This window comes from Spinacia oleracea, chromosome 3 (genome assembly GCF_020520425.1).
Source record: "Spinacia oleracea cultivar Varoflay chromosome 3, BTI_SOV_V1, whole genome shotgun sequence".
NCBI classification, from domain to species: Eukaryota; Viridiplantae; Streptophyta; class Magnoliopsida; order Caryophyllales; family Amaranthaceae; genus Spinacia; species Spinacia oleracea.
The window spans coordinates 24,906,619-24,978,707 of record NC_079489.1 but is presented as its reverse complement, the minus strand read 5'-3'; the positions used below and the strand labels follow the sequence as shown (position 1 = coordinate 24,978,707).

At 35.3% G+C, this 72,089-nt stretch overlaps 4 protein-coding genes and 1 pseudogene across 10 annotated transcripts; 4 read left to right on the top strand and 1 right to left on the bottom strand.

Annotated features, from left to right (window-relative positions):
• The first annotated feature begins 3,038 nt into the window (after positions 1-3,038).
• LOC110800080 (microtubule-associated protein 70-1-like) lies at positions 3,039-7,187 on the top strand (annotated as a pseudogene).
• A 25,146-nt stretch (positions 7,188-32,333) lies between these two features.
• LOC110800315 (uncharacterized) lies at positions 32,334-40,500 on the top strand. 3 transcript variants are annotated; one of them, XR_008930239.1, is made up of 6 exons: positions 32,334-32,660; positions 33,810-34,298; positions 37,027-37,134; positions 37,270-37,712; positions 38,149-39,583; positions 39,692-40,500. XR_008930239.1 is itself a non-coding variant. In XM_022005628.2 (5 exons), the coding sequence occupies exons 1-5, from the start codon at positions 32,531-32,533 to the stop codon at positions 39,007-39,009; spliced, it is 2,031 nt and encodes a 676-aa protein (XP_021861320.2). In that variant the 5' UTR covers positions 32,334-32,530; the 3' UTR covers positions 39,010-40,500. The 3 variants fall into 3 exon arrangements, 1 of the variants encoding a protein (XP_021861320.2); XR_008930238.1 differs by having other exon boundaries at positions 38,149-39,848; positions 40,171-40,500; XM_022005628.2 differs by having other exon boundaries at positions 38,149-40,500.
• A 2,747-nt stretch (positions 40,501-43,247) lies between these two features.
• LOC110800512 (style cell-cycle inhibitor 1-A) lies at positions 43,248-48,643 on the top strand. 3 transcript variants are annotated; one of them, XM_022005828.2, is made up of 5 exons: positions 43,248-43,432; positions 43,569-43,676; positions 47,686-47,741; positions 47,861-48,124; positions 48,315-48,643. In XM_022005828.2, the coding sequence occupies exons 1-4, from the start codon at positions 43,369-43,371 to the stop codon at positions 48,092-48,094; spliced, it is 462 nt and encodes a 153-aa protein (XP_021861520.2). In that variant the 5' UTR covers positions 43,248-43,368; the 3' UTR covers positions 48,095-48,124; positions 48,315-48,643. The 3 variants fall into 3 exon arrangements, with proteins under 3 accessions (XP_021861520.2, XP_021861528.2, XP_021861513.2); XM_022005836.2 differs by having other exon boundaries at positions 48,251-48,643; XM_022005821.2 differs by having other exon boundaries at positions 47,861-48,643.
• Positions 48,644-48,790: 147 nt separating this feature from the next.
• LOC110800504 (uncharacterized) lies at positions 48,791-52,804 on the top strand. Of its 3 annotated transcripts, none has more exons than XM_056839978.1 (6): positions 48,791-49,720; positions 49,861-50,346; positions 50,460-50,606; positions 50,704-51,143; positions 51,227-51,616; positions 52,668-52,804. In XM_056839978.1, exons 1-6 carry the CDS (start codon positions 49,606-49,608, stop codon positions 52,710-52,712), a joined length of 1,623 nt encoding a protein of 540 aa, XP_056695956.1. In that variant the 5' UTR covers positions 48,791-49,605; the 3' UTR covers positions 52,713-52,804. The 3 variants fall into 3 exon arrangements, with proteins under 3 accessions (XP_056695956.1, XP_056695957.1, XP_021861504.2); XM_056839979.1 differs by lacking the exon at positions 52,668-52,804 and adding an exon at positions 51,738-51,898; XM_022005812.2 differs by lacking the exon at positions 52,668-52,804 and having other exon boundaries at positions 51,227-52,098.
• Positions 52,805-54,911: 2,107 nt separating this feature from the next.
• LOC110800305 (probable F-box protein At2g36090) lies at positions 54,912-59,030 on the bottom strand. The gene is made up of 3 exons (XM_022005617.2): positions 58,888-59,030; positions 57,422-58,773; positions 54,912-56,115 (listed from the first exon to the last, which is right to left on the bottom strand). Exon 3 carries the CDS (start codon positions 56,094-56,096, stop codon positions 54,996-54,998), a length of 1,101 nt encoding a protein of 366 aa, XP_021861309.1. The 5' UTR covers positions 56,097-56,115; positions 57,422-58,773; positions 58,888-59,030; the 3' UTR covers positions 54,912-54,995.
• Positions 59,031-72,089: the final 13,059 nt, after the last annotated feature.

The window sequence follows — 72,089 nt, the reverse complement described above, 5'->3', positions numbered from 1 at the left end:
ATAAACTAATCCAGAAAGCAATAACACACCAAAAACTATCTAAAACGTAACGCATCAAAACTAAAAATAGAATGTAGGTAGAGAAGAAGAGAAAACATACCATATGTACATCGAAGAGTGAACACCTCTAAGCTAAATCGAACAATGTCCTCATTGGCTTAAAGGGGCACGGAACCACACTAGTATTGGCGGCCTCTGCCGCCATCCTCCCCCTCATCTTCATGATCATATTCAACAAACATCGAAGCCACCACCACCATGGCGATTAGTCACGGCACGACTTCCTCCAGCACCACTGCCTCATGCACCACCAAGCCTCCAAAGCCACCTGACCACCCGAGTATCTAGTAGGAACGAATTGAAGGTGCCATGGGTTCCAGGAAAACCATACCCGTCATATGGATACTGAAACCATAAAGGGTGTGGGCTAGACTCACCAATAACGCCCTGACCCGCGAAGTAATCGTATATGAGGAACATGTCTCTCTGGTGATCACTCTCAAAGAGATCAAATCTGGTGTTAAGAGCCTCTTAGTACGTTGAGATCTAGCTAGAGATGGCCAGTGGGTCGGGTTTGACCCTGCCCTCCTTGACACAGCACGTACTGGGCCACGTGGGTCAGACCCACTTATGACCCATTACATAACCCCCCAACCCAGATATTTTTCTTGATGTGTCGTAGGTTGAGTTTTTTCAACACAACTCATTTCGACCCACCCCATCGGATCCGACACAAACCACCATGGCACACCCGACCCATCCAACCAAACACAAGAACCCAACCCACCCACACATGTACCCAGCCCACTTAACCATGTGACCCACCAAAGCCTCCATCCTAATTTAAACTATTTTTTGTATGTTTAAAATGATAATAAATATTAATTTGATTGTTTAAATATAATGTATATTATAACTTAAAAATTAATTAATTTAAGTGTATATAAATTTACTTTTTAACACGACCCATCGTCTATTGTGTCCATTTTTTCCGACACAACCCACGCCTCGACCCACCCTAAATTAACTGAGGCAGGTCGTGTGTCAATTATCCCCGACCCATGATCCAACAAACCTACCCATGACCCACCCAACCCGCCACATTGGCCATCTCTAGCTCTAACCATATCATTTGAGCCTTTGATGCATCACGAAAGAAGGTTTGTTGTTGCATAGGTGGTGGAGTTTCGTTGGGAATTTCTCATTAGGGATCTCATAAAGGCAGCTTGCTTGATTGGGCAGGAAGGCAGTGAGATTCTTAGGCATGTTAAAGAGAGCTTGGTGCTTGAATACCCATAAAATCTCACCGAGCACCAAATCGTTACGTGCCGGGAAAATCCAATCCTGGAGGTTCAAATAGACCTTTGTAATCTCAATTGGCCTAGGCACATGGTAGATATTTGTCTTTACAAACCCCACCAACCACATGGCTATATGATGTAGATAGGTCATGCGTAGTTGGACCTAGCCACCGACCAAAAATAAAGGGTCATATAATAAGCCACCTTGATCTTGTATGGCATGGAGCCATGATGCACAAAACTCCAGAACATCATCAGCTCCTCACTCCTTACATTTTGAGGCTCATGCCTCCCAAAAATAGTAAATCCTACAAACCTTTACCATAAATTGGGAAGGGGTGATGGATTTCAGAAGCATGTAAATGTTACATCGAGTTAGTCTTTACGCCTGTCAAAGAATTCCATAAAGTCAAAGGGTTGTAACCAGCAGGGGGTTTGTAACACCCTAATAATTCCATGCTTTTTATAAAACATTTTCCGACTTAAAACATAGGAATTACCAAGATATTACCGCCACCGTGATAACGGCTAAGGCTATTTACCAGAATTACGCAGCGGAATTAACTAACTTTCAAAGCATATTAAATAAATAGTTAAAGGTCATTAAAAAAAGTTGGAACCGTTGAGGCCCAAATCCAAAGTATTAAACCATTTAAAAATCCATTAACTATAGATAGTATTAGTCATGACTATAAATAAAAAAATAGAGTTTATAAAATACGGAAGAATTAAACTCTCAACTCGAATCCCATGATAACTTCTCCCGCAAGTTATCTCTACAAACCTGCTTTATTAAAATCTACTTCCCATCAACGCAAATGCAATTGATGGATCATCATAGGGTCATTAAGGCAAAGGCCATGACCAAAAGACATGAAACACGAAGTCAGCAAAAGCTGAGTACGAACAAGCTAGAATAACATTCTATCCTAACATGCTTCACTCGAAAAATTAAATGATCCACATGCAAAAGCCATATAATAAACAGATAAGCATGGAGACAAGACTTGACACTTGACACGACTCTTGACTCACAGATTAATAAAAAGTAGCATCGAACGGGTAAAGTAAAGTATCCTCAAAAGGAAAGAAAAGGGTGATGGGAGCCAACCATACACCAAAATAAGTCGGGCTACTACCGACAGTCGGGCCATACCGACAGGAATTCCAATGCACAACGGCATAAAAGAGAATGAAACAACGTCTTGTATCATTCTAGGAGTACAAGTTTTCCGGCAAGACTCCCCCCACACTACTACAAAAATGGCCAAAGAGACCCTTAAGAAAAGACCCATTGGTTGAGATAACGGGTCTCTTTAATATAAGAAACCCAATATTAGAGATAACGGGTCTCTAATTACAGAAATTACCCACAATTTATCTGCGAAAAATAAGATGGAAAAAACGAGAGACCCCTTATTTTAAATAACAGGTCTCTAATTTATCAAAGGGCCCACATTTTTTGGACAGAAAATCAAAAGGGGGAAATGTGAGACCCGTTAGTTTAGATAAAAGGTCTCCTGTGTACCCTGGGCCCACAAAGCCAATTTACGAGAAAATCATGAGAGCCCTTATTTGATACCGGGTCTCTTTCGTTTCCTTCTTTCGCATCTTCCAACAACCTTGTTCCATTAGAAAACATTAGAAAAAAATGAAACCCAGAGCTTTTCCTTCCATCTCTTCCTCTGCACTTCCCCTCTAGATCTGGAAACCCGATTGAGAAAATAATCTGCGGTAATGGCGCCTCATTACTTGAAAGAACCTGGAAGCGAGCATCTAGAGTTCAGCAAGCTACACTCTCTCAGATCCAAACCGGAAGAACCTTTTCCAGGTCTGTAATTTTTTAGTTTCAATATCCGATTTTGTGATGTTTTGTTGATTTCATTTGAATTAAGTTCATGTTGATTTAGTTGCTATTGTGTTGCGTTTTTTTCTTATTTGTTCTGGATTTCACGGAATTTAAGGTTTTTTTACTTGCACGGTTATGTTTTGTGAGATTAGGGTTTTTAGGGATCGTTCTTCGGGAGGATTTGAGGGGAATTAGGATTTCAGATTGGTTAAAAGCTTCGTGGGTGTAAAGGCAATCTAGGTAATAATCGGAAAATGAAGAATTGCGGCTAAGGTTGTGTGTTCTGCGAAATTAGTAATTGTTATTTTCATGTGGGATTTTCGATTTTAATTTGTAATTGTTGTTACAAAGTTAGGTTTTTCTTTCTTTCTGAATTTTTCAAATTCAATTTCAACTACAAAGTTAGGTTTTTTCTTTTATGAGTTTCTACGAATTTCTAATTGACTGTGTGAAATTGTGGCTTTAGTCGAATTTGAATTCTTCATGCTTGTCAACTGTCAATTGGATGTTTTAGATTCATTTGAAGTATTCATGCCAGAATTCTAATCTTTATGTCGACTCTACCACAAAAAAGTTAGTAGGAAAATCAGATTTCGTCTGATGACTTGTAGTTTCTAAATGGTGTGGATGTCATGCTTAATGGTGTTGGTGTCATGCTAAATTTGTTTAGAGGGATTAATTTTTCTTGTGGTGTGTGATGCCCAACCTGGCTTCTTTCATGAACATAATTAAGATTCAGTATAGTTTTTCTGGTTTGGAAACATCAGGTTACTTGCTGCGCCTCATAATTTATAGTGTAGTAACCGTACCACATGACTGAGAGCTGAAACATTAAATGTTCTGAACCCTAAGGCAGTCAAATAATATGAATTAAGCCATAGATGTTTGGTTATATGCCTCATCATATGTCCTTAAACTGAGTGTAGTAGCTTAGAGTTCCACAACTTTAGCATTGTTTAAAATTTAGCTCTCGAAAAATCATATAATTAAGAACTTATTCTATCCTTCCTTTAAGACAATGGATTTGGTATACTATGTCTGATTTCCAACAATTTATTTTGGGTTTTAAACATGGCTTCAGAGAAGATAATGAGATAGGTGGTGCACGAATGAGATTGAGGCCTTACGAGCAACTCAAGTGCTGAAGGAAAAGCTTTAGATGAGGTATATATTCCGAGATACTTTGTCATATTTTTTTATTTAACCTCATTTGTTACTTTTCCATGATCTTCAGCTAAGTCTATATGCATTGTGTATTACTTTATGTATTCTCCCCCCTTGTACAACTCAAAATGAACTACGAAAAGTTAGATGAGAAACTTACAGTCACTGAAAACTTCCTGTAACTAAGGTATTTATGCCGATTTTCAGATGTTAACCAAGGTTTCATGCAAGTAAAAGGAACCAAAGAAAGTGACAGTGGTTGTGTTTGGGAACTGATCAAAATGCATAATCTAGAAATGAAGAAAGGAGCTGACGAGAAGAAGGATGCTTTGGCTGCACAGTTTGTAGCTGAAGCAGCCCTTAGGAGGCTACACACAAACAACAAGGAGGAGGATCTTCTACCAATTGATTCGATCATCGATCCTCTTGAAGCTGACATCAAAATTTACAAGAATGAGGTACTTACTACAAGTAGAAATAATTTTAGTATCAACTGATGGCCTGCTAGATACTTATATTGAATTCTAAGATCTGTCTTCTTTGGCAGATTGCAACTTTGCTAGAGGATAAGAAAGCTATGGAACGTCATACAAAGTCAAAAGAAGCAGTTGTCCTTGAGACAAGGAAAATCTTGAGGAGTTGAGGATATATAAAACCAAAACCTCGAGTTAAGGAGACAGATCGAAATCTACCTGGAAGAGAACAAAATACTCGAAAAGACCAACCATCATAAAGTCATAGAGGTTGAAAAGCTTAGCCAGGCGATTCAGGAACTTGAGGAGGTCGTTTTGGCTGGTGGGGGCTACTGCTAATGTTGTTATAGAAACGCAAAATCTCTGAGCTCAATGTAAGATATAATACTTTGACTAACAGAAGGTTATAAATTGCATCCAGTTTCTCACTTTTGTTTGATGTTCTCAATTTTCATAATATATGATTTGCTGGAATATTTATTGGTGGTGAGTGTGTTACGATTTAATTTCTCTTTTATACTCTTTACTGTAAAGAATAATAAACTAGTTCAATGTCTCAAGATAGAGTAGTTTTTCTAATGTCTGATCATAAATTATCTTTGGTGATATTTAGGAGGAGAAGATAATTCGTGAGGGGGAGCTTGCACGAGCTAAGGTGTCAGCAAACAGAGTGGCAACTGTAGTTGGCTAATGAATGGAAAGACGGGGTTGATAAGGTAATTCCAGTGAAGCAATGGGTTGAAGAACATAGGGTTTTGCAAGTATACAACTCCCTGTACATGGAATTCCTCTTATCGACCATATAATCTCAGTCAAACAAATGACACATGTATGCCAATTTTCAAGCAGAGATGAAGCGTTTAAAGGACAAACTAGCAGTGACTGAAAAAACTGCAAAGGCAGAATCATAGATGAAGGTAAATAAATTAGCTAACTCTAACTTACTGATATTTTTATTGGTTAGATCAAGTTGGAGAAGGAAAGGAGATCCCCTAGTTCACCAAAATGGTCATCAATGAGTATGTATTAAACTGGAGTTTTTTCATTTTCCTTAGCTTTTGACATCAATTTTTGCATTACTTGTTTATATTCCGATTTTCTGAAATGATATAGAGAGTATAGAGTATGTTTTAAACCGGAGTTCTTTCATTTTCCTTAGCTTCTGATATCATTTTTTGCATTAATTGTTTATATGCATATTTCTGAATTGATACAGAATATAGAGATATGTACCTGTGATCTTTGCAATATTAGTATGCCACAACTTTCTTCTTCCTAGAACTGGTTATGATCCTACTGCATTCTTCTTCCTAGTACTGCATTATCTTCACATGTTCTAAAACTACCAATCGTCTTGTCGTATGATTTTCATATTGGTGATTATGGATAATATGTACGCGTGTAACTGAATTCCTTACAATAATCAGTTTATATGAAATTCCACACTTTAGCTGCACTCTGTAAAAGAAAAATCGGGAGTACAATTTCTCCCTTTGTTTTGAAAAATATATCACCACATGCAATTCTTTACTAAGCTCATTTGTTCCTCCAAAAGACTCTCGGTTACTCAAAACTTCCCAGTTAATTTTATACACTATATTGAAAGGTTCCCTGGTAAGTGGGTCAGTTTTATCTATAAATTTTCCTTAGTTGGTTCAAGGGCTGGTAAATTGGCACTTACGTCAGTATTTCTACAACTTTTGTAATGGCGGTCCTCTCACATGTGTAGCTTTAATGATTAAAGGTGTGCGGCATAGCACCTTGATGTCCTGCCGTTAAGGAATTCACTGTTGTAGATGATAATCAAATGTTCTTAAATTCTTCTAGCATGCTTCTTTTGTCTGTTAATTTCTTGTCCTTATAGATCTTTCTCCATTGTGTCTTTCAGATAAAATGGTCTATGACAGGAGAGAAACAAACCAAGATTCTACGATTTAATATAATTTCGCATACAAGGGACATGAAAGGTTTGTTGCTAGCTGGTTATTATGTGGAATATATTTGTTATAAGTTCCTTTAACTTTTCTTATGTGACTTATATGACTTATGTGACATATCTTTTGTAACTTTTGATGCGTTTAAACAAATTGATGGAAGTAAATTTGAGGGAACTAAGGAGGGTTCTGATGGATGGTGGAGCGTGGAAGAACTTTTCATAACTGGCGGCCTCAAAGAATAGGTGGTGGACTAGGAATAAATGGAGTTGGAGGTGATATGCTTGTGCTCGCATTGCTAATGATGATTATTGTCAATTTGTTTAATATTGTCACAATTATGTAGACTTTTGAGCTTTATTATATTTTGGAGATTATAATTGATGTAAAGTAGAAAATAATTTTTTTTTGGTAATTGTAAGAATTATTTTGGAATTTATTAAATGGTTAAATGCTGATTTTTTTAGGCCGAAAAATGGTTTATTTATGCTGTTTTTTTTTTAATAAAAATTAATGAAAGAGACCCGTTAGGTATAAAATGGGGTCTCTCGAGTTCAATAATAAAAAATAGTAGAATATTCAAAGAGACCCTTTATCCTACTTATGGGGTCTGAATTGTTAAATATAAAAATATTAAAAAAATTCAAAGAGACCTCCTATCTTACATATGGGGTCTCAGTTTGTTGGATAAAGTAATATTAAGAAAATCGAAGAGACCCCATATGTTAAATATGGGATCTGAATTTTTTTACAAGCATACCCCATTTCTCTAATAACGGGTCTCTTCCCCTTATATATTATTTTTTGTATGGTTAACATAACAGACCCCTTTTCTTAAATAAAGGGTCTCTCGTTTTAACAAAGAGACCCCCTCTAGAAACCCCCTTAAATGGGGTCTCTTAGGCCATTTTGGACGGGTCTCTTTGCCCATTTTTGTAGTAGTGCCATTGTTCATACTCAAGGTATATACGTTCCAAGAGTTTTGAAGCTCTTTGGGTTACACTTTACGTTAATTAATATGTTATGTTCAAGGCGACTCAAGACTCTACTCAAGACACAACATACAACAATCGAACAATCAAACAATTCAACAATGACACTTCATTATTTTAACGGTTTTTTCATGAAATGCCCCTGAGGTTTGCAAAAACGCACCAAATACCCTCGCGTCTTTTGAATCACATAATATACCCCTATTTTTTTCGTACTGTTCATGAGATGCACTTGGAGTTAACGGACGTTAGTCCGCCGTTAGTTACGTTTTACCATTTTGCCCTTAATTTGGGTTTGGCAAGATTTACCTATAATTGTTTTACAGAAATTCAAAAAAAAAAATCTCAATCTTCTTTTCTTTCTCTCTCCTCTCCCCTGTTCTTCCTCCTCCTTGAATTCTACTGGAACCCTAAAAAATCTGGGTAGATCTGCAAGAACCGCAACTTTAGACATAAACTCACACTTTCTATCTCCTACTTTTTTTTTGCAAGGGTTATCTTTGCAGCCAAAAGTCGACATACACGCACGTTTTTCCGATGGCTACGCCGCCACCGGAGATTTCGCCGTTGATTTCGGCAGATGACGCAACAGTGGATGCGCCGCCAGCGCCTCCTTCGGGAACAACAGCCGCCATACCGCCTGGACCTCCAGCGGTTGTTTCACCGGTGGGCGTGAGTTCTGTTTTGTCGCTGCCGACTTCGGGGATGTCGAAGGATACATCGACGGCTTAATTCGGTGGTTGGAATTGGGCTTGGAGGGTTAATTGTTATGATTGCTGTGGGCATTTTTGTCTTTTTCTATAAGCGGAGGAAGCGGAAGCAGGCGGAGGAAGATCAGTTATTAATGGCTGCTCTGACTAAATAATTAGAATTATCTGATTAGGTATTTGTTTGTATTAATTATTCATTAATTGGTTGCTTGAACTTGTACGTTGAAGGAATTTGAATGTGGGCAAAGAAAGTAGTGTGATCCAGTTTGTTCATTTTTAGATCGATCATTAACTTTCTCTGGACTGATTAGTCATTTTCATGGTGAAAATTCAATCTCCAGTATTGTTTTTCTTTTTTTGGAGTAGCAAAAATAGTAATACGATTTCATTTTGTTCATTCTAGTACTAGCTAGTAGCTAGTCTGTTCCTTGGGTATGTCTTCTTAATTAACGAGTGCAATGTGATGTATGATAGCAACCAATTACTTACAAAGCTCTTTGATCTTGTGACGATATGTCATGAGCTATGTACGAGCAATATGATACAGATTGATCAAACTTGATTATACATCTTCTGATTCCTCTGCATTTTGCCTTATTGATGAAGTTAATTTGTCTAACCCAAACAATTAATGTCAATGATCTATGCTAAAACAAAATAGTTTTCATTTTTCTATCACTTGCATTGTCCTTCCCAGATGCTTCCTGTTGTTAGGGTCCAAGGGAAGTTAGTTTCTAACACATAGACAACAAAGGAGTGACCTTGATAACATATTTATGATGCCTACCAACATAGTGTTGCATCACATAGTTACCCAATCTTTCTTTGTTGTTCCAGGTTACCAACAAGGATCCTCATTTATCATACTAGGTCAATAAAAATTGTCTTACCAAGTGAGAAATATGCAAGTGAAGTGAACGACTATATTTTGATCCCTAGGTGTAATAAAACTAGCCGTTAGATTCAATTCCTGCAATTTGGGTATTTGGTGCAAATAAGTTTACAAATAGGTGTATATTGTGCAATAAGTTTATAAATAGGGGAATTTGGTGAATTATAAACATGACTTAACGGAGGACTAACGGAAGGTCGGTTTAGGGGTATTTAGTGCAAACTTGGAAAAAAATAGGGGCATATTGTGTGATTTAAAAGTCGCGAGGGTATTTGGTGCGTTTTTGCAAACCTCAGGGGCATTTCATGAAAAAACCGTTATTTGAATTCTTTAGGACTTGTGATCAAACAAGACTCAAGTGAAATTACTCCCATTGTTCCTTCTCAAAAACACTGTTTGAGATAACCCGACATTGCCTATTAACAAGCGAGGTGTGCCCTTAGCACAAATTGTCCTTAATTCAATTCACATACTCTCTAACATATTCTACCCCTTTGGTAGAATATATATTGCTCAATGGCAATATTCGACTGGCTCCATAATTATGCTAGACATCCTATACTATAGCATAACAATAATAACAACTTGCATGCGCACTACTCATACATGCAAACCAACTTGAATAACATGCTTGACATAATTCAATGATTATAAAAGTCCATAACATGAAAGTTCAATAGAATCTATAAAGAATAATTCAATTCATAACATGCTCGTTCACATAGATTCAATAATAATAATAATACATGCTCGTTCTCAAAATCAAACATGAATTCATAATAACATATTCATTCCCAATCATCAAACATGAATTCATAACAACATATGAGTTCACATGATTCGCATTCAATTCACTTCACAAAGTCCTCAAGGGATGGGTGGTCACCCTAGTCTTATAGGTACCTGGAATACCTAAGTACGGGGGCCACTGTGCGAATCACGACTCACTAGAAATCAACTCCTATAAACACAAAAGGAGAAACTAAATTATTATCCATGTTTACTAAATTTCCAGCAACTATTTAAGATTCTAAAACTCTTAGTTTAATTAGAAATCAATTGTTAATCGTTAATTTAATAGTCTCAAATAGTCAACTCAAGTCCTAACATAAAAACATTGACTTTTTTTAGCTTTAAAACCATTAGAAACCAACTTTTTAAAGCTTATAAACAATCTGAAAATTTAAGTTGATTCCCATAATTTAAATTGTCATTAAATTATGAGAATCAAACGCTTAATTAATTGAAATCAAAACCCTAACAATAGTTTATCCCAAAAACATGTTTTGACTTCAAAAACCAACACTTTATAAACTTTATTAAATCTGAAAATAATAATTTCAATCATCAAAACTAATCTCTTTAATTAAAACACAACACTAACCCAATACGGTGTTCATAACCGTTCTAATTAATTTAAACAACCCAAATATTTAAAATAATCACAACAATTAAATCAATTTAAAACTGAAAATTAATATTTTGAAAATAAATTTTGATTTAAACAATTGATCAACACACACACTCACAACAATTCCGTGTGTGTGTCTGTGCGCCGACCACGCAACACAACAAGCAACAACAACAGCGCCGCACGCACCGCACATCGCGCGCAAGGGAGCGACGAGGGGCGAGGCACGCGAGGTGCGCTGGGCAAGAGAGAGGGGCACGCGAGTGCGCACAGCAAGCAGCAGCAGCAGCAGCAGCGGCCTCGTACACGAGTGCTGGGCGCTGCGGGGCTGCGACGCGAATCGAGAGGGAGAGAGAGGTGCGCGTGAGGCGCGGCTAGGCACGAACACAAGGGAACGAGGCTCATGCCTTGTGGCTCAAGAAAGGGCCGGACGAAGTGGAGAGGAAAGAGAGGAGAGATGAGAGAAAATTCAGAAATTTTAGGTTAGGGGATGTTATGAAGGGGAGGGGTATTTATAGGTGCTCATCCCTTCATGGGATAGGGATTAGGGTTTAAGGTTGGGCTTGCTTTCGGGCTTAGTTGAATTTAATCCTTGCAAGCTTTTGTTGGGTTTGATCATGGCAAAACAACTGGGCTTTAATTAAATTAAATTCGCCGACCCAACAAATCCCAATTAAATAAATTCGTTGAATTTATTTAATAAAATTCGGTTTTCGTAATTAGTTAAAAATTAAATTACTTAAAAATAAAAGTGCATTTAATTCTCATTAAATGAAATTAATTTATAAAAATACTTTATAAATACGAAGAAATGCTTTATAAATATAATAAAATATATTTATAATTATAGAAAAATACGAGGTTTTACAGTCTACCCTCCTTAAAAGAAGTTTCGTCCCGAAACTTGGGCACGGAAATCACGATTTTAAAATTAGACTTGAGACTATTGTGAGACTTTAGTGCGTTTTCTTTGCAAATTTTTTTTAGTTGTTGTACTCTTTAAGTAATTCAACATGACAATAAACAGTGAAACTTCACTAGAGACAACGATTCAAGCATATCTTAAAGGATAAATTGGGTAAATAATGGTAAAAAGCGCGAAATTCTACTACACTCTACCCCCCTTAAAGAAAACGTGTTACGGCCCCGTAACTCAACTAACCTCGGGAAAAAGCTCGGGATATTTCTTTCTCATTTCCTCCTCCGCTTCCCAGGTAGCTTCCTTGGACTCTTGGTTAGACCACACCACTTTAACAATCTTAACATCCTTAGTTCATGTACTACGCACTTTACTATCAAGTATTTTGACAGGTCTTTCCTCAAATGTCAAACTTTGGTCTAACTCTATGGTCTCCGGTTGCTGTACATGAGATTTATCCGGGACATACTTTCTCAACTGAGATACATGAAACACATTGTGTACTCTATGCAAGTCCATGGGCAAGGCTAATCTATATGCTACCTTCCCTATCCGTTCTAGGATCTCATATGGGCCTATATACTTTGGGCTAAGCTTTCCTTTCTTCCCAAATCTCATCACACCTTTCATTGGTGAAACCTTAAGCAACACTTTTTCGCCTATTTGGAACTCTTCATCCCTACGCTTTAAATCTGCGTAGCTCTTTTGGCGATCTTGCGCGGCTTGGATTCTGGATTAAATAGTCCTAACCTAATTCATAGTGTCCTCTATCAATTGGGGACCTAATACGACAGTTTCACTAATGTCACTCCAACATAGTGGACTTCTGCATTTTCGTCCATACAGGGCTTCGAATGATGCCATTCCAATACTGGCATGATAGCTATTGTTGTATGAAAATTCAATTAGATCTAGGCTATCTTCCCATCCACCTTGAAAATCAATCACACAAGCTCTTAGCATATCCTCTAAGGTTTGAATAGTTCTTTCGGTTTGTCCATCTGTGGTTGGGTGGAACGTTGTACTCATTTACAACTTTGTACCAAAGTTCTTCTGCACACTCTTCTAGAAATTCGAAAGGAACCTAGAATCTCTATATGATACGATATCCTTAGGAACTACATGTAATCTCACTACATGTTTGATGTAAGCTTTGGCAAGTTGTTCCATTTTCCAGGTTTCTTTCATTGGTATGAACACTGCTGACTTAGTCTGTATCCCCCGTAAATTTATAAATTTTATTAATATATTTTAACGTATATTATTTATATTTAAATATAATTTATGAATTTTAGTAATAAATATATAATTAACGTATATTTATTTTATTTTAAGTACGTTCTAAATATTTAACGATTTTTGAAATTCATTATATTTATATATTTAATGCATATATAATTTTATTTAAATATATTCTAAATATTTTAACGTTTGTGCAATCAAGAATAATTTTAGAATTTTATGTTGAAAAGAATTTGAATTAGGAAAACTCGTTGAATTCGGAAAAACAATCCTATTCGGTTTGACTCAAACACTCAAATCCTAAAACTAAATCCTAATGCTAGCCCAATTGGGTAAAGCCCAAATAATATGACCCAAAACATGTTACTCCTTTCCTCTCTTCCAATATTACGTAAAAACAAAATCAACAAAACTTTTCTCCCTATTCACGTGAACCACAAAACCCTCTCAAGCCTCCTTGTTGCTACTGTTCAGCCGCCACCCTGAACCCTCGCCGGCGACCACCGCCGTCCGCCCGCGCCGCCAGTAAGCCAATCCCTCCTCCTTCTTCGTCGTCCTTCTTCTTCATCGTTCTTTCTTTCTTTTCCTTTCGTAGTTCTCACCATTGCTTCCATCCCCTTTGTTCGTTTCTGATTCGCGCAGCAACCCTCTCGTCGCCGCCGCAACAACCACCTCCGTCGCTGCAACCCTGACCGCCGGTAGTCTCTCTTTCCTTCTCTTTTGTCTTTCGCTCTCTTTCTTTTTCTATTTCGTTTGTGGCACTCATTCGTGCCCTGTTTATGCCGACAGCAACCGCCGCCCACCAGTCGCAACCACCAACCCAGCCGCTGCCGCGCCGCCGTGCCCCGGACCGTCGGCCGCCCACTCTCTTCTCTTTAGTTTGATTATTTTTCTTAAACCCTAAGTTATTTAAATGTTTTAATTAAGTTTATTAATTTAATTTATGTTTCTTGAATTAAATTTATGATTTTTATGATTAAGTTATGAAATTTTAGATTATATGTTATTGAAATTAATTTAATTATTTTCAGATTTATTAACTACGTTTAATTTAGGTCTTAATGAAGTTTTATTAATTTAATTCATACTCCTTGAATGTAAATTATAAGTTATCATGATTAAATTATATTTTCAGATTATATATTATGTTTAAATAATAAATTTAATTTTCAGATTATGTAATTGAATTGAAATAAGGAATTTAATTATTAAAGCATGGATTTTTAAGGTTTTAATATTCTAAAATCATAATAGAATGATTATATATTATTAAAGCTATTATTTTTATGATTTTAAGAATGTTGATTATGTTTTGTGGACGTTTGAAATTATTTTATATTGCTGGAAATTTTAAAAGGGATGTTTTATTGGAGTTTAGAACGTTTTGGGATCATTAGGTTAATAGTTATTATGCTTGGAGGTTATTTAGTTAAGTTTCGATATTGGGGATGGTTCAAAATGTGTTTAGAGTGTATTTAGAGTACTTTAGTATTGCTGTAAATTGTTGGATATTGATTGGGGAATTTTATTGGTTGTTTTTAGGCGGAGAATTCTTTGTAGGCGAATTTTGAATTCGTTAAAGTGGCCTATCAGTTTGTTTACACAAGGTACGTACATACCTGTGTGCTTGGATGTGTGTTGTATTGAGAATATGATGAATGTATTTATGAACTTGTTTATGTTGGAATTTCATGTTCAATGTCGTTGAATTAATGCGTTGAGCATAGAACTTTATTTATAAGAATTGAATCATGTTAGCATGGAATATTGATGCAAGCATGTTGGTTTTGGGGAACTTTATATTATTTAATATTGGTTTAGATCTTTATTGATCGTTGTTCCTCTTTAGATTTTCACTACTTTATAAGGGCCGAGGACCTTGTTTGGTAGTTGAACCTTATACCTAATAAAGGTTTTTAAAATATGGATAAAGGAAGGATTAAAATAGTTGGAATTGCTCTTGGTTGAATGTTGTGATCACTGGTTTAATTCAAAGATAAAAGAAGTTGTGTTTACTTGTTGAATATAATATTTATGTTTGATGAGTCATAACCAAGTATTAAAAGTTAAGTCATGTAAAGTGAAAATGAGTAGCAATAGCTTTAGACTGTGCACGTCTAAAGTGACGGACAATCAGGAGTTGGGGTCATGGGTAGCCTATGGCTTTTTCTGGGGCCGGATTGATCACCGGTTCTATTTTTATTTAAAATTCCCTCGATATCGCAGGTCATTGGGGTTTACGGAGTCGCGCCCGTACCTCGTCTTCCTTAGTGAAGAAGAAGAAGTTTCTAGTAGACAACTCAGTCCATTGACTATTTCAATTAAAATAATGTTAATGATACAAAGGTCTAGTTCAGTCAAATATAGTCTTCAAGTCAATATATTTTGATTATCCTTGCTTATGTTTTATTTAGTACCATGTTAGGATTGTTCGTTTAATAGAATCATGTTAGGATTTTTATTGATTTAGTATGTAGTACTCAGCTTTGCTGATTACGTGCTTTTGCTTGTGCATGTTGATCATGGCTATGCCTTATTGATCCTGTGATGACCCAATCTTTGGTGAGCAGTCTCTAAGGATCAATAAGCATTGTCCATCTGCAGGTTTGAAGATGTTGCATCATTGGGATCGGGAATAGAGAGCTTGTATTTAGTTTTGATTTGCTAAGTTGACTTGGGTTTGTTAATTGGGACTTTAAACTTGTCGTACTATTTATATTTCTTTATTTTCGTTGGATGATTTTTGGGATTAAATCTGTAATCGATTATTTATAAACCTAAAGTTAGTTTTATGTTTTCCGCTGCAAAATTCTGAATAAGCCGTTACGTTTTCACACGGGCGATAATGCCTTGATAATTCTCTACGTTTTATATAAAAAAGTTATTTTAGAAAAGAGAGAATTGTCAGGGTGTTACAAAGTGGTATCTAGAAGCTAAGGTTTTACTTTAATAAATTTTTAGGCGCCTAACTATCTAGTTATTTAAAATAAATTTCTTAAAAATCGAGATTCTACGTATTATAGTGTTCAAAAATTGGTACTTTTTTTGGGGGGCCGATTTCCTTTTATCTTGTTTGAAAGCATATAATACTCCTTATTTAAGTTCGAAATCAAATTATTATTCAAGTTAAAGTGATACTTTCGACATTTTATTTTTCTTATTATTTATTATTCAAAAAAAAAATAATGAGTACATTTTTTTTTTTTTTTTTTTTTAAAAAAAAGTTCAATTTTTTTTAAGTTGTTTCAAGAGTTAGAATTCGTTAATTAGGAAATATAAATCTTTTCGAATTAATAACTTTATTCTCGAATTTATTCGCTACGCATTTTCTTAACTTATTTCACTTTATTTATTTTATATTTTTATTTATGTTGTTATTCTATGTTATAATTTTATTATATTTTCGTTCTTTTATTTCGTTATATAAATGATTCTAATGCTTTAGTTTATGAGAGATGGGTAATATAAGAAGGGCATATAAGATAGAATTATATGTGCATTAGTAGCTAGTCAATGATAAGAAATTGATTGTTATGTATGTGCATGTGCTAATTGTTTAAGTGTTACATTTACATGTGCATAAAGAATTGTTTGATTCCACCAAACTTATTGATTATTGAACCTTGTTTATGTTTTGGCTCGAAAATCGTTAGTGAGACCTTGAATTGTTTATTTCAGGAATAAAATGTTTCTTTCCAAGTATACCAACATAGGATCCTTCGAGAAACTTGATATAGAAACCCCTGATATTTACGTGAAGAAAATTGTGTTTGGATGTGAATATTATGCTAAAGTTCAAGGGCAACCTATCCTAATGAGAAAGGATATCATAGCAGCCACTATCGTTAATTGCTTACCTAACAAATTTCCATACCTAGAACTCAAGGAAAAGTTTAAAAACATGCATTCTGATAATGGAACTCCAAACTTGGCTAAGTATGGAACTTGGGATGGTAGATGGAAATATGATTCAGAAATTCTGACCACCATTATTGAAGCGGCAGAAAGTGGGTTTAGAGACGGTAAAATCGTAGGGAGTCATGTTGGGGATTCAGTTACAGAAGAACCTATGGGAATTAGTGTAAATAATGACCTAGAGGAAAATGATGTAGCTGTGGAGAATGAGAATGTAGGTGTTGAGGCAGAGAATCCTAACCCAGCGGTTCATGAGCCAACCATTGAGATCTCTAGTGATTCGGATGCAGAGCTCGAAAGTGAACAGGAGATGGCAAGTGAGCCTAATCAAGATGAATACATGGGTGAAGATGCAAACCCTGAGGAAGACCCCGATGAAGACCCTGAAGAAGAGTTCGATAATCTTGAGATCTAAATTTCACTTCGCAAGTTTCAGGAGCAATGGATAGGCAAGAGGCCACAAATATTTTGAAGTCATAAATAGTTAATTAGCTCTTTTATGTTTTAAAGAATAAGTAGCAAAGCTACAACTGTTTAAGGTTTAAGGTTATTGAAGTTTGAAATATTCTTTATTATTTTCAAGGATGTAATAAACCTCTATGGAGTTAGCAATAAAAGTTAAAGTTTTCAAAGAATTGTTCTTTATTCTATTTTGAGGATTCTATAATACCCCAACCTCTAGGTAGTACGTCATGGATTAATCTTCCTATTGGTTGCATATTCAGTGTGAATTGTGGATCAATTTAATTGCCACAAAAATATTAAATGATTTGAGTATATAAAGGAAGTGAGGGCCAATCTAGACCCTCATGAACAATATGATTCAAAATGTCATGCCTTATGTGCAGTGTGTAAATGTCTTTCGTGAATTATTGAGGATAATTATTTTTCAATGATTATTGCATCTTGTAGATGATCGTTGCACCTTCGTAAACGATTGTCGTGCCTTCGTAAATGATGTGTATTAATGTGAACATTGTTGGTTGAGGCGATCTTTATGGTCAATTCAAGTATTAAATTGTATGGGATAACGTATAAGTGATGTTTCAAACCTAAAGTAAAATATACTAATTGCAGGTCGCGTTCTAGAATGGCCAACAACAATGATCTAGCTGCTGCGATTCGCCTCTTGGCGGAAAAGCTAACCCAGGAGAGAACTGAACGCCCTGATTCTGCAGGGGAAATGTTTGAAAGACTTTCTAAGGTTAAGCCACCGTATTTCAAGGGGCAAGCAGATCCAACCTTCCTGGAAAACTGGATTAGGGAATTTGAGAAACTATTTGAGGCTGTGGGTTGCCCTGGGAATATGAGAGTAAGTCAAGCTGTCCTTTACCTGAAAGATGAGGCCGACCTTTGGTGGAAGGAAAATGGAACTAGACTAAGTGCTGCTGAGGGATTCAATTGGGATTCGTTTATTGTTGCCTTGAGGGGGAAATTTTATCCTCCTTTTATGAGAAAGCAGAAAGCGCAGGAGTTCATCAACCTTAGGATGGGGAATATGACTATTGCTGAATACTATAGCAAGTTTATAGCTTTATCGAGGTTTGCACCTGAGGTTGTAGCTACGGAGGAGCTGAAAGCTCAAAGGTTCGAGCAAGGGCTGACTGATGAAATTCAACTGGGATTAGGTGGGGAAACCTTTACATCCTTAGACATAGTGTATGGGAGAGCTGCTCATATTTATGGTCTGCAGTCTAGAAGGGACAAGAAAACTGTGGTAATTGGGGAAAAGAGAAAAGATTTTAATGCTGGGGGTAACCAAGAAAACTTTAAAAGGAATAGGAACGGAAATGGGAATGGAAATGGAAATTTCCAAGGAGGAAACAAACAGGGGCACCACAACAACTCGAACCAATCTGAGAGAATGCATCATTGCAAGATGTGCAGTAACAATCACCCTGGTAAGAACTGCAAAGGAGAATTAGTGACCTGCAACTATTGTCAGAAAAAGGGGCATAGGGAGTATGAGTGCTTCACTAAGCACAGAAAGGAACAAAATAGTAATGGAAGTGGAAACCAAGTGGGGTTTAACCAATCTGGAGGTCAAAATTCAAAGCCTGGAGGGGCACAAAGCAATCAAGAGAACTATAATAAGCCTGCAAATGATAACAACAACCCGAATAAAACTCCAGGAAAGTTGTACATGATGAATCAGAATGAGGATGAACGATCTGCCGATATAGATTCTGGTACTTTTCTATTAACTCCGAGCAAGTTAAGCATTATTTAATTCGTGGTGACTTGTTCTTTTGTTTCGTCATCTGTTGTGAAAAGTCTAAAGTGAGTAGTTTTAGTGAAATAGGAATCTTGAGGATAGAATTCGTCGAAAGTGAATTTTGGTTAGCTATTCCCTGAGGTGAGTTACGAGGGCGTAACTCGTTTTCTTTAAGGGGGGTAGAATACGATAGAAATTCGCGCTTTTTACCCATTTTATGGAATTTTTATGCATTTTATTGCTTATTTTAGCAAATTTTACAAGTTGATGCAAAGCAAATAGATTCTCCGCATAAGAAAAGGTGTTCATGAGTAACACAAATAGCTTTGAGTTGGCAAAAGAGTGCACATCGGTGGCACAAGTACTTTTCTAGTAAGAATAAGTTAAAAGCTTTTGGGGAAAATGCGGGAAATTTCGTGTCAAGTTTCGGGACGAAACTTCTTTTAAGAGGGGTAGATTGTAATCCCCCGTAAATTTATAAATTTTATTAATATATTTTAACGTATATTATTTATATTTAAATATAATTTATGAATTTTAGTAATAAATATATAATTAACGTATATTTATTTTATTTTAAGTACGTTCTAAATATTTAACGATTTTTGAAATTCATAATATTTATATATTTAATGCATATTTAATTTTATTTAAATATATTCTAAATATTTTAACGTTTATGCAATCAAGAATAATTTTAGAATTTTATGTTGAAAAGAATTTGAATTAGGAAAACTCGTTGAATTCGGAAAAACAATCCTATTCGGTTTGACTCAAACACTCAAATCCTAAAACTAAATCCTAATGCTAGCCCAATTGGGTAAAGCCCAAATAATATGACCCAAAACATGTTACTCCTTTCCTCTCTTCCAATATTACGTAAAAACAAAATCAACAAAACTTTTCTCCCTATTCACGTGAACCACAAAACCCTCTCAAGCCTCCTTGTTGCTACTGTTCAGCCGCCACCCTGAACCCTCGCCGGCGACCACCGCCGTCCGCCCGCGCCGCCAGTAAGCCAATCCCTCCTCCTTCTTCGTCGTCCTTCTTCTTCATCGTTCTTTCTTTCTTTTCCTTTCGTAGTTCTCACCATTGCTTCCCTCCCCTTTTTTCGTTTCTGATTCGCGCAGCAACCCTCTCGTCGCCGCCGCAACAACCGCCTCCGTCGCTGCAACCCTGACCGCCGGTAGTCTCTCTTTCCTTCTCTTTTGTCTTTCGTTCTCTTTCTTTTTCTATTTCGTTTGTGGCACTCATTCGTGCCCTGTTTATGCCGACAGCAACCGCCGCCCAACAGTCGCAACCACCAACCCAGCCGCTGCCGCGCCGCCGTGCCCCGGACCGCCGGCCGCCCACTCTCTTCTCTTTAGTTTGGTTGTTTTTCTTAAACCCTAAGTTATTTAAATGTTTTAATTAAGTTTATTAATTTAATTTATGTTTCTTGAATTAAATTTATGATTTTTATGATTAAGTTATGAAATTTCAGATTATATGTTGTTGAAATTAATTTAATTATTTTCAGATTTATTAACTACGTTTAATTTAGGGTCTTAATGAAGTTTTATTAATTTAATTCATACTCCTTGAATGTAAATTATAAGTTATCATGATTAAATTATATTTTCAGATTATATATTATGTTTAAATAATAAATTTAATTTTCAGATTATGTAATTGAATTGAAATAAGGAATTTAATTATTAAAGCATGGATTTTTAAGGTTTTAATATTCTAAAATCATAATAGAATGATTATATATTATTAAAGCTATTATTTTTATGATTTTAAGAATGTTGATTATGTTTTGTGGACGTTTGAAATTATTTTATATTGCTGGAAATTTTAAAAGGGATGTTTTATTGGAGTTTAGAACGTTTTGGGATCATTAGGTTAATAGTTATTATGCTTGGAGGTTATTTAGTTAAGTTTCGATATTGGGGATGGTTCAAAATGTGTTTAGGGTGTATTTAGAGTACTTTAGTATTGCTGTAAATTGTTGGATATTGATTGGGGAATTTTATTGGTTGTTTTTAGGCGGAGAATTCTTTGTAGGCGACTTTTGAATTCGTTAAAGTGGCCTATCAGTTTGTTTACACAAGGTACGTACATACTTGTGTGCTTGGATGTGTGTTGTATTGAGAATATGATGAATGTATTTATGAACTTGTTTATGTTGGAATTTCATGTTCAATGTCGTTGAATTAATGCGTTAAGCATAGAACTTTATTTATAAGAATTGAATCATGTTAGCATGGAATATTGATGCAAGCATGTTGGTTTTGGGGAACTTTATATTATTTAATATTGGTTTAGATCTTTATTGATCGTTGTTCCTCTTTAGATTTTCACTACTTTATAAGGGCCGAGGACCTTGTTTGGTAGTTGAACCTTATACCTAATAAAGATTTTTAAAATATGGATAAAGGAATGATTAAAATAGTTGGAATTGACTCTTGGTTGAATGTTGTGATCACTGGTTTAATTCAAAGATAAAAGAAGTTGTGTTTACTTGTTGAATATAATATTTATGTTTGATGAGTCATAACCAAGTATTAAAAGTTAAGTCATGTAAAGTGAAAATGAGTAGCAATAGCTTTAGACTGTGCACGTCTAAAGTGACGGACAATCAGGAGTTGGGGTCATGGGTAGCCTATGGCTTTTTCTGGGGCCGGATTGATCACCGGTTCTATTTTTATTTAAAATTCCCTCGATATCGCAGGTCATTGGGGTTTACGGAGTCGCGCCCGTACCTCGTCTTCCTTAGTGAAGAAGAAGAAGTTTCTAGTAGACAACTCAGTCCATTGACTATTTCAATTAAAATAATGTTAATGATACAAAGGTCTAGTTCAGTCAAATATAGTCTTCAAGTCAATATATTTTGATTATCCTTGCTTATGTTTTATTTAGTACCATGTTAGGATTGTTCGTTTAATAGAATCATGTTAGGATTTTTATTGATTTAGTATGTAGTACTCAGCTTTGCTGATTACTCGTTTTTGCTTGTGCATGTTGATCATGGCTATGCCTTATTGATCCTGTGATGACCCAATCTTTGGTGAGCAGTCTCTAAGGATCAATAAGCATTGTCCATCTGCAGGTTTGAAGATGTTGCATCATTGGGATCGGGAATAGAGAGCTTGTATTTAGTTTTGATTTGCTAAGTTGACTTGGGTTTGTTAATTGGGACTTTAAACTTGTCGTACTATTTATATTTCTTTATTTTCGTTGGATGATTTTTGGGATTAAATCTGTAATCGATTATTTATAAACCTAAAGTTAGTTTTATGTTTTCCGCTGCAAAATTCTGAATAAGCCGTTACGTTTTCACACGGGCGATAATGCCTTGATAATTCTCTACGTTTTATATCAAAAGGTTATTTTAGAAAAGAGAGAATTGTCGGGGTGTTACATAGTCAACCTATCCACCACTACCCAAATGGTGTCATTTCCACTTTTCGACTTGGGTAAACAAGTGACAAAGTCCATTGAGATACAGTCCCACTTCCAACTCGGAATCTCTAAAGGTTGGACCTTCCCTTGAGGTCTCCTATGCTCAATCTTAACTTTTTGACAAGTCAAACACCTTGCCACGAATTCAGCCACTTCATTTTTCATCCTTGGCCATCAATAGACCTTCTTCAGATCCTTATACAGCTTGTCACCTCCCGGGTGAACAGAATATGGTGTATTGTGACCTTCTCTCATTAACTTTTCCTTTAGTTCACCACACTTTTGAGGTACGCACCAGCGTCCTTTATACCTCAAACTTCCATCCTCGTGGATCTTAAAATCAATCTCCTTTCCTTGCGAAATCTTTTCCTTTATCCGCTCTAACTTAACATCACCGGTCTGATTCTCCCTGATTTCATCAAACACCGACGATTGGATGGTTAAGACATTCATCATACCCTCGGGGCATTCTCCACTCATTATCTCTAAATTCAATCGCTGTATGTCCCTACACAGCTCGTTAGCAACTACTAACGCATTCACACCATGACTTGATTTCCTACTCAAGGCATCTGCGACTACACTGGCTTTTCCCTCATGGTATTGAATATCCAGATCATAATCCTTGATTAATTCCAACCACCTTCGTTGGCGCATATTTAAGTCCTTCTGTGTGAAAATGTACTTCAAACTCTTTTGATCCGTGAATATCCTACATTTCACACCATACAGATAGTGTCTCCATATCTTCAATGCAAACACTATGGCGGCTAACTCTAAATCATGGGTAGGGTAATTGGATTCATATGGCTTCAACTGCCTGGATGCATACGCAATCACCTTCCCGTTTTGCATCAACACACACCCTAAACCATTCTTAGAGGCATCACTATATACATCATAAGTACCGCTTTCATCTGGAAAAGTTAACACTGGCGCGGTTGTCAATCGCGTCTTTAAGGCTTGGAACGCCTCCTCACACTGGTCATTCCACTCAAACTTCGCCTCTTTCTTCATCAAGGTTTTCATTGGTTTGATTCTAGAAAAGTCTTGCACAAAGCGTCTATAATAACCCGCTAAACCAAGAAAACTTCGAATATCGGTTACACTCTTAGGTGTAGGCCACTCACTAACGGCTTTTATCTTTGCAGGATCCACTGCAACTCCTTCCTTGGATACGAAATGTCCTAAGAACGCAACTCTCTCCAGCCAGATTTCACACTTCGAGAATTTGGCATACAACTGGTTATCTCTCAGGGTACTCAACACTGACCTTAAGTGTTCCGCATGATCCTCCTCATTCTTAGAGTAGACCAGAATATCATCTATGAAAACCACTACAAACTTGTCCAAGAATGCATGGAATACTCGGTTCATTAAGTCCATAAAGATTGCAGGTGCATTGGTTAACCCCAAAAGGCATAACTGTGAACTCATAATGACCGTATCTAGTCCTAAATGCAGTCTTCGGTATATCGTGCTCTGCGATTCTCAACTGATGATAACCTGACCTCAAGTCAATCTTTGAAAACATTCCCGCTCCTTTCAATTGGTCAAATAGGTCATCTATCCTAGGAAAATGATACTTATTCTTAATTGTGACCTTATTGAGCTCCCTGTAGTCTATACAGAGTCTCATACTACCGTCCTTCTTCTTCACAAACAAGACTGGTGCTCCCCAAGGCGATGCACTTGGTCTGATATAACCTTTCTCTAGCAATTCTTCAAGTTGACCTTTTAACTCACTCATTTCTGCTGGAGCCATCCGGTATGGGGCTTTTGAGATAGGTGCAGTTCCGGGTGCTAAGTCTATGGTAAAATCAATTGGTCGATTGGGCGGAATTCCTGGGATATCTTCCGGAAACACGTCCAGGAATTCACTCACCACTGCAATATCCCCTGGTTGCTCTTTCATCACGTGGTCTAGGTTATTATTATTATTATTATTATTATTATTATTATTATTATTATTATTATTATTATTATTATTATTATTATTATCTCTATTCTAGAAGGGAACTCCTGAGTTCATTTTAGTAAATGGATTTTTGGTGCCCCCTATAAAATAGACTATAATACCCTTAATAAGTTTTTAATTTAATTTAATTAATTAAACATTTAATTGTAATAATTCTAAAAACTGATTATTTAATGCATGTTGTAAAAAAAAAAATTCAATGCATGTGACAACCAAAAGTCAACAATAATTTAATTGAATTCCTCTAATAAACATGAAAGCAAGTATTAAGACATTTAAAAGAAAATGGATCCATCCCTTCAATCTCGCATATTTTTTTTTATTACAAAACCAAACTTAGTCTTACTCTTAATCACACCATAATTTTATATCGTTATACAAGCACTTTGCGGCAAGAAAAATAAACAAGTAAAAAACAAAAAAAAATTACGTTTTTTTTAGTTAATTTGTTATTATATTAATTTCTAAATAGATTTTGTTACATATAAATACATTTTTTTTTAGTTTTAAATAAATTTCCTTACTACATGTTTTAACAAATGTACTTACTTTTAAACACGTGTAGCGTGTATATAGGACTATGTTTTAATTAACACATTAGAGAAGAAAGTCATTGAAATATTATTTTAGTTTATTACGATCAAACTTTAGTTTAGTAACTTATCACTTAGGTGTCCACGTAATATATCGATAATACCCTTACAAAAATTGTTTAAAAAAATTATAATTACTTGCGTATATATCAAATCATATTTTTGAAAATATCGGTACGCCATAGAATACTGGTTAATATTACTATTATTATGTACTCCCTCTGTTCCAAAATGTACCTCATGTTTACTATTCATATGGTCTACGTTTAAAAACTTTGACCGTAATTAATAGTATGATTAAGAGTATACATGTTAACTTGTGGGATATCATTGGGTTCGTTACAATATAAATTTTCTAAATATCAATTTTTTATAATTTTTACTAATACGAAATTAAAATTATTAACGGTCAAAGTAGTGCATTGGAGACCGCGCATAATGGAAAAGTGAGGAACATTATGGAACGGAGGGAGTATATCGTTGTTTGAAAATTAGTACACACTACGGAGTACAAGGTTAAAAATGTGGAATGAATAAATAAAAAATGTGGAATGAATAAATAACTCAAGTTTTCTACCGTAATGTAGAGTTTTTTTTTTTTGTATTTAGTTTACCCCCAATACTAGATCCTCCACTGTCCTGGATGGATATATTTATTACAAACTTTTATATAAGGCGGTCTTACACAAAAGACCACCTTGATGTCATACAAGTTAAACAATAAAATCAATTAGTTAAGCACTGGAACTAATTAGTTAAGCATTGAAATTAATTAGTTAAGTAATGAAACTAATTAGTTAAATACTAGAATTAATTAGTTAAGTACTGAAACCAATTAGTTAAACAATGAAATTAATTAGCCAGTGAAGCAGTAGAACTAATTATTTAAACAATTTAACCAAATAGGTAAACAGTTAAAGTGATCTTTCCGGCAAGGCGATCTTACACAAAAGTTACTATATATTTATTAGCTGTACAAACCAATAAACAATACTAGTGTAAAAGTCGTGGTTGTCGCATAGTGTATCCCTATATAATTCATTGGTATCACTGATGAATCTCCAATTTCATTTCTCAATCTAGAAAGCTGAGTTCAAATACGTACCCCCTTAATTGGGTATGGATTTCAATTTAAAAGGAGTTCGCGAAACTGCCAAAACACTAGTATGCCACTTTACTGGTATCTCCAAGGGTGTTGGGCGTACTAATAACCAAGCCGACACAGGCATCAAAGGAGGTGAAATATCTAAGGTTGTTGATGCTGGTGCTAATAATCAAGTCGATGCGAATGTTGTTGTTTGTGCTAAAACCAAAGCGGACTCGTGCGACGAAAGAGGCATCCACTCAGACTCGACACCTCCGTCAAAAGAAAAGGCCAAGTCGCATCAAGATTTTGTTGGTGAGGAGATGAAGTCAACGGCCAAGGGCTCACACACCATTAGCCCAAAAACACCCTGCTTGAAGCGCGAGCGTCCAAATAGGAAACCCAAAGTAGTCATTACTAAACTCAAAAATGAGATCCCTGGGACATGTCACCATCAGATCAACCCAAGATCATGCTCACCAGCAAGGAAGTACCGTAAAACCACAAATCAATCCGACTTCGCCACCCCAAAATCAACCAACAACAACAACAACGGCCACCGACGGACCCCCAAGGTAGCGGACAAAGCGTCCCTGGACAAGTCCATTAGCATCAAACGCCGTCGCGAGGACTAACAACTAATAACTCGTCAGATTCTCTGGTTCTCTCCGCATTATTATATTTTTAATAAAAGTTACAGATTTCTAAACTGGAAACAAGTACAATCCTCGGAAATTAGGTATTTCGATCAGTTGTCTTTAATTGTTTAATTCTAGTATGTATGTTAATTTCAACGACTTTACACTTTCTCAGTGTAGTTGGTCTGTTTCTACAATTGTCTGGGTTTGTTTTTGAGTTTTTGAGTTTTTGAGTCAAGTCACAATTATTGTTCATGTACTTGGATTCACGGAATATAGTCTAATTTGAGTTATCCCTTAATACTCGCACCGTTTTGACTTTTTGCACTATTCACTTTTTGACTATTCACATAATTCACTTTGACCCTATTTTATTTATAATATATGAAAACCAATGTTACTATATAATATATTGTTGGCTTCATCTTAATATATATTTTTAAAATTTTAAAATTTTATAAGTTTTTATAATATGTAGTTAAAGATATTGGTGGTCAAATTGTGCATTGACAAACGTGTCCAGTCAAAACGGTGCGAGTATTAAGGACGGAGGAAGTATGAACTAGTTTTATGGAATGCATACAAAAATCATACTCGGGATCGCGATTTTATTTTTAATACGTACATTTGTTTATTTTATTATTATTATTACTTACTCCCTCCGTCCCAGAATACTTGACCTGTTTTCCTTATCGGGTCGTCCCTTAATACTTGACCTGTTTCTAAAAATGGAAATATTCTAACAATATTATATTATTTCTCACTCCACCCCTATTAACCCACCTACCCCCTACTCCATACAAAAAATAATTAAAAATTCAACCCCTACTCCCCCCAACCCCACCCCTTAACCCACCTCCCACTAACTACATTAAAATTATACCCCACTATCAACTACTACCTATTAAATTAAATAAGTCAATTCAAGTCCCTTAAACTCTATGTCGGTCAAACCGGGTCGAGTATTCCGGGACAGAGGGAGTATTATACTATTTTGTGTAAAAGATAACGTATAATATATAGATAAGTTTTTAATGTTCAAACTTGAGGGGTTGAGTTCGAATCATTAGTGTCACATGACACGTTCACAATTTATCATAATCGTAGTTGGTATTCTAATTGTGATTAATGCTAATTTTGTTTTGGTGTAAAACATTTTCATTGAAAAGATTTTAGTGATCAGTTAACCCCATGATTGGGGTCCAAGTTTTACAAAAAATCACCAATTGGGATCTCGCTTTTTTTTGGGTCAATAATTTGGACCTCATCTTACTTTTCGAAAACGATAAAGGTTAAGCCTTGTCACAATGATGACATGACATGCTTATGTGTCATGATTTAAATTGGAAACTAAAATATTTAACTTATATAATATATTATACATGTTTCAGAAAAGGTAGGAAAATCTTAATATTCTAATTTGTTTTCTTATTTATATCGTCTACCTTATTTACATATTTTCATAGTAAAAATATTGAATTGATAGTAAAAATATTCCGATGACACATAGCCCACGTGGCGCCTATATGTACCAATTAAACTGCGACACGTAAGATTGTTACAACTAAATGTTGTCGCAACTTACGACCTTTATCATCACCCCTTACTTTTTTAGTCAAAGTTAACTATAATAGTTAAAAAGATGTTAAGTCTTTGGGTTAAGAAATAAGAAATATAATTATAACATTTTATTTTTGTAAAAATACAAAACTAATTAATTAAATTAATTAATTGTTATTCTTACACCTCAAATATCCCCCTCTTGAACAAACATAATCGGAAACTACCAACACCGGATTAATTTATATTTTCTTTATTAATGAAGTTCGTCCATTATAGTTCACAGTTCAACGATAAATTGATAAAAAAAATGTTAAGTAACTAATTTCTATTATTTACATAATTTTACTTAATTCGAAACCAACAAAACCAAAATGTTCAATGAATGTTTTAACATAGAGCTATAAAATGGGTCATGTCAAGGGCGGCTCGGGCCAAACTTAATGAAATTGGTCTGTTCGGGTCATAAACAAGTCATATTTAGTCAGTTCAAGTGACCTATTTAGCATACCCAACCTGCTCCGACCCATATTTTTTTAAAGAAAATGAGTATACGGGTCACATCCTAAAATTACTCAGTAGTTTGTATCAATCTATCATACTTTTGCATGTCACCCCTTTAAAAGGCATCTTCATTTAAAACAATAGCCGAATGTCATTTACTTTCAATCAATTTAGAAATCATGCAAAAAGTTTGCTCTCTTTAGGTGATTAAGGTATAAACATCACGAAATAAACATAAAAAAAAAATCAAACCATAACAAATCGATCAAAATCAACACAAAAACAATAAAATTTAGCAGCATTAATATCATACAAAATACAAAATTAACCAATTCAATCATAAATCTCACAAAAAATCACTTTTTTTTTCTTCAGGGGAACAAAAAATCACAAAATTAACAAGTACCAATTAACTCAAATATAAAGACAAACAAAATAAACCCAATAAAACCCCTAAAAATTGGCAAATAATACTACTTATTAACTCATACAAAGTAACTCTTATAATTTATTTTTGGTTTATTTGATTAGTTTGAATAGTCAACCTTGAGTTAAAGGTGAGTTAAACTACCATAAATCTAAACTTAGGTCCCAATTATTGACCCAAAAAAAATGAGGTCCTAGTTGATGATTTATTGCAAAACTTAGACCCCCAATAATGGGCTTAACTTTGTAAGAGCGGATCTGTTGTACATGAACACTACTATGTACTACTTTCGTTTAAAATGATATTTGTACTTTCCGTACGTATAGTCTATTTTATAATTTTATTTACCTTGTGCTTTATTTTAATTTATTTATATATGGACATTAAATTTACTATTTCACTCTTCTTAATCCCTAACATTTACAACTTTCCACTCAATTTCTCTTGCTTTTTTCATTTGTTTTCTTACACTCACCCACATTTTTACACATTTCTTTTACTTTATCCATATATTATTATATTCATCTACCTTTTTACACAATTTTCTATTTTATTTTAATATTTGTGCAAATTTTACACGAAGTTGTAGTTCGCTATAAGCCCTCACGTGTTCACATGATCACACAAACCATATGAGGTCTCCTTAAGTTATTGTTATAGTCATTTCTTAATAGGGTGATAATAATTTGCGCTTGAATTTATGCTATGAAATACGGAGTATTACCAAAGTAATTAATTTCCGTAGTCAACTAGCTAGCAGCATCATTTTTTATCGGTGCAACTAGGCAACTAGCTAGTAGCTTAATTTATTGGAAAAATCACCTAAACTTTCGCTAAGATGGTTGCTAGAGATCCATTTAATTAGGCGGAGAAGGTGCTTTTTTGACATATTAGAGCGAAGACGAATATGAGGTTGCAGCTAGGAATGGTCCTATGACAACAAAGTTTTTCTTACTGTTTAATCACTTATTAATCAAATACTACGTACATATTTTTTTTAGAAAGTTATTTAGATTAAACTTAAAACTACTAAATTAACAGAGAAAATGGTAGAAAAAGAATGCGATAAACCAAAACCATGTCTCCGCAATTAGCAATCGATGACGACAAGAAATACTGACTTAATTGGTCCGGTTTCTAACACGAGCAAAAGTGTCGTCAAGAATGAGACTTAACCACAAAGCCCAAACACAAAGGGGCGGATTTTGAACAGTTTTACGTGGGGGGGTTAGAAAAAAATTTAGCAATAAACTATGTAATTATACAATTATACACAAATTTTAGGGGTCGTAACTAAAAAATACACTATAAAATTTTCCGGCCGGAGGACCAGGCCCACCCCAACACAAACTAAGATCCGCCATTACAAACACACAGTCAAATCCTGAATGCCTTAAAAATCAACTGATCAAATTAAAACTCAAAACCGAGTCGAAAAGCCCTGGCAATTAAGTTGCGTCAAACGTCAAGGATACAACAAGCTAAGGTGCGCCGAGCACATCAAGGTGTGCTGGCTCAACTTGCTCCGCCAGGCGCAGTAAGGTCTGGCCATCCAGAGTGCTAAGCACCCAGCTTTGACGACCAACGCAACTTACTACGCCAAGCGCATCGGATTTTACAAAGCGCAACAGCTGGCCATGCATAATGTGTTATGGTATAAATACCCTTCATTTTCAGATTGAAAGAGGACGGAAAATTGAATTCAAGCGCCAAACGCTAATGGACCTGCTATTGCGCCTACGTTTGGGTGCAGGCTTGTGAGCAATGCGACGCTTTTGGGTATGCTGTCAAGCACTTGCGTGTGGGCATGCGGCAGCACCCAACGTATCATGGCCTTGTACGAGTGATGCTACCAGCTCGCACCAAGGCTAGCTAGTGGCCCAATAGTATTTACGCGCTTATAAACGTGGTCCGTGTAATGCCCAAGTCCAATGCTTTGATCTATTTAATCCGTTGAGCTGTTATTTGATCTTTCGGGCTAAATTAGACATTTTGAAAGATTGGATAATGCGTTAAGATTTTCAAGTCAAGTCAAATAACTATTAAAAAATTGTTCTAACGTATTTTCTTAATAAGAACACATCTGGGTTCTAATTTCTAGGCCAAATAGTTGACTTAATTGGATTAGTGAATGTGATAGTGTAGGTGACTAGCTGCTACAGTATTAAAGAAAAACACAGAGAATACCCACATGCATGCATGCCCCTTTTATTTTTGTTACGCATCCGTTCTCTTTTGGGTGCAAAGTTTTGATTTTTATCTTAGCCAAATCACATCTTTAACTGTTAATATTTTTAATTGTATACTATTTTCGTTTTAAAATGATATTTACACTTTTTGTTTGTTTTATTGTACGTGCTTTACACTATTTTTTGACATGAAACTTACTATCTTACCCTTCTTATCCCACAATATTTATAATTTTCCACTCAATTTCTCTTGTTTTATTCATTTTTTCTTACACACATCCACCTTCTTACAAATATCTCTTACTTAATTTATCTATTTTTTATTTATTATATTCACCTATCTTTTTACACACACTTCCTCTTTTGTCTTAATATTTGTGTAAATAGTAACTGTAAAAAACATTTTGAAACGGAGGTAATATAAGCAAAAAATATAAAAGTTTATATTTGTGAAAATATAAATCAAGATGAATCTAATAAGTTCTCACATTACTATGTGATAGTTTATGCATCAAAACCGATCAAATAACAGTATATGAATACTAAAAAAAGTCAAAACGCTGCAACTAATAGATTACAGAGGAAACATATATATAAAGCTATGTGTTTAAATTGTTAAAGAACATAAATTGGTGTGACATTATATGTTTTCATACACTATATCTGAAAATATCAGCACGTATCGCATGTATCAAGCGGTAGCATTAGTTGTATGGCATGAATTGAACGTAAAGTTTTATCCTTTTTTCTTGAGTATTATGGTTAGCTGAATTTAGTAGACTGTTTAAGTGTTTTTGTATTGACGTTTACTTGTCTTTAATTAAACTAGTACATAAAAAATTAAAATGGTCGAACTAGGTCAGTAGGTCTATATATTTCTAATCTGAAAAAGTATAAAATTATCAACGTATGTAGATCCACTTAAATTAGCATTTAGTCAATACTCCATAAAGTGTCCATACCTCAGAGCCTTGTTTCAGTTCGTCCATCTTTTAAATGATAAAATATTGTTGGCACTGGAGTAGTGCTCTACTGCTACAGTTCACCTTGACAAAACAAAAGTAGCAAACTTACCACCAAACCGTTTAAGAAGATGATTGCTGGAGATTCGGTAGCTTCTGATTTAAAGGCACGATGGGCACATCAGACCAACAATGAAGCTCCACATACAAGGGACTCACCGGAGGTTGTTGTTACACTAGATCCGGATTCTCCAAAGCTTAGTAAGTAAATATGTCTTCGTTCTTTTTATTTTTATTTTTAGGGGATATATCTTCTTCGAGTCTTCGTTCTTAATTGATGTTCATTTTTTTCCGTAAAAAAAAGAAAAGAAGTTAATGTTCATTTGAAATTTTTAAAATTTTATACCTCCTCGATTATTTCCCTAAATATTGCATGCATTATGTTGATTTTTATACATCCACACATATACTACCTCTGTTTTGTAATAATTTTTACCTTTATTATTTGTACAAATATTAATACATAAATTAAATGAAGAGCATATAAAAGGTGAGTCTGTAAATTAAATATGAATAAAATAAGAGATTGTGTGTAAAAAGACGATAAGATGTAAAATTAATAAAGTAAAATATTGTGAGTGGATAACATGGAGTAATTAAGAAAGATAAGATATTGTACATGGTAGACTCATTTGGTTCAATATTAGTAAAGGAAAGGAAGGGATGAGAAAGTAAGGGAAAAGAATGGAAGAGAGAGCAATCCGTGGACTATGGACCATGGTGCACCAAAAGAACATATGTGCATACATAAAAGAACATGATGCGCTAAAAGAACATATGTGCATACATAAAAGAACATTATGCGGTATAATATTTCACTTTTCTGTTATAAAAAAATAATATATTATTTCACTATTGATTTAAAATATAAATAAAAAAATTATTCATGTTCTTTTCATGTAACCAGATGTTCTTTTAATTATATATTAGTGTTCTTAAGGTGCACCATGGTCCACCTTCTAAATTGCGAAGAGAAAGGAAATGAAAGAAATGATAGGAATCCCATGTTAGATACTACGTACAACATTAGTAGAAAGGAAGGGAAGAGAAAGGTATGAAAAACGTGAATTTAGGATTAAATATTTTTGTTTGACATATTTTGTTTTCTCTTTCCTTCAAATTCTTCCCATTTTTAGAGGAAAGGAAAGTGAAACTTTTATAAAGCTTTCTTTTCAATTCTCTTATTTTCCTTCCGCTTCCCATATAATTTTTGGAACCAAACACAAAAAACTTTATTTTTCCTTTCCTTTTTTATTTTCCTTTCAATTCCTCCCAACCAAATAAGGACGTGATGTTAATTGTCTCAAGTATCTCACTTTGACAATTTCTACTGTTGTTTATCAAAAAAAGATGAGGCAAGAATTAGAAGAAAAAAGTTCGTAAAATATGGAGTGCGTCTGTACCAAGCTGCTTTGGATGGTGACTGGGAGAAGGCGAGCCGCATTTTCGAGAAAGATCGGAGTTGGATAACAGCCCCAATCACAAAACATGAAGATACAGTCCTTCACATTGCAGCAGCGTCCAAACACCCTCATTTTGTCACAAAACTGTTGGGCCTTATGATTGAAGAAGATTTGGAAATAACAAACACAAACAGAAATACGGCTTTTTGCTTTGCAGCATCATCCGGAAATGTAGATATTGCAAAAGTAATGGTGAAGAAAAATCAAAAACTACCAAACATTAAAGGGAATGCAAATATGACACCTCTTTTAATGGCCATCCTTCTTCGCCATAGACCGATGGTGGATTACCTCATGGACGTAACAAATCATCAACAATTAAAGGATCATGATCGCATTGCGCTGCTCACCAGTGCCGTTGAGGCTGGTTTGTTTGGTATATCAACTTTTCAACTTTCTTTTCATCTTACTAGAGTAATTCTCTATGTTCCTATTTGTTTGTCCCACATACTTCCTCCGTCTTTTAATACTCGCAACGTTTGGACTTTTGCCACTATTCATATAATTTACTTGACTATTCCGATCCTAGTGCTTTTTATATAAGATAAAACATAGTCACGTGGGATCTTGTTAGATTCGTCTCAATGTGTATTTTCAAAATATCAACTTTTTATAATTTTTGCATTAAGAGAATTTAAGATATAAATGATCAAAGTTGTGCATTGGCATGCGTGAAACTAACAAACGTTGCGAGTATTAAAAGACAGAGGAAGTACTATTTTTATATATCCGTCTCTATTTGTGTGCTCCATATAGGCATATACTATTGTGTCTGCCCTAAAATATTGCACCATTACTATAAATGATCATATGGCTACAACTTTACACTCACATAAAATACATTTGGCATACCACTTTTATCTCTTCTCAATTTCACTCACTCGTATCTTAATAAAAACACATTTGCTACATGGGCAAACAAAAAGGGACAGAAGAAGTAATGAATAAGAATTTGTGAGCAGCTACTTAATTAATACGACACACTTTTCAAAAAAAATCCTTAAAAAATACAACTACTCTCTCTTTTGCTATTTGTTCTTTACATATTAATTTTAGGATGTCCAATTTTATTTTTTACATTGAAAATCTCCTTTTTTATATTACTCTGTATCACATAAATGTCTTAATATTTTGTCAAAAGTTGTGTCTATTATTTTAACCAACTAAATTCATTAGTTCATTTAATCTATCTCACCTTTTCATTGAGACATTAAATCTTTCACATTTTTTCAATGTCAGATTTTGGTATAAAAGTGAAAACATTATAAATAAACGCAATTGTATTGTTTAATTAAAAAATAGAAGGAATCTCAATCCACGTTAATTAGTCATTAAATCGTGTGCATAATACCAAACATAAATAAAAAAAAGACAGAGAGAGTATCTTATACCAACATTTTTATTTTTTAACACTACCTTATGACAAATTCCGTAAAAATTTTCTTTAGTAAGGCCCACCATGAACGATTTCCCACATTTTGTCTTGACATTTGAAATTATTGAAGTGCCTCTTTATCGATTGTTCAACCAACTGGATTCATTTTCCTCTTTTTCACTAATGAAAATTTTGACGGAATCCGTTTTAAGGTAGTGATATGACGAAATTCGTTTTAAGGTAGTGTTATGAAAGAAAAATTTGATATAAGGTAGTTAAAATAAAATAAAAAATCTTATAAGGTACTTTATTTCCCTACTTCTATAAAAAAGCCGATCAAAGGTGATACAAAAATTTGCGTAATTTTTTGTTCCAATTTTACCCCTTTAGTCTTTTATTAATTACAATGATTAATTCATTAGTTTTCTTTCTTTGCATGCATGACTTGCCAAGTTGACTACCGCAAAACAAAGCCAACAAGGCAACAATTTAACACAAGTCATTTACTTTACTTAATTTTATTTTATTTTTACATGTAAGATAAACGTTCCCTTAGTGCCTCGTTGTCATCTAAGGGCAAAAAAAAATACTACTTTCTCAGTCCTTTTCTATTCTTTAAGTTTTTCTTTTTGGGTGTTCTAAAATGTTCTTACATTTCTTGTATATTATCACATAAATACCTTAATATTCTATCAAAATTTGTGTCATATGATTATTTTAACCAATTAAATTCATTAGGTTATTTAATATCTCTCAAACTTTTTCTATCATAACATAATTTTTTTTCATTTTCCTAATATTAGAATTTTAATAAAAGTGAAAACATTATAAATAATCGTAAGTTGATTTTTTTAAATAAAAAAAATAGAGTAATCTCAATGCACATCAATTAGTCGTTAAAACGCGTGCATATCAACATAAAGAATAAGATCACCAACTTTACATATTTGGATATATTAATTTTTTCCTCCAACAGGTTGGCTTTTTCTTTACGAAGTATATTGTTTGGGAGTCAAAGAATTGTAGAAGTGTTCCCCATGATAGAAGGTATAAAAAGTTATGAACTGTAATGTATTTCTCATATATCTAGGCAAGAGTATGCATATGTACATATTTGGCTTACAAATAAGAATAATACTATTCGTTAATGTAAACAACAATATTATGACATCTTAGAGCAACTCCAACAGTGAGCTACAGATGTTTTGGCTAAGTTTGCCACATTAAATTTCTAACTACAATTGATTAAAGTTCAAATTATCACATTGGTGGACTACAATACTTTGTAGCTTCATATAATATTTAATTTAAATAATATATTTTTTTGAGCTATATTTTTTTAAGCTACGTAACCCAAAATAGTTACAAGGTTTTAACCGCTGCTTATGTTTGTTGTACCAATGACGAACTACCTGTGCTATAGCAAACAAATTAGTCCAACATTATAGTTACTTAGTGGACGTGCAACGCACGTGAGTTTGACTACTCCCTGTCTTCTTTTATTAATTTATAGTCAGAATTGCGTGTAAAATATGCACATAATTTGATAAATTAAGCCGTAGAGTGATAGAGAGAAAACAAGTGGCAAAGCTTACCACTTAATGAATGAAGCAATTTTAAAGGATGTCTCAGAGAGAAATACGAGGCAAAAGAAAAAGATACTGAGGGAGTAATGTTTATGGAAATTTGAAAATAGCATTATGCTTACATGTTTTCATTTTATGCGTAGAATTAGCTCTTAAATTCATAAAGGAGCGTCCCGATTTGGCACTCCTACGGAATTCGAAGAAAAAGACTGTTCTACACACTCTTGCTACTCAAAGGCATCTACATCATGGTATAGTACTTTTATGGGGATATTCACGTTTATTGTTTTCCTCTATTGCCTATTTCATTAATTAATCACCAATTCAGGATAATACATATCGTCTTATTTCATGTCTAATTTACGTAGTTTATCTTTTAATTTCAGGCACGAACATGGGCAACGATAGAAAAGACGAGAAACAGCTGGCACTAGCACTTCAAGTAACCGAGATAGCTTGGAAAAGAGTCATCGAAGAAGATGAGGATGATATCTCAGATTTGATTGGATATCCATCACGACTATTGTTTGTGGCAGCTAAAATTGGGAATGTTGATTTCTTAAGAACACTAATCATTATATATCCTGATGTAATATGGAAAGTTGATGAAAAAAGAAGAAGTATATTCCATATAGCTATCAAGTATAGACATGAGGAGATCTTCAAGCTCATACATGAAATCGGAACCATAAAAGATTTCGTTGCTACTTACATGGATGACCAAGGTAATAACATGCTTCATTTAGCAGCAAAGATTGCACCTCCTCATAGACTCAACTGCGTCTCCGGTGCAGCCTTACAAATGCAACGAGAGCTACTATGGTTTAAGGTACGCTATTGTTCTTCTTACTACAATCTTTTCCATTTTAATTTATTTAATTTTATTTCTAACATTAGGGCTCCGTTTGGTAGGGCGTAAAACATTTTCACGGAAAACGATTTTCCTCTTTTCAATCATTTTACGTTGTTTGGTTGGGTAAGGAATGTAAAACAATTTTTCATCACTCCTCAAATGTGGAAAACACTTTTCCATTTGAAAGGGAGGGAAACCACTTTTCCTTCTTTCCTCCTTACCTCCTTCTCCTTTTTTCCCCTCAATCTTCACAATTTTCTCCCATTTTCCTTCAAGTTACCAAACAAGGGAAAACTAGTTTGGAATTGTGTTTTCCCTTGAAAAATGTTTTCCATGAAAAATCATTTTACAATGAAAACGTTTTACGCCCTACCAAACGGAGCCTAGAAGTAACATCACTGATTTCTAATAGGCGGTCAAGGAAGTTGTCCAACCCCAATATGTGTGGGAAAAAAATAATATGAAAAAACACAAAATTGTCGAGGATAGAAGTGGATCCTTTAAGTCCGCCCAAAATGATGATGTTAGAAGTGAATCTGAAATTGATGAGGTTAGAAGCGAATCCTTGAAGTCCGCCCAAAATGATGAGTATAGAAGTGATGAATCTGAAAGCAATGAGGATAATAGTGAGTCAGAAAATGATGAAGATAAAAGTGATTCCAGAAAAACCCCACAAGCTTTATTCAGTAAACAACACGAGAAACTACGGTTACAAGGGGAGGAATGGATGAAGAAAACAGCAGAGTCATGTACTCTAGTGGCAACACTCATCACAACGGTAGTTTTTACAGCAGCTTTTACCTTACCAGGTGGTACTGATGACAAAGATGGAACTCCAATTCTATTAAAAAAACTTCTTTTTAAGGTCTTTGCAATATCTAATGCAGTTTCATTGTTTGCTTCAACAACTTCAATATTAATGTTTCTGTCAATCCTAACCTCAAGATATGCAGAACATGACTTTATAAAGGTACTACCTTTCAAGCTCATGGTTGGCCTAACATCTTTGTTCGTCTCCATAGCGACTATGATGGTCGCATTCACTGTCACATTCTTCATCACCTTTCAACGTGATTCGATATGGATTCCGGCACCTATTGTTCTACTAGCAGTTATACCTGTTTTGCTCTTTGGTTTCCAACAATCTCCTCTTATTTCGGACATATATTGTTCAACATATCGATCTTGGACTTTGTTTCAGCCAAGTGATAAACGAAAGCTTTGTTGGAATAACAAAAGGCTAAAACAAAAATGTATCACAAATACAATGTGATTTTATTTTTAGAGGATTGTCTAATACTAAGCTACCTCTGTATTTTATTAGTTGACATAATTTGATTTTGACACTACTCATACAAGCTCATTTGACTTTCTTTTGTGATTTATAATAAAAAAAACGGATTTTTCATGAAATACCCCTGAATTTTTGCAAAATTCACCAAATGCCCCTCGACTTTCAGAAATTCACCAAATGCCCTCCACTTTTTAACAAATACACAAGATACCCTTAATGAGCATTTTCTGTCAATTCTGTTAGATTACCGTCAACTTTACCCCTAATTAACTCTATTATTCCTAACTTATCTAATTATCCTAATTAAATTAAAAATAGAAAATAAAAAATCCCTTGTGTTTTTCTCTCTCTCCGTTCATTCTCTTTCCCAAATGAAAACCATGGCAGCCATGGCAGTCACCACCATGGTCATCCCCTTTCTCTCTCCTCATCCCCTTCACTACCCCTATTCCTATTCCTCTCCCCTTCACCAACCTATGAAAATAAACAGACCCAATTCGCAGAGCCTTATATACGGGATTTGATCTGGTGCATCACAACTCCATCAAACAAGGTCTTCATCCCTCTGATTGTATCATCACCATCGTTAATCGTGAATTTCCATATGTTGTTGTTTTCATGGTTGTTGCTTATAACTTTGCGGTGGTGAATATGTTGCCAGAAACTGTAACAGTGATACTAAAATTGGAGGTGGGGCTGCATTGAAGACCCGCTTGCCGCGGCTGTTACGGCTGTGCTCCGATCGATTTTCGTCTTCCCCTGCTTTTTCCGCCGATGCACCTCCTCTCCTTCTCAATTTTTCGGCACCGCCGCAGCAGGTTGGTTGTCGGTATGAGTTGTTGTTGCTTCAATCACCTCTTCATTAATTTCAAGAAATCAAAATCAATTATTGTGAAGGTATATCTTGGAAGATTAATTTGGAGATGAAATTCTCGAATGTCTGTGGAGTTGGTGAGAGGGATTTTGTCAGTGTTATTGAAAGGGACTAAGGGTAAATTAATTAGTTGAAGTAACCCAATTGCACTCCTCCTCTCCAATTGTATTTATGGTTGATTTAATTTCCAGAATTTTAGTTCTCTCTCCATATGTTCCCTGAACTTGTGAGGGTTTGTTTGATTTTTTTTCCCCAAAATTTGTAAGGGAAAGAGGAGAGGAAGCTCAGAAAATCAGAGAAGTTGCAGAGGCAGGCACATGCGAGGTAGGAGACGACAATAGACATATCGATGGTGTGGCAGAGATTAGACATCCATGGAAGAAGGAGAAAGGGAAGATCCATGGAAGAAAGAGAAAGGGAAGATAAAAGGGGCGAGGAGGAAGGTTAGTGGTGGGTTGGCAGTTGATTTTTTTTAATAGTAAATTAGATTAATTAGGAGTTAATTAGTTTAGTTAAGAAAAAAGTTAACGGAAAAGTTAACGGAGCTGACGGAAAATCTTCATTAATGGCATATTGTGTATTAAGTTTATGAATAAGGGTATCTTGTGCATTTGTTAAAAAGTGGAGGACATTTGGTGAATTTCTGAAAGTCGAGGGGCATTTGGTGAATTTTGCAAAAATTCAGGGGTATTTCATGAAAAATCCGTAAAAAAAATATAGTCATGTGGGGTCTTATTAGATTCGTCTAAAAATATTTTTTTTCAACTATCAATTTTTTATAATTTTTTCCTATATATATTTGAAGATATTAATGTTTAAAATCGTGCAAGAATAAAGAATTGTGTGAGAAATAACAAGCTACTATATATGAATGTTGCGTCTTTGTCTTTGTCTGGCATTTTTGTTTTTCTCTTAGAATTGTTATGTTTTTAAATTCGCAAATTTGTCACAAAATTCCCTTATAAAATTCCGGTAATTTTGGGTAAACTTTGGGATTTAATATTGGAACTTATTTTTTGGATTTTAAATTTATTAATTAATTAAAATGATTAAATCTATTACTTACTATATACTAAAAGAGACACCAGGAATGACACATGTCACTTCCTGGTGCAATTTTTTCCCGCCAAAAGCCTATTTCCTAAAATATATCTAATTTATTTATTTATTTAGTTTTTAACAGTTTTTATAAATGATTTATGTATGGAAACAAAATATTGACTTACTAAATAAGACAATAATAAATACCACATAATAACTTGCTTAACATTATATTGAAATATTTATGTCAAATCGGTATATCAATAATAAAAAAATACATTTAGTCAATATTTTGATCAAATTAGCCGCATATAAAATATGTAATACGTAAAGTTTCGCATCAGATGATTAAATATGAATATGTTCAAGATTTATTAATTATGCATTATGTTTAAGAGAAGAAATATTTTATAAACAATATGGTCAAACAATAATTTTAAAATATCCGTGCATGCACGGGACATAATCTAGTTATAATTAAGAGTTAGTTATGATGTTGGACTAATTTACTGGAATCTGAAATAAGGTGACAATTGATATCAATTGATTTAACGGCTTGTTTGGTAGTTGGTCATAAATGGAATCAACGACAATGAATTTGTATGTAAATTTGTAAGAAAAACCAACATCCTTTCCCGTATTATGGCTAGTTCACTCAAAATTATCTCATTTTCTTCATAAATTTCCATTACCAACCATTAGCATTTAGGGGAGTGGTATTGGGTGGGAATGAGCCGTTCCGAGTTAATCTCAGTGATTGGGAAATTTTTCCAATCAAATGGCATTTTCGTAAATAATTGATGTTTTTATTACGAAAATGCCATTAGAGGGTTAAAGTACAGTGACATGTCATCAAATGTGGGCCAAATGTACAGTCATTATTGTACTTTCATAACACATCATCAACTATATAATATACTGTCAACAGCTCACAATATACAATAAGCTTCTATTAATAAAAAAAATCTACAACTATAAATATACAGTCAATAACTTACCAATAAACAATATTGTATTTAGTAATTCAACAACAATCATAAAATATACTGTCAACAACAAGTGGTATACCATCAACATGAGTAATATGTAGTCAATAACTACAAATATACAGTCAACACCTAACATTATACCACCTACAGTTTTCAAGCAAAATATTTACGAAAATGACATTTGATTGGAACTTTTTTCCAATCATTGAGATTAACTCAGAATTTCTCGGGTGGGAATGCAAATTTATGAAGAAAAATCCCATTTTTGAGATTGTTTCATTACCATGGATGTCATGGTGTTATTTTTCTAACCAAATAACACTTATTCTCATTCCCACCATTTATTACCGGATACCAAACTAGCCGTGATGGTAGTTAATAATTCATAACTTTAAATACACTAGGTAGTAATTGACCGCAATTTAAATTATACACCTGGGTGCACAATGCTCATTGTGCACCCCGATGAACATTCATTGAGCTCTTAATGAACATGGATAATGATTTCAATGTACGCGTGCAAGTGGAACATTTTAATATATGTTCATTTACTATATGTTATTTGCGTATGAACGATATGTTCTTTAAATTTGAACTATATGTTCATTTAAAAACAAAAGGTCTTGCGCGCACAAGGTGTACAATAAATTTATTGTACACTAAGATAACTTTTATGCAATTTTTTGAAACTTTAACCTATTTTTTTGTAACTTTTATATTATAAAAACAAAAAGTTGATAGATAAACATTTTAAAGGGTTAAATGATCGATTTATACATTATTAGTGATTTTGAAGAAAATAATTTTTATTCAAATGAAAAAATTTATCACTAAAAAAATAGTAGATAACTTTTACCTATATAAATGTAACATTAAGTATTTTGAGTCAACTTTTACTCTGGTGTACAATAAAAATTTATATTTAAAAATAGGGTGAATAATGAACATTGTTCACCCGAGTACATAATTCATATTTTCTTAACTGACCACTCACAAACAATCTACTCCCCCCGTATTTATTTAAGAGATACACTTGGCCGGACATGCGTATTAAGAAAAAGAATTGAAAGAAATAAATTAATAAAACAAGTGGGGTTAAGTAGATATTTTAATAAGAAAAACAAGTGGGGACCATGTCATTTTAGGGAGTGGAGGTTGGGGTGGGGTGTAGATATATTATTTAATTAGACGGTGGGGTTGATAAGTTACTAAAAATGACAAGTGTATCCCTTGAATAAATACGATCGTAAAAGACAAATGTATCTCTTACCTAAATACAGATGGATTAATATTAATTGGCAAATTTTCTAATTTTAACGTTGAGGCAGGAGGTCATAAAAGCGGTGGCGAAAAACCTCCAATCTAACCATTACAGACTTTACAGTCCTTCACTCCCTCCCTCCCTCGCAATCCGTTGAATCAGCAGGCGTAACGATGGGTAGTGACAAAAAATCGAAGGATAAAACAAGGAAAAGAAGTGCCGATTCTCATTCTCAAGGTTCTTCCTCCTTTTTGCTGCTTCTATCATCTTTAATTCCTAAACAATTTGTTTTCCTTTGTTTTTTGCATTCTCAACTTTTTAGGTTTTCGGTACTCGTGGCTGTATCGAATTCTGAACTTCCGTAATTTTGCAGATGAAGGTCAAGCTAAAAGACACAAAAAATCGGATGATTTGGGAGAAGGAAGCAAGAAAAGAGACAAATCCCATCATTCCAAATCTCATAAGCATTCCAAACGAGAAGGTTATATCTCAACTTATGTATTCTATACATGTTTTGAAATCTATGTAACACTGATAAGGCTCGGGTTTAGGAAACGGGGACACCTAAAATCCTAGCCATTTCTGGGCTTTATTGGCAAGAAACGCTAGGGGTTTAGGAATGGGGTCCTGGAATTACAATATGTTTAGGAAACATGATATGTTACATATTGATTGGGGTTACCGAAGTATGTTTTGTATGGATTTTAGGGTGTTCTACAAATGAGCAAAACTGATTTTAAATGTGGTGTACCGGGTAACAACTAACAAGGCTCTTTACTAATAATATACTATCTAATACGAAGTAATGAATCTGTTTATGTGCACTAGTTGTTTGAGAGATGAAATGGGTTAGTTACGATAATAATGAAAAGAGAATTGGAATTTGGGAATTTTCATTTTGAATATTTTGTGCAACTTGATTGCCTTCATAGCTTTCGTACACTACCTGTTTATGTTGCCTGTGGAATAGCCAGCCATCACTGCAGCGCCTGCACATCTTTAGGATCGCCAGCATGACTCCCTTACTCGTTCTTTTGCTGTGCACTTTCTGTGTCTCTTCTTTGTGTATTTTGTGGGTGTGCACTGTGCAGCAGCCTTTTTGTATTCATTGCTGCGCCAAATCACTACAAGTTGTGCCGTCAATCGCCCAATCGGTACGTCACGTGAAAGCCAATGTGTTTTCTGTTTGAACTTCACTCTGACCCCCCACCATCACCTGATGACTGCTAGAAACCGTAGTACTTTCTTCAGCTTAGCTTTGCTCCAGGTGCCTCCACCTACAGAGCTTTTCATGGTGGAAAATGTTGCCATTTAGTTTAGGTTGCCGGCGTAGGAGACCTTGATCTTCAGCTAAACCAGGCAGAGTGCCGCAGAGATTCACTAACTTCATGGGGTTCAGCTGAATGTCATGGTTGATCTTTGCGTACATTTCCAATTTTCAATTTCCTTCTTGAGATGTTTTAGTATCCAGGAACTCCCGAGATTATTAAGGATATATTTATTTTGACTTTAAGACTGAATGCTTTGGATATATGCAATGAAAAACAATTTTGTAATTCCAAGCTAGAATAAATGGATCTTCATCTATTCTTCAGACTTTGATGTTATTACTCATGTAGTCATGTTGCACAAGTTCAGCGGTGAAAAATGATCAAAATGGAGGGAGGACATATATGATTTATGTTACTTTTTGAATTCGGTTGCAACGGATTCCTGATATTATCTTGATGTGCTTATCTTGATATTTACCAGATTTGTATATATGTATGTGTGGGTGGGGGGGAGGAACCCGGTATGCTTATGGTTAGTTGGGGGAAGATTCTAGTAAGGGGCTTCAACTGTTCTTTTTCTGGGTTGCTGGTGAAGTTGCTCTATCTTGTTATTTACCTCCTCGTGCTTGTTTATTGTTGATTGTTGATTAATGATGGAGGAAAACACATTTCTCAACACCCAAAATAATTGCTTCCGAGGAGGGTGTCGGGTGCCCACAAACTTATTTTTTTGCTATCCTCTGTGGGCTTGCAATCTTGCTGTTTTCTAACTTAATTTTTTGTAGTTTTGTTTAGGACCATGGGCCTTTCAACGTTGATCTACCTCTACTCTGACTTTTGCTACATATAAGACTTTTTTAGGTGCCTTGGGCTTTGGCTGCATTTTAAGATTTCACTTGTTTCACAGCAGTTGTAGCATTTTCTTAACTGTGAAAAATTTTATGTCCCGGCTATCACTTATTCACTTAATATTTGTCATGAAACTGTATGTTGATCATTTGGTCTCTAAATTAAGGGTTCAGCAGAAAAGACTCCTTATTACATAGTAATTAGGCTGCTCGGATGTACTAACAGTCTGTATCTCTCCTCTCCCCTTGCTCTAGGTGGAAGTAACAACAAGGGCATCGGAATTGTCGTTAATATAGAAATTTTGTCGAAGGATGATAAATATTAGTTTCTAGTTATCCGTTCTTCATTAGCCTAGACCCCACTATTGTTCTTCCTTGTGACCTCTTGATGTATTTATCAATTTCTTCTAAATACACTTTGTACTTGATAAATTTTCTATTGGCAAGAATCTTATGTGCAAAGAGCCTTCTATCAATTTTGGAACTGATGCTAACTTATTAAACCAGCACAAGGAATGTAATACCCTGGGCTAATTAGTTAAGCCATAATATAACTAAGTGAACTAACAACTGCTTTTTCAATATTAGCTTAGCTGAGAACGGGCTTTATGTGAATTGACTATAACAACTGCAGCAATACAAGCATTATTTATGTCCCGAGCTAGCTGTATAAAGCTGCCTCATGCTCATCCACTAGAGAAACTGTTTTCTTTCCAGCTATACGAAGTATAGTAGGTTTTGACGCTTTGCAGCTCCTGACTCTTGTGCCTCTAGCCCAGATCTTGCTGGATGAATTTTCTGTATATTTGGTCTGGTTCCTGTCACGCTGTTTCTGAAATTCAGCTTTGATGTGTTTTGAGACCTTTGCCTGAACATTTGAAGACATTTAGAAGCCTCTTTTGAGTATCCTCTGTTCCTTATCCCTACTTTCTCTTAGAAAATTCTCCGTATATTTCTTTCTTCGATCCGTGAAAATGAAAAGATATATTCTGACATTTCCGATTGATCTGAAGGAAAAAAACTAACTCTATTAAAAACTAAGCCATGAAGCTTTTAATATGCATAGTGAGCCTAAATCATCTTTATGTATTTTAAGACCTTCAACTAAGCATTTGTAGATATTTTTGAAGCCTCTTTTTGGTTTGCTCTGCACTTTTTTTCCCTCTTTGTTTCAATTACTTACAAGCTATTTCCATCATATAGCTTTGACACAACACAACACCCGGCTTTGGAAACATCTGTCAACAGTAGTCTTCCTAAGGACTTTCTGATGGATCCTCCCTTGCATAAGTATCTGCTTCTCAAATTCTCCCATAATAGTTGCGTTATTAAGAATTTTTCCTGACAACTTTGAAGTCTTTAAGCAGATCTATTGGTTTTTTAGTAATGTTTCTCAATTTCTTTGGAAGGGCCTACACAAATCATATAGAAACTTCTGAGTGGAAAAGAGAGGATAATTTTCTTGGTTTCCCCATTATCTTGGCTTTCTATATTACAGGAGTCCTGGACATTTTATTTGGTTTCCTAGAGTTCAGCCACTTCACACTTCATCAAAGGAATGTGGTTGGCTTGGTTACTTGACATGGTGGTTGTTAGTATGTGATTAAGCTTGATTTGGATGTATACGTGGTGGATGTATCGCAAACTAATATCTGATTGACAATGATAGTTGTTATTATTAATTTTTTTCTTGATTGAAAAACTCGATGATCAGTATTGGTTTTTCTTTGAAAGATGGATTAAATCTGTAGGTAAGTCTAGGCTCCGCTCTTTAGCAATCTGTCGTACCACTTTTGAGTTTTTACTTGGATTCATTAGATGTCTGGGGAAATTAGGATGCTCCTTTTTAAATTTTTGTCCTTTGCCATTTGGAAAAATTGCTTTTGTGAAAACAAATTCAGCTCTATTAGACGCGTTGTGAAAGTGGGATGCTCCTTGTTAATAACCCTTTCTTTCCTCATCTACTGGCAAAATTTATCAGCAGAGCTAGAATCTACCTCAACTTGTACTCTGCTGATTCTGTCATATTTGTACATGCACAAGGAGGTATGAATTTCCAATTTAGTGTCACATAAGGATCAACTCGATCATCAATTCATCACTTCATTATAGAGGTTCACGAAGTTCACTATTTTTCCATCTTAAATGTTTAAAACAATTTCAGAGAATGGTTTCTGCTGATATTCTGTAGGTTACTACCATGCCCCACCCCTTCTGAGTCTTGATCAGTTTCTGCATCTCTTGAAATTTGGCGTTTGTATTCATCCTATTTTTAATTATTCCAGTTGGTTGTGTTTATAAATTAAATTTCCCATTTATTGAAGAAGAAAGAAAGTAAGATTATTGTACTGATCTGTGGTTATTGTTGCAGAAAAGAAGTCAGAAAAGAAGCATAAAACTGAAGGATCTAAATCTGGCCGACATTCTGTGAGTCTTTCTTGTCTAAACTGAAGGAGCTAATTAACTGTAGTAAGTTATAAAGTGTGTTTTAGTCACGGGTTTTATGGTCTTGTTTGGCAAAACTGATATCAAGCTTTCTTTTTTAGATACCTGATTTTAAAGAGTTGTCAAAAGATGACTACTACTCCAAGAACAACGAATTTGCTACATGGCTAAAGGAGAAGAAACAAAAGTTCTTTTCAGACCTTTCCTCGGATTCAACAAGAAAACTGTTCTCAGAATTTGTAGAAGTGTGGAACTCTAAAAAGCTGGATCCCAAGTACTATACGGGCATACAAACAGCCCCTCGATCATCTCATAAGTGGAAAATAAAAAGTTAGTCAAGACCAGCAACATTATGCACTATAAAGGTTATCCTTAACTCTTTTCTTTTTCTGGTTTGACCTGCGTTTTGTATCTATATTATGGACTCCTCAAACCGAATGATATATGCTGTTAGTAGGTATAGACTTTTAATTCACCTGGATATTTGACAGCTCAAGGTGTTGGTTTGTTGAGCTACCCCTTTGCATCAGGTTGAGTTTGTTTTGCTTTTGTCAGTGTTAAGCTGTGAATCGTAGCTGAAGAGATGATCAATTAATCATGTCGTGGTATCGTGATCCTCTTGAGATGAAGTTCCTATGGTGTTCCAAACTGATGCAAGTCGTGCGATTTTGTTGTAGTTCAAATAGCTTAAATGTTTAACGTGGCTTAAACTCATGGCTTCAAGCTCAAAAGATCAGACTTGTTAGGCTGTGTTTCAAGGTGGAGATTCCCCATAAAAGCGATGAATTTGGCTTGTAAAGACGAATGATATATGTAAAAGGTAGTTAAAAATTGTTCTTCAAACGCAGAGTATTATTCAACTCGCATAGTCGCTTGTCTTGTCATTCTTGTTCATATATCGCTTTTCTTGCTCTTTTATTTTTAAAATTAACTTTGCACTCCTGTAATCTCACCCTTTTCTCTACCCCTCCGCCATTTCTCGATTCTCATTTCATAAATTGTTCTAATTCAATCAATTCTTAATTCAATCAAGTTTGGTATCATAGAATCGCGAATCTCGTTTATGCGAGTCTCATTTTTGTGCCCGTAACATGTGACTTATTTATAAAGGTCATTATTTGACCTTCGTTTTTACATTCTCATTTTCAAGTGTTTGATACTTATTTTTATGAGTTAACAGTCTGAGTTTCATTTTGTAATAATCTGATTTTTATAAGGGTTACAACTTAAGTTTTTTGAGTTTTATTTTCTAAAACTTGAATCCTATTTTTTTATTTGGTGTTATCACCCGGTCACCCTTATGGCTAATCCGGATTTGGGGCGAGTTCCGGGTGAATAGGTTCCAGTTCCATCTCAATTGTTGTTGCGGGGATCAAACACGCAGTCTGTCCTATCAAGTTCAACCCCAATCACCAATGAACCAACAAGCAATTGGTTGGAATTCTGTCACCAGAAACTCATTTTATGAGTGCCAGTTTTGAACAAGCGAATCTCATTTTCAAAAGATCCTTAACTTGCAAATTGTATAGCTATACGGCTTATACGCATTATAGTATGATACCTAACCCCTTGTCCTGTCTCCTCCCTCGCAGATCGATCCCACGTTAACTTTCTTTTTAAATACTAAATAATTAATCTAAAGACTAATAAGTCTTCTATTAGCATTTTGTTAATGACGACAAAGGTCCCATTATAATATTCCATCACTACTTTAACTAAAATGATCATATAGTTAGGCTGCAGCTTGATCACTACTAGCTCAGTACTCAGTAGGCAGTAGCTGAGTGGAGTTATGCTAAATCAGATACACTTATACTGCCAAAAGTAGCAAAGTTCATCCAAGAAGATGATTGCTGGAGACCCGATTGCGTCTGCAGGTAAAGCACTTCGGAGACATCACGACAATGGCCAACCTTCTGTTACTAATGATGCGGTCACTCTTTCCATTCCTCCACAACTTAGTAAGTATATTCTTCCATTTTTAAGATTTACTTAATTGATAAACGCTATTTGAAAACAAAACCAAGTTTTTTAGTTTCTTTTCCTCTTGTGCATAATTTTTCAACTTAGTAAGTTTAGCTGCTCTTGCTTGTCATAATAGATGAAACAAGAGATGATTTCTTGAGACATGGAGTGCCTCTCTACCAAGCTGCTCTTGAAGGTGACTGGGAAACTGCAGACAAGATATTTAAGGATGTTCCTAACTGGGTAACAGCACCAATCACAAAGAGAAACGACACAACTCTTCACGTTGCAGTAGCAGCCATGGACCTTGAATTTGTAACAAACCTGGTGAACCTAATGGTTACAGTAGGTGATCGTCTAGAATCAAAAACCACCCTTGGAAATACGGCCTTTTGCATTGCAGCATCATCCGGAAATGTGGATATTGCAAAAGTAATGGTGGAGAAAAATATAGCACTTCCAGATATTAAAGGCAGTAAAAATATGACACCTCTTCATATGGCTATCCTGCTTGGCCACAGAGATATGGTAAACTACCTCATCAATGTAACAAATGATAACCTGTTGAAAGATCATGATCGCATAGAGTTGCTTACCAGCGCCATAGAGGCTCATCTTTATGGTATTATATTCCTCCATCTTGTTAATTAAAATGTATACATTCATTACCAATTGTTAGGCAATCATTAATGAGCTAGTACGTATTCTCTCTGACATTTGTTCGTTAATGTGTAGATGTAGCGCTTCATTTTATAGACAAGCATCCCAATTTGGCTCTTCATCGGAATTTGAATGATGAGACTGTGCTGCACACCCTTGCCCAAAGGCATTTACAGAACCATACTAGCAAGCAAAGCATATGGGACAGATTAATGATACGATGTATGTCTAATGCTTTCCTTCATCTCTTACCAGTTCAGTTAATAATAAACCTTCTTGTTTCATATCTTGCTTATACAAACTGGTTGTAATTTTTCAGGCACTAACAAAGGAAAGGATCAAGGAGAGCAGCAGCTGGAACTTGCACTTCAAGTGACTCAGAAAGCTTGGAATGAAGTCATCAAACAAGATGAAACTCAGATTTCAGAACTGATTGGATATCCATCACGACTGTTGTTTGTTGCCGCAGAAATGGGGAATGTTGAGTTCCTAATCACACTAATCCTTTCATATCCTGATGTGATATGGAAAGTTGATGAAAAAAATAGAAGTATATTTCATATTGCTATTGAATGTCGACATGAGGAGATTTTCAAGCTCATACACGAGGTTGGAGCCATCAAAGATTTGATTGCTTCTTACACAGATAAGGAACAAAATAACATGCTGCATTTAGCTGCAAAGATTGCGCCTCCTGATAGACTCAATTGTGTTTCTGGCGCAGCTTTACAAATGCAACGAGAGCTCTTATGGTTTGAGGTTATTATTTTCCTTTACACTTTCGTTTAAACACTTTACCTCTTCGATAATGACAATAAACATCATCGATTTCAAACATGCAGGCTGTGAAAGATGTAGTCCAACCCCATTATGCTGTGGCTAAAAATATATCAAAAGAGACCCCTCAAAATGCAAGAGAATCTGGAAAGACACCCCACGCTTTATTCACAGAAGAGCACAAGGACTTACGATTACAAGGGGAGGAATGGATGAAGAAAACAGCAGAATCATGTACTTTAGTGGCTACACTCATTACAACCGTAGTTTTCACAGCAGCTTTTACCTTACCTGGTGGTAACGATGACAAGACTGGCTCTCCAATTCTACTAAAGAAACTTTCTTTCAAGGTGTTTGCAATATCTAATGCAGTTTCATTGTTTGCTTCTGCAACTTCCATATTAATGTTTCTGTCAATACTGACATCACGATATGCAGAAACAGACTTTCTTAAGGTACTGCCTTTCAAACTCATGGTTGGCTTAACTTCTTTATTTGTCTCCATTGCGAGTATGATGGTTGCTTTCACTGCTACATTCTTCATCACCTTTGAACTAGATTCAATATGGATTCCAGGACCTATTGCTCTACTAGCAGCTATCCCAGTTTTGCTATTTGGTTTCCAACAATTTCCTCTTCTGTGGGATATATATTGTTCAACATATCGATCTTGGACTTTGTTTCGTCCAAGTGATAAACAAAAGCTTTGCTGGAAAACTAAAAGGCCAAAAAGAAAATTGAGTTAGAAGGAAGTATCATGTTATTTCACTGGGAGAAGAGTGTATAATAACTGTATTGTGTCTTTTCCTGCCACTTCTTTGAATTTTCGTTTAGAATCTCTGTAATTGCTGTCCTTTTTGTAAACAAGATAGGGATACTCTGCTTTATTACTCTTGTCCGTTCCAAGAACAGCATTTGCAAATTGATTCTTTACAAATATGTGTACATTTACAAAAACGGTCACACCAGCATGTCGAAATGCGCTTGGCGAGTGCAGACGTGCAATATAGGCTTCAGAAACATACACAAGTGTTAAAGAAACGAGTGCATTGCTTAGAATTTGTAAAACGTCTAGGATTTGGATAATTGATTCTATCAAACAGGACAAATAGCTCAAATGATGTCTGCTGGAGTGTTGCAGAATATAAGTGCTGTACAATAATTGATTAATTAGATATAAGTTTATTTTGCATAGATGAGTAACCATTTCATTGTTCCCAGTAGAACTCTAAACCGATAAAGAACGAGGTCACAGCTTTACAAACATTCAATAGGATGCAAAACAAGAAAGAACAACAATAATAAAAATTGATTTTCATTTACTGTATTGCACTTTCAAGTTTCAACTAGGATAAACAAATTGCAAGACTCAAAAACTTCAATGTAGTTCCCAACTTCCTATTCTCCCTGCAACCTAGCCAACTCCTCTGTCAGCACCATCAGACTGTTTCTTCCATTGGCACGAAAACCTTCCAAGTCTACTAACTACATGGTTACTTGGGTCAGCTCAAGGTTTACACAACCAGTGGCAGTGTCAGTTGGATATTCTGAATTTCACTAAAAGGATGCACTGTACCAAAGACTGTTGAGGATATCTTCAGCAGGGAGAACTGATTCAAGTCGTACTAGGCCGGAAACCCTTGTAAGGGAGAAAGAGAAGAATTCATTTTGGACGCTCCAGGACATGCGATCCTAGAGGCCGTGAGTTTTTCAAGTTTTTGGAGATGGAAGAAATGTGTTTTGAAGATTTATCTTAAGAAGGCTTATGATTCTATTGAATGGAAGTTCATTGAAACGGTTATGCAAGAGTTGGGGTTCCCTGGATTTACATAAAGTGGGTTATGGCTTGTGTAACTATTCCTACTCAATATTGATCAATGGTTTTCCTGCTGTTCCTTTCCAAGCAAAAAATGGTCTGAGGCAGGGAGATCCTATCTCTCCTTTTCTCTTTGCTATTGGGATGGAATATCTCTCAAGGTGTATGAATAAGTTGCAACTCAATCCAGACTTTAACTATCATCTAAGATGTGAAAGGCATAACATCACTCATATGATGTTTGCTGATGATTTGATGTTGTTCCAGAGCAGATGTGGTTTCAGTTCAGATGCTTATGAATGCTTTTCAGAAGTTCTCTTCTGCTTCTGGGTTGGAGGCTAACTTGACCAAGAGTAATATTTACTTTGGAGGTACCCCTGCTGAGGTTTCTTGTCAAATTTTAGCATGTGGGGGGATTACAGAGGGAACTTTACCTTTTAGATATCTAGGAGTTCCCTTATCTCCTAGAAAGCTGAACTATCACCAATGTAAACCACTGGTGGACAAAATTCTTGCTAGAGCTAAAGTATGGACAGCTAAATTCCTCTCTTATGCTGGTAGATTATTGCTTATTAAATCAGTTCTGTTTGGGATACTGACCTTTTGGTGTCAAATTTTTATCTTGCCAAAAAGGATCATTAACGAAGTAGAAGCTTTTTGTAGAATCTTCTTATGGACAGGGAATACAGTTAGTTCCAAGAAAGCTTTAGTGGCATGGGACAAACTTTATCTGCCCAAGTCTGCAGGTGGTTGGAACATCAAGAATATTGCTATCTGGAATAAAGTGGCTATCAGCAAGCTGCTTTGGGCCTTGTCTCATAAAAAAGACAAGTTGTGGGTGAAATGGGTTGATAATTATTATATGAAAGGGCAAGACCCTTTGAGCTTCTATTCCTAATTCTTGTTCTTGGGCACTGAAGAAAATTCTGAGCTGTAAAGACATAGTTCATCAAGTTGGTGGATGGCATAATACTGTTAAGGGGAGTTCTTTCTCTACTATTAAAGTTTATAAGCAGCTTCAAGGGGATTTTGTTAAAGTTCCTTGGAAGAGACTGATCTGCAACAACAAAGCCAGTCCAAAAGGTATCTTTGTGACCTGGTTAGCCACTCTCAATAGGCTGGCTACTACTGATAGGCTTCTGTCTTGGGGGATTCAGTGCTCTGATCAATGTGTCTTATGCAGATCTGGTAAAGAATCAGTTGAACATCTATTTTTTGATTGTTCTGTTTCTGCTGAAATATGGCAGAAAGTCTTGCTGATTTTGGGTATTAACAGATGCAGTTATGGAGCTCCATATTGCTATTCATCATAGCAGGAAAGCTAGTGCTTGTTCTCAGCTTTACACTATGTGTTTCTCTGAATCTCTTTATGCTATTTGGCTGCTTAGAAATTCAGTGGTTTTTAGTGGTTCTAGTAAAACTGTCTCTAGTATTGTAAAAGAAATCATCTTTAAGGTTTCTTGTAGATGTTCTGATGAACTTAGAGAGAAACTTTTGAATTAGGAGTTGGTAGCTAGCTGTTGTTGGCTTGTGTTACTGGAGTTGTGGTGGCCAGTGCTGTAACTGCTTCCCCTTGATTTCTTTTCCTCTTGGGCCTTTGGCTATTAATATAATTATCAATTGCCAAAAAAAGAAGTTCCAATAGCAAATTTGCTGATATTTGAATAATTTTACTACTGCTCGTCTGCATGTACAAGGTACAACAACACAAGCACTTCTGCACTTGGAAAGTGCAATCTAGGTGCCAACAGTAAACTCAGGTAATCAGATCTAGCTTAGAATTTTCAAAAACGTACTGAAATATGGAAAATTTATGCTATCAAACAATTAAAAGGACAACGAGCTCAAGTGGTGCAGATTGCAGAATCAAAGAAATGTAAGAGCTGTTAACTTGAACGATTTTTTATGTAATTCCATCTTGCAGAAATGGTTCTAAATGAATAACGAATATTTTGTATATAATTTTAAGTAAAAATCCAAACATAATGATACTTACAATTACAACTTTACAAACAACTTCAGAGGATGCAAAACCAAAAAGTAACAACAACTACAACTCCAGTTAAGATGCACATCTTATCAATCCGGCTTTCATTTCGCAACTTCTCCTCCTTTATTTCACTTCGAACTCTGGAATACAGATTACAAGACTCGAGAACTTCACTATAGTTCCTGGTCTTTCTGCAGCTTAACGCCTTTTTAAGAACCATCAGAGTGTTTCTACCATTCAGATGAAAACCTTCCATATCTTCCAACTGCATTCTCACTTGAGTCATCTCAAGGTTTACAAAATTACTAGTAGTATTTTTAAACATTCTAAATTTGACAACAAGAATGCATTCTACCACTTGACAAGGCAGTATACCTTTGGCAGGGAGAACTGAACCAAATCGTACTAGAAAATCCTTATCACTTGGCCAATGCCTCTGAACTCCTAGTGGGATTAAACTCGAAACATTGGCCGCTTGCTTAACCTTTTTATTTACAATGATCCAACTAAGTCTTAACCTATCTCGTAGCTCTACCCAGAGCTTTCCTTCCTTTCTTTCATTATCTACAGATTCAATTTGGGGCAAACCATCCTCCCCTGAAATGATCACTTTTCCGGCGTTGTTACTGACATCTGAACTGCCAAGCTCAATGTGAAATGGTGCATTATAGAACCAGCGGCCAAGAACATCTGATTCAGAAATACCCCAAAGGACTTTTGAGAATATTGTCTTGTCCTTGTACCTTATATCAACAAGGGAAACAAAATCTGATGGTGTGATACTCTCATATTCTTCAAAATCTTCATAATAGTCAGCTTCAGGCCATTCTTCTGGGTATTCCAGAAAGGAATCCAAACCTAAATCTTTATTTACAATAAGAGGATAAGAGTCTGAGTAGAACTTTCTGAACCCACCAATTGATCTAATCAAGTTCCTGACATCATCCCTGTTAACTGATGGCCACAGGGAATTGCAAACATTTTCCCATATTTTCTCCTCTTTTGAGATAGAGGAAAATGATGCACAAGTGCATGCTGCACTAGCTAAAGTTGCCCCATCAAGACGCCCCAATATATCGTACAATATATCATTGCTTAGCGGACATATGCTTTCAGCTTCAACTGGCATTTTAATGTCCTCTTGTCATCTATGATTTTGATCAAACCAACAAACATGAAACACAAAAATTAGAATTATGAAAAGGGAAAGGGAAAGGGAAAGGAAAGGATGATGTTACAGAGTTCAAAAGACTACATGTAGCAGAACACAGCACACGCTCTCAAGAGAACTTTAAAGTTTAGAAGAAATAACCCAATGACTAATGACTAATGACTAATGACTAATGACTAATGACTAATGACTAATGACACCAATACCATTAACAATCATGAAAAGGCCATCAAACACGAAGTACTGGCATTCTAGAGGGTAGAAGGAAGAACAACTATAGGCCAAAAGCAGCTTACAATGTTGGATAAATCTAATAAGTCCTAAACAAGAATCTAAGAATAGACCCTCCATCACAATTTTCACAAACTACATACTGGAATTCATATTTTACTCAACATTATGGACCCTGCCATAATAACCATAGCCAAGGCCATTAATTCTCTAACTTTATCCAGACAAACAAACATAGTTAATGTAAGGGTAGTGTTAAAAACAAACAAATCATCATATCACCCTTGCTAAAATCGCTGTGCAGCTCCAAATATTCAACTAAACAAAAACAGAAACCGTTATGATAATTCCAAAATTGTTAGTGGGCATCCTTTTGGGTTCGGTTAAGGTTTTGGCGCTATTCTGCTTCTAAACACAAAAAACACCACCATCATCTTGTACCATGCATACTTTTTTAATCACTAGTTGTTGGATCGTGCGCTACCCATACAAAATTATTTTTGTAAAAATGTAACTTAAAAGCTAGGAACTTACAATTTATGGTATATGCTAGAAATGATATGTTAAAGTTAGATGTTGGATGTTGGATTTACATGTAACGGGAAATAGAAACCATATGCGTTTTAATTGATAGTTCGAAAGTACAATATATAGGAAATTATACCCAAAGAAAACAATACATTTTGTACAAAAGAAGGAAATGAAGGGCATGCACGTAAATGCACTATTGGCTTTATAAGTTTTATAAGTGTTGGGATTCCATCAATTTTACTTTTTTGAAAATTTTGAAATGAGAATATTCCCTTGAGTATGTCTAACTCTATGCATTCCCGGGTACAAGATTGGATTTCGTAGACCACGAATCCAACCCTCGAAGCAACAAATACTATTTACGTCCTGCAATCAAGTAAAAGTGAAAATTCCATGTCTAAACTACACTACCCAAATTACAAAATACTTCATATAAATTAGCCTTTAAACAAAATTAACAATATCGATAATTTAAAAAAAAAAACAAAAAAAGCATATTAATCAAGGAAGAACAAACATACCTAAAAATGGCTGAAATTATGAGAGTAATTGGTGGAGGTTAATGGGAAGTTGTGTCGTCCTCAATTTTGTGCCAAAAGTTCGAGCTTTTTCTTCGCTAACTTCATAATATATGGCCCAAGTATCCGGCAATACAGAAGGAGATGCTTGCAAGCTTTTTTTTTTTATTATTATTATTATTATTATTATTATTATTATTCTAAGATATCTAAGATATTCATAAATTAAAAATGAATTGGAAAAAGATAATTATAAATTGAAAGAGACAAGACACAAAATCATTAGACGTAAATGAGATTATAGAAAGATAGTTTGGTGGGAGTCAATTCAACACTCTATAATTAGCAATGTGGTGTTTGACGTTTAAGCAACTTTCATTTATTTAATTTAGGACAACGTTTAGGTAGTAAGTAGTGGTCATTATTAATCATTAACTTCAAAGATTTTACATGTTTATGTGGAACAAAAATCAAAATTGATAACAATAATTAATTTAGGAATTTGGTGATACATTACCTTTAAGTTTTGTGGTTTTGTGAATTGCTACTTTTTTTTAAAAATATATATATTTTACTACTTTATTTGTTGTTTGACTAACACTACCATTTGACGTTTGTCGTTAATGTTTTCCGTCTTTAAACCCCACTACAACGGTTAATTATTATGGAAAATGAGCAAAACAACAAATGAATATAGCTATTTAAAATATGATTTTTTGCCAAAAAGGACCTTTTATAAGCGTTTTTTTTGCGAGAAATGACATTTTATGTCAAAATTGGTGAAATGGGACCTAAAATAAAATAATTTTTGTTGACTAGGACCTTTGCCCGGATTCTTGGAGTTGACCCAGGTTTCTGGCATTGACTTTGACACGTGGCAACCGGAAAATGCCACGTGTCCATTTACTCATTAAAAAAAGTAAAAAAAAATCCCCAAGTTTCCCTCCAAAACCAACTCCCTTACTGAATCATTTTTTACCTTAAAAAAAACGCGATTCTAGGAAGAAAGGTTTGTAAAGAAGATGCAAAGAAGATGAAAAGAAATAACGAAAATGAACATGCAGTAGCAGCAACAGTAGTAGTAGTACTCGTAGTAATAATGAGGCAGTGATGATAAAGAATCGTTTCACAGTATTCAAACTTTCAATTTTGGGTTTGTGAGCATTTCTTATCTTGGGTGGTTCGCCATTTGGCTTGGCAGCAATTTGATGGGTGTTTTGCATGTTGGTGGGATGAGATTTTCTCTCTCCTCAAATGTGCCCCTTTTCAGTTTTGCTTTGCCGCCATGGTAGATTTCTCCTTGCTTGATTTGCCTCACCAAATTGTTTGTTTGATGCTATGCCAATCTGAGCCTCCTTCACCCCCCCCCCCCCCCCCCATTTTTTTCAATCAATTTGGGAAGAACCCTAATATTCCCGACCCAAAATTACAACAATTGAAGAGGAATTTGAGGGGGGAAAATAGCATACCTGATTCGTTGAGGCCTGAGTAACAATTCGTGGCAAGCAATTTGAGTGAAGAACCACTTTCATTCAAGCTTGAATCTTCCTCTTCAATGCCGTCGTGTATCAATTGAAGAGGAGAGAGAAAAATCGCGTTTTTTTTTAGGTAAAAAATGATTCAGTAAGGGAGTTGGTTTTGGAGGGAAATTTTGGGGATTTTTTTTTTATTTTTTTTTTTAATGAGTAAATGGACACGTGGCATTTTCCGGTTGCCACGTGTCAAAGTCAATGCCAGAAACTTGGGTCAACTCCAAGAATCCGGGCAAAGATCCCATTCAACAAAAATTATTTTATTTTAGGTCCCATTTCACCAATTTTGACATAAAAGGTCATTTCTCGCAAAAAAAAACGCTTATAAAAGGTCCTTTTTGAAGGAAATAATGCCCTTGGTCCAAGTATGCATTCTATGTTAAGTTTAATAAATGCGGTTCAGTATTAATTAACAAGTTAATAATTCAGTGAGATCAAGTGAGCTGAATGCCTGACTAGAGGCCGCTTCAGTTCAAGTGGAATTAATGATATTAATCCACAGCTTACTCTTGACTGAACCCGTAGGGTCACACAAATAGTACGTAAACGGATTAAGTATTTAATGGCATTAAATACTCCATCTATGGATATTCGGAATCGAAGGATCTTGGTTTCAGTGGGAGCTGAGATCGTCACAGGCAAGAAATGAATACTCCGGAAACGATGATATTGCCGGAAACGGAAATATGGATCGTATCGGAAATATAAATATTATCCAAGTAGTAGATGTTGCCGGAAACGGAAACATGGTACGTATCGGAAAATATTATCGGAAATGGGAATATTGCCGGAATCGGAAATATTGCCGGAAACGGAAATATTGTCAGAATCGGAAATATTATCGGAATCGGAAAATAATTCCGGAAACGGAAATATTAAATATTGTTCGTATCGGAAATGAATTCCGGAACCGGGAATTTAATCGGAAGCGTATCGTACGAATAAGCATCGGACGAGGCCTGCCGGACGAGGGCCCAGCACGAAGCCAGGCCATCGCCCAGCAAGCCACACACATCCAACAACACGCCAATGCCTCGACCAGGCCCAGCGCAAGGCCGGTCCCAGCCAAGGCTGGCGCGCGCGCACAAATGGGCTGCGGGCAGTGGGCCTGTGCGCCGTGCGCACAGCGTGGGCCGCAAGGCTTGCGCATGGGCGTGCGATGCTCGTGCGGTGCGTGTGTACGTGCTATACGAATCCTAAAGCTATCGGGATTCGTGCATATATTAAATCCTAATCCTAAAAGATTAAATTAATTACTTAGAGTTCTAATAGGATTCTAATTAATTAATTATTATTCTAACAGGATTCGAAATCCTTTCCAAGGTTCTATAAATATATGCCTAGGGTCATAAATTTATACACAAGTTTTCAAGTATTCAAAACTAGGATTTTTAAGCAGAAAAATCAGCCATAACTCTTGCCCATTTAGCCGAAAATAAGTAGTACCTTAAGGGCGATTCTAGTTGGTCAATCTTAAGGCGGATCCGGACGTGCTGTGGACTATCTACGGAGGGACGACACTTGGAGTCCTAAAGACTTGTTCTTGTTCGGTTCGGGCGCAGCTAGGGAAGGCACGCAACAAAGAGTATGCATCTAAACTATGCTAAATGATTATGTGTAAATAATATGTTTTCCTGGCTTTATGGTTTTTCCGCATGATTTTTGAATTGTCATATGTATCATAACCTAACAGTGGTATCACGAGCCTCTTATTATTTTCATAATCTAAATTGCATGAACATGGTTAAATATTACAAATTTGCAAGAATTAAAAGGGGTGATTAATTTTCGTAATTGTTAATTAATTGCAAATTGCGTTTATTTAATTATACGTATGCAGTTTTTCGGCAGTTTCTTCGTTACTCATCCAAATCGAGTGATTTTTGTGTCAATTCCGCATGTAAAAGGCATTCTAAAATTTTGACAAAAATAGTGTTTTTCTGCCGAACCCAGAATTCTCAAATTCGAAGCCTAACTATGACTTTTCGGAGGATTTAGTTTTTCGAATGCAAAATTTCGTAAATTTAAGATGTTAAATTAAATATTTGCGATTCTTGTTGATAAATCTTGAATTTTTGATTGACCTACTGTATATTTTTAACAAGTTTGAATGCCTAGCCTTGTTAATTATGCAATCTAATTTGTAATTATGATTAATTTGTTGAAAATTAGAATAATTTAGAATTAATTTGATTTTCATAATTAATTATAATTTAATTAGATACCTATGATTAAAAACCACAATAAAAATTTAAATTTATGTTAAATTTTAAATTTTTATGACCTAGTCTTGAATCCATGTTAATCGGAAATCAATTAAATAATAAATTTTCGATTTTTCGCCCTAAAATTATGAAATTAATATTATTTATTAATTTGTCATTAATTTTGAATATAAATTTTAAATTTTTTTATGCGATTCGCTCATATAACTTGCACGCACAAAGCAATGGACGCTACGTGTTACCCTTAAGGGGTGTTGTATAGTGCGGGCATGTGACGACGAGCAAGAGAGCTCGTCGCCCATGCGGTACGAATACAATGAGCAAGGCCATGGTGCACGAGCACAAGGCAACAGCCCTGCCTTGTGTCGTGGGCTGTGTGCAATGGGCGAATGGGCGAGGGCGAGAGCAAGGCCGAGCAGTCGCGTGTGGGCAGCAAGCGAGCTGCGCCACAGCGCGCACTGCCTCGCGCAAGCGTGCGGAGCCTCGCGCGCAGCGAGCGCAAGCTCGCGTGCCACGAGTGCTACGCCCAGCGTCGATGCCTCGCGCGCAGCGAGCGCCAGCTCGCATACTGCTGCCTCGTGCGATGAGAGCAAGCTCGCGTGCGGGAAAGGCAGGCGCGCAGCGAGCGATGGCTCGCATGGATCGAGCGCTGGCGAGCGCGCGCAGCGAGCGATGGCTCGCATGGATCGAGCGCTGGCGAGCGCGCGCAGCGAGCGATGGCTCGCATGGATCGAGCGCTGGCGAGCGAGCGCAGCGAGAGATGGCTCGCGTGCATCGAGCGCTGGCGCACGCAGCGAGCACCAGCTCGCTTGATGCCTTGCGAAGGTGAGCAGCAGCGATGCGACGCAGCGCATGGGCTGCGCGCACATGGCCAGCGATGGCTGTGTGCGTATGGCCTATGGGCGTGCGTTGCGTAGGATTGTTGCGATGCGATTAGATCGTTTTGAAATTTTAATTTGAAATTTTCAGTTTACGTAATTTTAATTAATTTTAAAATTAATAATTTAAATTATTTTCTTTGATTTTAATTTTGAATATTGTAATTATAATAAATTTTATTTATTCTAATTATTTTACTAAAATTAAAATCATGAATTAATTTAAATACGACTGAAATTAATTAAACTTTTTGGATTCAATTATAAATTTATATGAGCTTTAAATTTTAATTAAATTTGTATGTTTCCGGTTAGAGTAGAAATACATTTTTATGTTTAAAATTAGTAAAGCATATGAATTTATTGGTTTAAGTGGGAGCCCTTTTTAGTCATAAACTCTTGATTAGGTCTACAAATCCTTAAGGTTAAAACAACTTGATTAGAATTAATAAGGACTGAATAATTGGTAGATTATTGGTGCCCTTGATTAATTGCTGCAAATATTTACGTGATGCATAATGTGTTTTACTAACCAGCTATGTGGGCCATTCATGTTAATGAATGGGTGAATGGTATATATTGTATATGTACTGTTTTGCAGGTTATGAAGTGACTAGTATGGCCCAAATAGGATAGAAAATATGGTCTGCGTACCATTAATTTGAATGTAATTGGTCTAAAGTACCAAAGTTGTTTTTCAATTCAAATATGGTCTGCGTACCATCAAATAGTTGTAATTAGTTTTAATTATAGCTTATTCTATTTGAAGAAAATGGTGCCTCCCACGGAGATTTTCAAGACGGACTTTGAAGTTAAAGTTTCAAGATGAAGTCGGGCCATACTAGATCACATTTATCTTATGCATGTTTTAAGTTATTTATTGCTTTTAAATATGTCTTAAAATGCATGAGATCAAAAGCTTGATTATGTTGCATGATTAAGGATTTTAGTTCACTTAAAATCTAACCAACATAGTAAGAGCCTTAAGTTCCAAACTTAAAAATTGAGTTAAAAGGTGCCATGCCAAAATATACACTTGCTTGGATATCCTTTACATCAAGCTAGTAATAGTTTTCGCTCAGCGAGGTGTTACTTATTGGTCCTAAAGGGGCAAGGTACACAAATAATTGTGAGTACATGTTAGTTTTGGTGAAACTCAACGATATAAGTAAGGAGTCCTTTTATGTCGTGGCAAAATCGATAGGTTTACCTAATAAGTTCTTAGACGTACCTATCAACCAAGAATAGTTTCTAGACTATTAGCAAAAGGCTTTTGCTTACCTAAGATGTTTTAGGATTAAGTCGACAAACTGTGCTTAGTTTTTCAATGATTTTAGGGTCTTGGAATCATTTTATTCACACCTGCCGGAACACATAATTCGAATAAAATGCTAATGACTTGTTTAAATTGCATGATTGCTTTAATTTTCAAGTTATTATTCATGATAAATGTTTAGACTTTGCATGCTTCAATGTATGTTTTAATTATTGTTTATTATTGAATATCTTGCACTGCAATAAATCCTTTTAGAAAGGTAACAGTAAATTTCCTCGATTGGTAGTGAATCCAAGAACGATTAACGGAAATGAGAGAAAGTGAGCAATTTAAAATGTACGTTTCTTATAGCGACTTTTATGGTTGTTTTCGAACATCAAAGTCGAATGGCAAACCAATTGGTGCTTGTGAATTCAAAATACAATGTAGTTTTGAGATCATAAAGCATTGAGTTTAAACACTCAGCTTTACCAATGGTTAACAACCTAATATCTTTGTCCATTTAATTCTCGAATGAGTCTAGTCCCTAGACATTCGAATAGATTGATGCTTAGAGAACTTTAGAAGCTTCTGGTAAGATCATCTAGTTGAAACAGAATATTCAACATAAATAAAATGGTAAGAACTCTGTTGGAATGACATCGGACATGTCTAACAAAGTATAAAAGTCAACACTATAGAATTCAATTCTTAAGACTATAAGAAAGGGTACAAGAAATAGGAAAACAAGGAACAAATGAAAGGAATTTACGATTCCGTTTCTACCTATAAGTTTATATTTAAAGAGAAGTGACCTAGCAATCAAACTTCCTTGGTATCATATACCGCTTGAGGTTCTTACTTCGGTAATAAATCAAACAATGGAAGCTAGGCTACACTAATGACCTACAAGTGGGAAATGAAGCATGGCAATGCTACATTAGTTGTAGGGTCATCTAGTTTGTTTTAAGTCCTTTCAAGGCTGGAACTTAATGGCTATTTTGTTCCATAATCAGCATACCTAAATTTCTGCTTCAAACACAGAAAGACTCACATTCAGAAGAACAAAAACAATGCTTGTTTGTTTGTTTATTTGAATAAAATGGTCATTTACGGGTTGAGTCAATATGCTTGATTAAAACAAACAACTCTTTAAAGAACTTTACTAGGTTCAAATCAACCCCTTGATTTGAGTTCCACTAATCTTTGGCACTGTTGCTTAGACCATATCAACAAGTTAACATTCAAAAGCTCTATTTTGATAGACTTTTGAAAGTTGATTGATTTCTAGATCAATTTAAGACAACTAGTCTTACTTGTTGAAAGTAACAAAAGATATGAACTATTGTTAGAACGCCTAGACAATAGAGTTCAAAGCTAAAGAAAGATTTTATGACTTTATGGATTTGAGTGAATATAGGTTTATTTACTCAAATGTGATATAAGTTGAATCTGTTTGGCTAGTTCAAAGATTCAGAAGTATAAAATCCACTTGGCAAGAAATCATAAAGATCTAGGTTAGATCATGTTGATGATTACTTAAAGAATGATCATCAATGATTGTGTGAAATAAAATTCACAATCTAGCTCCATAAGATATGGCATATCTAAGTTGGAATAATCGAAGTCGATTAGTACTTGATTCGATCAATGATGAATCATAAAGACTTTTCCTATAATTTCTAAAACAAAATGCTCAACTACCACCAAACTAAACCAAATTCGTCAAAGCTATTGAAAAGTAATTTCAGAATAACTTTTCATAAAATATATCTAGAGAGTTGCAAATCTCAGTGGGAGCTTAGTGTTTGTTATTCAACAAACTAAGGCCCAAGTATAGATATATGTTTCATTGTGATTTATTCAAATGAGACACAAGGGTATTGTTTCTACCACGAATTTTTGAGAACATAATGTTTGTTTGCTCGAAATGATGTCCTTTTGGAGATTCGTTTCCAAAATGACAAGTGGGAGAAAATAGACCTCGAAAGTCTTCGAGGCGAACAACAAACATAGACGGACATTCCGGAGGATTTTCGAAGTTCTTTAGAAAATCCGAACACGTATTCTTTAAGGACTTTAGAAGTGGATTTAAAGAATAGACATCTCTTAGAAGACTTTACAAGTGCTTCAAGGAGAACAGAATATTCAAAGGACTTTCAAGTGGCTATTGATATTCTATTGTTTGATGTTCTATACCCAAGTAGGCATAGAGTTTAGGTCACTGAATCTATGCGATTCTTCTATTAGATAGTGAAGAAACCTACAACTTGCAGTCAAACTATTATCATGTAGATTAATGAGTTTGTGACTTGTAAGAAAGCTATGACGAAACCTAGATTCCCTAAAATGGTTAGAGGCCATATATAGACTCAAATGTTTTAAATGGTTAGAGGCCATAAAACATACTCAATGTTTTGATGACAAAATTGAAATTTTGTTGATTTGCAAGAATAGTTTCACACCTATTGGTTGCAAAGTTTGTTTTAAGGATAAAAACCATCAAACATGAAATTGTGTTCACACACAAAGCTAGATTAGTTGCTAAAGGTTACAAGCAAATTCACGATGTGGATTGTGTTGAAACCTCATGCAAAATCGTAATGCTTAAGTCTATAATTCAAGCAATGATTGCATATTGGTACATATGGCAATTGGATGACAAAACATCTTCCTCAGTCAAATGTTGGAAGAAACTATGTACATGATATGTCATAGGATTTGTGGATTCAAATAAATGCTTGAAAAGAAAAGCTAGTTTATAAAATCTAAGTACAGATTTAAGCAAGCAATTGGGAATTAGAAATGTATTTTAGTGAAGCTAATAAGTATTTTAGTTTCATAAAATGTACATGATTCTTTTAGATATATAAGAAGTTTAGTGGGAGTACATAAAACTTAATTGGTCCTATGTGTATCACACACATATCTCTCTATTGTGAAATAACATTCAAATGCTAAATACTTAGATTTGAGATTATTCATCAATGATGAACCATGGCGAAACTTAGTACATACTGGGTATTAAGATCTATTTACAAAGATCTTATGATATTGTTTTGGATTAAGTAATGGCATTTACTAAATCAAACACGAAAATCTCCATTGGAGATATTCGACCCATGTGAATAAATCTAAGTAAAGGATGTTTGAACTATGTATAAGCATTTACTAAGTTAAACATCAAAGAGTCTAAATGAGATTCTTAACCTATATTATATGTCAAAGAATTTAGCTGAATTTAGTATCTACTAAAACTAGATAAGCTAAAGTTACATGAATAGAATTCAATTGGGAATTATTCTGCAAAAGAATTTATCATGTATGATATAATATGAGGATCGCCAAAAACGTATCGTATGACTTTAGGCATGACGAACATATACCAATCTCTATTGATCTAAGTGAAGATCAACTAGATTGAGATCAAGAATATTTATGGTACTTGAAAAGGTACATAGGAATAGTTCTTGATTCAAGGAAATAAAGATATGCTAAATATTGATGCTACACGCATAAACACTGGCAAAGGATCAAGCAAGACCCTTTGGAGTTAACCATTGATAAGGACGAGCTATAGAGCATCGTGTTTTGAAATAACAACATGCATTGGAGACCATGAGTTGTTGCGTGGGATATTGAAATATTAATTTCTATGTTCTAAGATACAGCTGGAAAGTATTCCACATATCTTTGAACTGCTTGGATAAGCAAATCCAAACAAAGCATCACTAGCAACCTATACAGTTGAAGTAAAAGTAATTATTGCCTAAGAAGCAATGAAACAGGGTTGTTTAAGTTAAAGAGTTCTTCACTGAACTTGGGTAGATCACATGTCTGTGTACTTAATAGTTCTTCATTGCAAAATGCGTAGAACCACTATTGTAGCAAGAAAGACTAGATCACAAAATAAACAAACTCAAAAGATCTTATCATCTATCTCGAACAACATTCGATGAAAAGGATATTAAGATTGGCAAAGCATGATAACTAAACCTATGCAACAAGTGAGAAACAACACTCACATTGTGGCACCGGAAATCAAGCATAGCTTTGAATTCCATGAATTGTTTTAAAGATGGGTTTGAGGCCCATGGTTGTAAAACAATGGGGTTGAACATTTATCATATATGAAATGTATTTTCATATTCCATTTAATCTTGGTTTAGTATTAAATGATGAGTCCCTTCAATTTGACGATATATTCAAGATAGACTGTCAGGACCAGTCCGGTGACTAAGAAATGTCTATCAAGTGAACTTGAATGTCAAAGGTTGAAAATGGTCCCTAGTCGGAGTTTTCTATAAAATTGGACGAATAGAAAACGTTAGACGACTAGAATGCAAGATGACTAGTAGTTCTGTTTCTTGAACTATGTGGACATGGCAATGTCATAATCATTTGCATAAATACTTACTTTGGGAATACTAGTATCGGACAAGACCTATGAAACTTTACTGTAAGAGATGAAAATCTGTCATAAGTAAATTTCATTAAAATTATTAGACACTAAATCCTCAATACCTGAGTGATTTGAGATTACTTGTTTGAGAACTGGTTGCTTTTACGTTGACCAACCGTCGCACCGTAAAAGGAGGCTATAAAGGCAACGCTCAGGTAATCACCTATCAAACGAAGTCTAATATCAAGATCGCAAGATTGGGATTGTCCTCCCATAAATCGGGATGAGATGCTTAAAAGTTGTACAAGGCCACTCGGAGAGCTATAAACTGTGAAATGCATGGCCGTGCTCGGATGAATCATAGGCTATGATTATCTGTTTATTTGATCAGTTGAACTCTGAAACCGAGGAACACCTCTGGACATAATAAGGATGACAACTCTTACCTTATGTTCAAGAGCAAGCATCGAGCGACAAAGGAATTAGGAAATGCACACTTGTCCCTAAGGACAAGTGGGAGACTGAAGGAAATAATTCCCTTGGTCCAAGTATGCATTCTATGTTAAGTCTAATAAATGCGGTTCAGTATTAATTAACAAGTTAATAATTCAGTGAGATCAAGTGAGCTGAATGCCTGACTAGAGGTCGCTTCAGTTCAAGTGGAATTAATGATATTAATCCACAACTTACTCTTGACTGAACCCGTAGGGTCACACAAATAGTACGTAAACGGATTAAGTATTTAATGGCATTAAATACTCCATCTATGGATATTCGGAATCGACGGATCTTGGTTTCAGTGGGAGCTGAGATCGTCACAGGCAAGAAATGAATACTCCGGAAACGATGATATTGCCGGAAACGGAAATATGGATCGTATCGGAAATATAAATATTGTCCAAGTCGTAGATGTTGCCGGAAACGGAAACATGGTACGTATCGGAAAATATTATCGGAAATGGAAATATTGCCGGAATCGGAAATATTGCCGGAAACGGAAATATTGTCAGAATCGGAAATATTATCGGAATCGGAAAATAATTCCGGAAACGGAAATATTAAATATTTGTTCGAAACGGAAATTAATTCCGGAATCGGAAATATTAAATATTGTTCGTATCGGAAATGAATTCCGGAACCGGGAATTTAATCGGAAGCGTATCGTACGAATAAGCATCGGACGAGGCCTGCCGGACGAGGGCCCAGCACGAAGCCAGGCCATCGCCCAGCAAGCCACACGCATCCAACAACACGCCAATGCCTCGACCAGGCCCAGCGCAAGGCCAGTCCCAGCCAAGGCTGGCGCGCGCGCACAAATGGGCTGCGGGCAGTGGGCCTGTGCGCCGTGCGCACAGCGTGGGCCGCAAGGCTTGCGCATGGGCGTGCGATGCTCGTGCGGTGCGTGTGTACGTGCTATACAAATCCTAAAGCTATCGGGATTCGTGAATAGATTAAATCCTAATCCTAAAAGATTAAATTAATTATTTAGAGTTCTAATAGGATTCTAATTAATTAATTATTATTCTAACAGGATTCGAAATCCTTTCCAAGGTTCTATAAATATATGCCTAGGGTCATAAATTTATACACAAGTTTTCAAGTATTCAAAACTAGGATTTTTAAGCAGAAAAATCAGCCATAACTCTTGCCCATTTAGCCGAAAATAAGTAGTACCTTAAGGGCGATTCTAGTTGGTCAATCTTAAGGCGGATCCGGACGTGCTGTGGACTATCTACGGAGGGACGACACTTGGAGTCCTAAAGACTTGTTCTTGTTAGGTTCGGGCGCAGCTAGGGAAGGCACGCAACAAAGAGTATGCATCTAAACTATGCTAAATGATTATGTGTAAATAATATGTTTTCCTGGCTTTATGGTTTTTCTGCATGATTTACGAATTGTCATATGTATCATAACCTAACACTTTTTGGCAAAAAATCCTTTAAAATAATAGAAGAAATACATGACGAAAAACATTAACGGAAAACGTCAAATGGTAGTGTTAGTCAAACAAACCAAACTTATAAAGTAGTTAATTAAATTTGATAAAGTTTTTAAAAGATAGCAATTCACAAAACCACCAAACTTAAAGGTACTGTTTCACAAAATTTTCATTAATTTATACTAGCAAAGTGATAAAGTTCACAACTTGCGACCTTTAATACGTATCGCAATGGTGACATAACACGCTCACGTGTCATATTTGAAATTGGAAAGTAAGATATTAACTTATATACCATATTTTACATGTTATAAAAAACGGTGGAAATTTTAATATCCTTCTTTGCAAATTGAATAAGGTAAATTTTTTGTTTCAAAAAAAATCTATATTTGTATAGAAATTAGAAGGAAAAAAAAAAAAGCACTCCCTCCATTCTTAAATATTAGTCATGTTTTGACTTTTCACCTCGTTTCAACTCAATATTTAAACGTAAATATCTCCAAATACGTATGTTAAAAAATATACAAATTTCATATTGTTAAACTACACATTAAGACGAACAAAATAAGATCTCACATGAATATGTTTTGAAGTACGTTGGAATGAAATTAGAAGATTCTTTTCAATTGTGAATAATGTTCAGATCAAAATGAGACTAATATTCGAGAACAGAGGGAGTCCTATATTAGCAACAACTTTTTATATTTTAAAATTACATTTATAATTTGTATAGAAAATGGTTAGAAAAAATTGAAAGCGGTAACGGAATAATAGAAATCGCAGTGGGTATTTTTTTTAATAATCAAATTAATTAATTGATAAAAAGTCATACGACATCTACATAAAGATTTGAATCTAACAAGTGAAGGAAATAATGCCCTTGGTCCAAGTATGCATTCTATGTTAAGTCTAATAAATGCGGTTCAGTATTAATTAACAAGTTAATAATTCAGTGAGATCAAGTGAGCTGAATGCCTAGCTAGAGGCCGCTTCAGTTCAAGTGGAATTAATGATATTAATCCACAGCTTACTCTTGACTGAACCCGTAGGGTCACACAAATAGTACGTAAACGGATCAAGTATTTAATGGCATTAAATACTCTATCTATGGATATTCGGAACCGACGGATCTTGGTTTCAGTGGGAGCTGAGATCGTCACAGGCAAGAAATGAATACTCCGGAAACGATGATATTACCGGAAACGGAAATATGGATCGTATCGGAAATATAAATATTATCCAAGTCGTAGATGTTGCCGGAAACGGAAACATGGTACGTATCGGAAAATATTATCGGAAATGGAAATATTACCAGAATCGGAAATATTGCCGGAAACGGAAATATTGTCAGAATCGGAAATATTACCGGAATCGGAAAATAATTCCGGAAACGGAAATATTAAATATTTGTTCGAAACGGAAATTAATTCCGGAATCGGAAATGTTAAATATTGTTCGTATCGGAAATGAATTCCGGAATCGGAAATTTAATCGGAAGCGTATCGTACGAATAAGCATCGGACGAGGCCTGCCGGACGAGGCCCAGCACGAAGCCAGGCCATCGCCCAGCAAGCCAAGCGCGCCGCACAAACAGCCACGCCAGGCCCAGCGCAAGGCCAGGCCCAGCAGGCCGTGGCAGCGCGCACAGCGCGCACAGCGCGCGCGGGAGCTGCGTGGGCTTGCAGCTCGCGCAGGTCTCGCTGCGTGGGCTGCTGCTCGTGCGCACGCATGGGCGGCCCATCGTGGCTGCCGTGTGTGCGTGTGTAAGTGTTTGTGTTCGTGCACGTTTCCTAAAACGTGCAGAGTTCGGTTAATGATTAAATTCCTAATTCTATTTGATAAATTAATTAAATTAGAGTTCTTGTAGGATTCTAGGTTTAATCAATTTGTATCTGAATAGGATTCCGATTCCCTTTCCATACCCCTATAAATATGTGGCCTGAGTTCACAATTTATAACGAGTTTCAAAGTATTCAAAGTGAGTTTTTGAGAGAAAAATTCAGCCACACATCTTGCTCAAAAGTGCCGAAAATTCTAGTACCTTAAGGGCGATTCTAGTTGGTCAATCTTAAGGCGGATCCGGACGTGCTGTGGACTATCTACGGAGGGACGACACTTGGAGTCCTAAAGACTTGTTCTTGTTCGGTTCGGGCGCAGCTAGGGAGGGCACGCAACAAAGAGTATGCATCTAAATTATGCTATATGATTATGTGTAAATAATATGTAATCCTGGGTTAATGGTTGTTTCCGCATGATTTATGTAATATCATATGTTTCATAACCTAACAGTGGTATCACGAGCCCCTTATTATTTTCATAATCTAAATTGCATGAACATGGTTAAATATTACAAATTTGCAAGAATTAAAAGGGGTGATTAATTTTCGTAATTGTTAATTAATTGCAAATTGCGTTTATTTAATTATACGTACGCAGTTTT

Coding starts and splice junctions, on each gene's coding strand:
- LOC110800315 (XM_022005628.2), top strand. CDS start 32,531: ATGATTGCTGGAGATTCGGTAGCTTCTGATTTAAAGGCACGATGGGCA. Junction 34,299..37,026: donor CGTTGAGGCTGGTTTGTTTG/GTATATCAACTT, acceptor TTTTATGCGTAG/AATTAGCTCTTAAATTCATA. Junction 37,713..38,148: donor GAGAGCTACTATGGTTTAAG/GTACGCTATTGT, acceptor GATTTCTAATAG/GCGGTCAAGGAAGTTGTCCA.
- LOC110800512 (XM_022005828.2), top strand. CDS start 43,369: ATGGGTAGTGACAAAAAATCGAAGGATAAAACAAGGAAAAGAAGTGCC. Junction 43,433..43,568: donor TGCCGATTCTCATTCTCAAG/GTTCTTCCTCCT, acceptor GTAATTTTGCAG/ATGAAGGTCAAGCTAAAAGA. Junction 43,677..47,685: donor TAAGCATTCCAAACGAGAAG/GTTATATCTCAA, acceptor TTATTGTTGCAG/AAAAGAAGTCAGAAAAGAAG.
- LOC110800504 (XM_022005812.2), top strand. CDS start 49,606: ATGATTGCTGGAGACCCGATTGCGTCTGCAGGTAAAGCACTTCGGAGA. Junction 49,721..49,860: donor TTCCATTCCTCCACAACTTA/GTAAGTATATTC, acceptor TTGTCATAATAG/ATGAAACAAGAGATGATTTC. Junction 51,144..51,226: donor GAGAGCTCTTATGGTTTGAG/GTTATTATTTTC, acceptor TCAAACATGCAG/GCTGTGAAAGATGTAGTCCA.
- LOC110800305 (XM_022005617.2), bottom strand. CDS start 56,096: ATGCCAGTTGAAGCTGAAAGCATATGTCCGCTAAGCAATGATATATTG.